The 72,089-nt window shown below is 45.6% G+C and overlaps 2 protein-coding genes and 1 pseudogene across 2 annotated transcripts; 2 read left to right on the top strand and 1 right to left on the bottom strand.

Annotated features, from left to right (window-relative positions):
• Window positions 1-40,752: 40,752 nt before the first annotated feature.
• LOC136491868 (protein LURP-one-related 5-like) lies at window positions 40,753-41,425 on the bottom strand. The gene is made up of 2 exons (XM_066488079.1): window positions 41,334-41,425; window positions 40,753-41,245 (listed from the first exon to the last, which is right to left on the bottom strand). The coding sequence occupies exons 1-2, from the start codon at window positions 41,423-41,425 to the stop codon at window positions 40,753-40,755; spliced, it is 585 nt and encodes a 194-aa protein (XP_066344176.1).
• Window positions 41,426-41,632: 207 nt separating this feature from the next.
• LOC136493030 (G-type lectin S-receptor-like serine/threonine-protein kinase At2g19130) lies at window positions 41,633-44,050 on the top strand. The gene has a single exon (XM_066489058.1). The coding sequence runs from the start codon at window positions 41,633-41,635 to the stop codon at window positions 44,048-44,050; it is 2,418 nt and encodes an 805-aa protein (XP_066345155.1).
• Window positions 44,051-46,527: 2,477 nt separating this feature from the next.
• On the top strand, window positions 46,528-64,341 carry LOC136491867 (G-type lectin S-receptor-like serine/threonine-protein kinase At2g19130; annotated as a pseudogene).
• The last annotated feature ends 7,748 nt before the right edge of the window (window positions 64,342-72,089 follow it).

The following is a 72,089-nucleotide window of genomic DNA, read 5'->3' as shown; positions in this document are numbered from 1 at the left end:
CGCCGCGCCCGCCGAGGCCAGCGCCCACGCCTCCCGCCCCAGTCTAGCGCGCCACCGCCGCGAGGACGAGCGCCGCTGCCGCGAGGTACTCCCCTAGTGTAGTTACTATAGTTAATAAAGTTAGTATAATTAGTAAAGTATAGTTAGTATAGTTGGTTAGTTTAGTTAGTATAGGTAATATAGTAAGTTAGTATAGATAGTAAAGTTAGGTAGTTTAGTTAGTATATTTATTGAGTCTAGTTATATATTAGATTTAGTCTAATTAGTTGTTGTAGTTAGCCTTGTATAGATGCTAATATTATATTAGTTAGTATAGTTATAGTTAGAATAGGTATTAATATTACTATGGACATTACGTACGACGATTTTGATGACTTGATAAAGTTTCTAGAAATGCTTTTGCAGATGGATTGTTGTGTTAGAGTTTTATACGGAGGAAGTGTTAGGAGAGAAGATGGTATATTTGAGGATATGGAAGAAGAATTGAAATGGTTTGATGAATCTCCTAGCTTCAACGACCTTTGTGTCTGTTTGAATACAAAGTTTGGCGGTGATTTCACACTGAAGGGGAGGTTTAATACTGGGAAGACTAGGGCACACTATGTCCTCATACCTTTGCGCGACCCTGCTCACTGGTCCCGCTACACTAGGGTGCTCTAAGGTTTCAATGTGCCCATGACTGAGGTGGTGGTGGAGAATGGGTACAGGATGTAGGGTGTTCAGGAGGGCTCGTCCATTGATGGTTTTGGAGGCAATGAACAAGAATTGGGGGTCGAAGGGGAAGCAATTCAGGATAACATGGATTTGGATGGTCAATTGACGTAGGAGCAGTTTCATTCAACTGCAGTAGGCTGTATAAGCAATGACTTCGATGTGAATGAGTTCGAACGGGAAGAGGAGGAGCAGGAGGAGGAGGATAGGATCGGTGATATAGTTAGCAGTGATTCAGACGATTCTAATGATGACCAAGGATGTACAGATGCTATGCCAACACTGACTGATGCCATGCCAGTACCGGTTCATACTATGCCATTACCAGTACCAACTGAGGTTTTGCTTGGTGTCCATGCTCAGGGTAGACTAGTCATAGATTTAGCAGCAGATGATACCCCCTATGATTCATGGGCCAGAATTAATGAAGCACAACAGTATGTTCCACCACCACCTTGCACAGCGACTGAGCTTGAGCAACTAAGGTCGATGAACGTACCTTTCAGAGGCATTCCAAACTATAGGGATGCCAGCATGACGGATATGGCAGCTTGTGACACCGGTCTCCAGATGTGTAGAAAATCATTGTATGACCATGAGAAAGAAATCCTTCGGAAGGGGATGATATTCAATACAATGTCAGAGATGAAGCTCTTCCTTTAGGACTATGCTGTGTATCACCACAGGCCGTACACCATCACTCATTCGGACCAGGAGTTGAGGTACCACGTGATATGCAAAAACGGTTGTATGTGGAGGTTAAATGCACGAAAGAGACAGTGATGGCAAGTGGAGGATAACTAAAGTTGTTGAACCCCACACTTGCCTTGCCCGTCGTATATTAGGGCTCGTTGTTGACAATTATCAGCAGCTCACTGCACATTACCTTGCCCATCGTATATTAGGGCTCGTTGATGACAATAATGACATTTCGGTGTCTTCTTTACAACAGTCCATATCTGGCTTCGTTAAGTACGATGTGAAGTATGGAAAGGCTTGGCGTGCTAAGCAAATTGCCCTGGTGATTCGATGGGGTAGTTGGGAGGAAGCATACAACAGGGTGCCCCGCATCTTATGTGGAATGTATTACTACAACCCTTGCTTGAAATGGTTTATGGACACCGGAGGGATGTGTTTTTGGGACCCATTGAGGCATGTCCTCTATCGTGTGTTCTGGTCGTTCATGCAAACGGAACATGCATTCCAGTTTTGTTGGCCAGACGTACTTGTTGATGGCACTTTCCTGACATGAAAGTATAGGGGCACCTTGATGATGGTTGCTGCTGTTGATCCTGAGGACCAGATAGTACCCATGGCTTTTGCTTTGGCAGAGGGAGAGAATAATGAATCATGGTCATGGTTCATGTGGCTTCTATGTGTACAAGTGCTTGGCCCATCTCGCACTATATGTTTGATCTCAGACCATCACGTAGGGCTTCTTAATGCTGTAGCTGAGCATATAGATGGGTTCCCACCTCTAGTGCATAGATGGTGCATGAGACACTTTGCCGCTAATTTCTGGCGGCATCAGCAGAAGCAGGAGGTATGTGACAAGGTAAAGGTTATATGTTGTGCACTTATAGAGCACCAGTTAAAGGAGACAAAGGAGAGAACTAGACAAGATGGTAAATGAAGCGGAAAAGGCCTGGTTAGAGGCATAGATGGAACAGAAGGCTTAGTAGGCGTTAGAATATGACGAGGGGGGTTTCAGGTATGGCATCATGACCACTAACTCCTCGGAGTCCTTCAACCGTGTATTCACAGGAGTTCGATCGTTGCCTGTATCTAGAATTGTTGAGTTCTCCTTTCATAAGTGCAACGAATATTTTGTGAAGAGGTGAGAACTTACGTAGAGGAATATAGCTAAGCTGGGATGTTTTGGAAAGGCCAGAGCTGAACATTTGAAGGAGGCCGAGGAATTGGCCAAGCATCACACCGTCGAGCCGTATGGACCCTGCTGCCATATCTTTAGTGTATGGGGCAAGGGTGGCACAAGCTTGGGCGGCGAACGTTATGGTGGATGAAACTACCGTGTTGATCTTGAAAAGGTAGAGTGCAGTTGCAATGTCCCTCACATCATGCATGCCCCTTGCTCTCATATGATCACGGCCTGCAGGGTTCAGGGTACAACTATGAGGATCTGCCATATATGTCACCCTTGTATCTCCATTCGAACACCGTTAGTATTTGGGAGATGAGCTTTGAGCCATACCTTGACCCAACACAGTGGCCACCTTATAATGGTTATGACTACATGCCGCATCTAGATCTAATGAAGGTAGGGAAGGGTAGGAGGAAGAAGAAGCGACTCAAGGGGGACATAGACGCTATGAGAGGGTATGTCGAAGACATGTATGATGGGGGAGACTTCAATGAGACCCATGGCAGGAATCTTTACTCCGTTTGCAAAGAATCTTGTCACAAGGCTAGCAGGCATAGAAGACAAGGGCAGCAGGTGCTTTCATATTATGTTCGTATTGCATAACAAGTAGTTCAAATTTTGCAATGATACATAATGTTAATTTGAATACTCTAACCCTTTATTTATCAATTTGTAACAGGATGACCCCTCCCACGCACACTAGATGTAACCCCCTTCTTGAAATAGAGTATGATTACCCCCTTCTTCCACCGGACGATGAGGTTTCCAAGAGGCGCTCGAGGGATTCTTATATTCCTGGTACTTAGTTTGTTATGTCGAACTTATGTCAAACAAATATTGTCATCTGAAACTTGCAGACTCATAAACCAATGAAAATGTTATGTGGCAACTTGTCGTCCATTTATTTGCTTCATATTATTTCAACTTGCGCACGATCGTGGCAGCACTTGTAGTTGTTTGCAACACCAACAACGGCTCAATTGAGGCTGGTCGGTTTCTGTGAGACGGTAAGTGTGAGTGGCTAATACTACGCTCACTATGTTCGTCCAAGTATTGATGCACATCTATGCACCCAGAGTACGGATTCTATAGGCAAATGGTATAGCCATAATAGGTATATTGTGCTGGTCTACAAATCCCATGCTCATAAATAAATATGATGCACCAGAATCAAACAACACATAAGCTAGATAGAAATCAATGGTGAACATACCAGCCATCACTGGTTCATTTTGCAATATCTGCTCAGCCTTCGTGAAATTCACCTATCCAGATCAACTGACTGGCACTTTCTTCTTGATCATTGTCCGCTTGACTAGCCTGGAGTTAGCTGATGACTGAGCAGACTGGGCCGACTGGTTTTGTGGGTACTCTCGAGGATAGTGGCCTTCCTTGCCACATTTGAAACAAGCACCAAGCTTGTTCCCCAGTCCTTGGCGAGGTGAGACCTACTGTCCCTGAGGCTGCTGAGGTTGCACCTGCTGAGTGGGTGCATGATATTGTGTAGAAGGAGCCTAAAAAGTCTGCTGAGGCTGTCGAAATGAATACCCGCCTGAAGATTAATAGGGCATCCACCTAACAACCTGTACTTTCTAAGTATGGGGGTGACTAGAAGACCCCATAGCCACCAGCTTGCGCTTCCATTCTGCTTGGGAATCCTACTGCAAACCCTCCATGGCGATGGCAACATTCATCATCGCCCTAAAGGTCTGATAGTTCCTAGTATACAACTCCTTCTGTAAGCTGCAAGAGAGGCCGCGATAGAAGCAGTCCCTCTTCTTCTCATCTATATCCACATGAGTTCCAGCATACTAGGACAAGTGGTTGGACTCATTGATGTAGTCCATCACGGACATACTACCTTGCTGAAGGTCTAGAAACTCTGTCAGCTTCCTGTTGAGAACACCAACAGGAATATAAAACTCTCTGAATGCTGCGGTGAACTCCTGCCAGGTCACCCGGTGATCTGGCTGCTACATGGCATTGAAGGTATCCCACCATGCACTTGCGGACCCCAACAACTGTTGCGCTACAAAGTGCACCTTCTGCTCATTAGTCACAGTGAGCAACAGAAACTTATGCTCCAGAATGCGAAGCCAATGCTCCGCATTCAGGGGCTCAGTCGATAGTGTGAACATGGGTGGGTGTGTCTTTAGGAAATCCTGATATGAGTAGGGTCCCTCAGGACCACGGGCACCACCCCTGTTCCCACCATTGCCCCCATGGCCCCCACGGGCGAAGCCACCAATAGCCTGTGCCAGCAGCTCCATGGCACGGGCTGACTCACGGCGAGCAGCCATCATTTCCGCCATCATCTCCACGTGAGTCATTAGAGGTGGCGGTGGTGGAGGAGGAGCCAGAAGTGGAGCCTTATGGCTCTCCCCGCCATGCTTATTGGCCCGACCACTTTCACCTTGGCCTTCACTAAGACCATGGCCCACCCCGGCACTGGTGCTCCTATGTCCGAACCTCAGATTTGTTGATGCAAAAGTGGATCTGCAAACACAAAGGGCTAATACCCGAATCGATATCCAAAGCGTGCCAGTCGATTTGACCTGCTAATCGACAAGGATGAAGATACGAACACTTTGGTCCTGACAACAGCGATACGCCCGGAAGTCATGGCCAAGAGGTGATCACGCGGAACTCAAGAATCGCCGAAGGTCGCACTGAAACGATGCAGCTCGCCGAATCAATGAGAACTCGTAAAAAAAGGAAAAATATGCAAATTGACGAAGTCGCCGAAAAGTAAGTAGATGCGAATAGGAGTAAAAATTGGTTTTGATATTGATTGATATATGTCTATTACATTGCCCCTTACTCCATATTTATACCCTGATCTAAAGAGACACAACCAAACACAACTAGGACACCAATCCCATATCTAAGGAAACACGTGACTCTTACATGAATCATACCCTAACAAATATAGAAAAGGAAATCAACTCCTATCTATTTCCCTGTCCGCCTCAATTACGATGGAAATCTCACCGTCCTCCTTCCCATCGGCATACTCCCTATTTCATCGGCAGTAGTCTTCAAGTTTTCCTTCATCGGCATATTCCCTGTTTCATCGGCAGTAGTCTTCAAGCCTCCCTTCATCGGCATACTCCATGTTTTATCAGCAGTAGTCCTCAAGCCTCCCTTCATCGGCATCGACAATAACACCTCTAACCTCATCGGCAACGCCCGAGTCCAAATCAACCTTTCCATCGACCATCACCAGCTATCGGCAACCATCTTTACAAACCGGCTTTCATCGGCTATCAAAGTATTCAATAACTTTCCCCTTGCCGATTAGTCCACTCCCATTATTTTGACACGTGCAAAAAAACGGTGTCAACACATGCCCCCTAATTTCAGAGTATAAAACCATTAATGCTCCGAAATTTACTCCAGATAACGCTTGCCTTTGCCCGATTACCGTAACTCATTCTCCAAGCCAAAACTTGATTTGTTATCAAATCCAATCAAACCTAATCTTGATTCACGCACTTCAGTAAATACCGCACAATCACCAACCACTCTTGCCTTGATTATGGTTAAGATACCGAAACAATAACCCATCGGCAAGATCTTAACATGATAATGCTGCCATTTTCAGAATTAAAATATCATATATCGATATCCCCTCCAAGTCATAATTACTTGTCATCAACTCATCTGTACAATCCCCTGATTATCGCGCGAACAGTTACCATATCCCTCTGAACCGCCTTGACCTATATGCGCGCGACATAGAGATAAGTCCAAAATACCCTTATCCTGGGCGGCTTATAAATAGATTTCTCCGGAACCCTCATTTTCTACCTTCAGCCTCCAATCCTTGGCATTCTCTCTCTCCGGCGGCGACGCCGACGAACAACCGCGCGACCTCAACCAACCAGAACCCTTCTCCGGCGCTAACTTCAAGTTTCCGGCTCGTACCTCCACCTTCCTCAAGACAATGGCCATCAACTTCGACGTCCCCGCGGTTCGCTCCACTTCCATTACCTTTTGCTTTGATCTTTTTTGCAAATTCATTCAGTTGGTGATTTTTCCTTTCTTCTGTCTTCTGGATTCCATAACCTTAGGAACTGCGCAACAAATTAGTTATCCCAACCGATCAGCCGCACGTCCAATGCCTTGGACCAATGGGCAACCCAGATCCAACCGATCTGATCAACGCAGAGGTTAACAGAATCCCCTTTAGAGCCCAAAATTTCTCTCTGAATTTGTGGAAAGACACATTCCGATCTTGGCCCAAAACCACCAAAGGGTGGAAAGATTGGTACTTGAGGGTTAATAGATCGATGCAAGTATACTGGGCAGAACGAAGGTTAGACCAATGCATCAGGCTCTCTATTGCCGATATGCAGAAAAATGAATCAATGATAATTGCAGCTGCTTATTTCTGGTCAGACACGACCAATACTTTTATGTTTGGACATGGCCCAGCTACTCCTACCCTTGCCGATGTCCACATGCTTACTGGCTTGGACATCTCAACTACCGATGAAGGCTCCATCTATGGTAGAAAGTCTGAATATAGGGTGAATACCCGCAACATCGGCGGTTGGACAGGATATATTCAAGAATACCAGAAAACCGGGACACTTAGCCAGAGGGAACATGCCACATTCCTGAATATGTGGTTAGAAAAATTTATCTTCTGTGGTCGATCAGTAGGACCAACCAACGCCTTCCTCCCTGCAGCTGAACTTTTGGCTAATGGCGTAAGGTTTCCTCTTGGCCGATACCTTCTGAGCTCCACTTATCATCTTCTTCATCAAGTGTCTCAGAAACTTTTGCTTGGCGAACCCATCGGCAACCTGGGAGGCCCGTGGTGGTTTATCAACATGTGGCTGAATGCCCATATGCACAAACGTTTGCAATGGGACTTTTTTGCTCAACAATTCCCACGAGAAATTGCTGAAGACTATGTGCTCGGGGATGATGAATCGGCAACACGCTCACCCCTCAATTTTGGTGAAGCCATAATTGTCCTTCCTGGAACAGAAGCCAACGAAGACCAAATCGGTAGATTCTTTCAAAGCTTCTACAATGGTCTTTCTCGTGATCATAGGGCCTGGGTGCCTTATATCGACGAAGAAAACAGATTCCCCCTTCTTTTCAACTTTGCCGATGACACTCTGAATCAAGATAATGAGCTCATGATGGCTATCATCACTCCCAGGGCAATTCCAGTAAACACATTCAGCAGCGGGAAAAACACCAACATTACATATGAATTTTACAACCCATCGGCAGTATCCCGCCAATTGGCTTTTGGGCAACTGCCAATCAAACTCTGCTTTGCCGATGTGATCAAACCCAGGGAAACAATCACCTGTGGAACAGATTGGAACAAGGTAGTACAACTCTCCCCCGATGCCGATACTACAGATGTTGATATATCCACCTGGACACCAATATCTTTCATCACCGAGTCATATAAGCAATGGTGGCGAGAGTGGAAAGAACAACTGTTCGCAACTTCTGCTCACACATATCGGCACATGATCGACCCTGAATATGCCATCCCTGACGACGCAGTAAGTTTCCTTTAACTCCCTTCTGCTTTTCCCTTCATATATCAGTAACTGATTCTCTTGTAACAGGTTAACAACCCAGCACCATCGGTGAGCAAAAGTGGGAAACCCTTCAATCTCCGGCCTGTTTCCCCAACATCGCCGATCGGCTACAACGCTCCCACCTTAGCTGCTTTGACCCACCAGAAGATTCGTACCAAGACCATCACTTCTAAGTCCAAATTGGCTACATCCAGGGCTACTCCATCGGCCGCTGCTACAACCTTGGTCAAAGCATTTAAGGTAACAACCTTGTTTATTTTCACTTATGCCGATCACAAACTGTATTAACCTTAATCATCGGGGGGGTAAGAGCTGCTACTGGATCGTCATCGGCAATTCCGCCGATATCAAGCACCACTTCTTTCGATGAACCTTCAGAGGTAGCTTCTTGACTTTACATTTTATCTATTAAATATCATATCTTACACTTGTTTTGCAGCAACAATTGGGTACATCGGCAAACATACCAGATGTCCAAGCTTCACAACCAACAAGTGTCGATGCCCCCCAGCCAATCGTTGCCGATGCCCAAGCAAAGCGCAAAGCTTCAACAGATACTGAAGCATAGCCAAAACGACAAAGGTCTATGCCGATCCCTACATCTGCCCCAATGTCATCGGCCATCATACCTCAAGAGCCCACCACCGATGAAGTCACAGAGGATATCCCATCGGCAAGCTCAGCCGATCCCCCACATGACATACTCCAGGTTGCTTCCTCCAGTCAAGCACAGGAAATTGCCTTGAAACAGGTAAACCGATCAATCCTAGCTGATTTTACAATACTCATACTTACCCCTAACTGATCTCCTTTTCTCTCTCTCAGGAACAAGATTCCCCGAACAGCCTATTTTCCTTTGCCATTGACATTTCTGACGACGATGGAGAGGAGACAAGTTCTTCCCTTGCGCTGGGAACAATATCGGCAGAGACTAAATCCAAGTTGGAAACCCTCCTGAACTTGCTACAGCAAGGAACCGCCCAACTGGTAGATGACTCGGACCCCGCAAAGGCAATTTTCAAAACAATTCGTGGCCAGGTCCCTGCCGATGTTGAAGAAGTACTCTTCCCAGCAGCCCACTTAGAAAGCCGCCAACTGCAATATCAACGGGCTGCTCAGCGCATTGCCGATAGAGCAGCTCAAGCTCAACTCAAAGAAGAGATGCTACAACTGAAACAAATCGCTGATGAGAAGCACAAGGGCATCGTCAACTTGCAGACTTCGGGTGCTGCGCTTAAGCAGAAAATCTTGGATCTATCAACAAGGAAGATAGCTCTATTGGCTGAATTGAAAGAAATCGATGCAGCCTTAACTCATGCTCAACAAGAAGAAAGCCAGCTACCCAATGCCGTCAAAGCCCTTCAGCAAGAAAGAGATATCCAAGCTCGCAAAGCTTTAGCCATGAAGAAAAAACTCAAGCCTGTAGAGGGTACTACCGATGACGATATCAAAGAAATGGAGGAAGCCGACCAGATTCGCCTACGTGCGATATTAGCTATCCAATCCTTGTTGAACGTGTAATCTTATTCATTGTATCGGCACTTTATGAGACATTGACATCCTTGCATAATTCTAGCCGATAGTACTGTTATCGGCACTTATACTTTTATGCATCTATCCAGATACTAGGGTAATATTTCTTTAAATATTTTCCATTTAACGCTCTGGGAAACACAACCCCTTTGAGGGTTTCTAAAATATATGCATTACCAGGAACAGACTGATTTATCCGATATGGACCTTCCCAATTAGGAGACCACTTCCCAAACTTTGAACTTTTAGTCCCAATCGGTAAAATCAATTTCCAGACCAGATCTCCATCGGCAAACTCTTTTACTTTCACCTTCTTGTCATACCATCTAGCTACTCTTTTCTTATTTTCTTCGATACTAACTAAAGCCCTTAACCGATGACCCGCCACATCTTCCAACTCATCCTTCATAAGAGTATTATAATCATCGGCTGTCAGCTGATTTTGAGAACGTATTCGTCTAGAGCCAACCTTAATTTCCCAAGGCAATACTGCATCGTGTCCATATACTAACTGATAAGGCGTTACTTTGGTTGCACCATGGCATGACATCCGATATGACCACAAGGCTTCATTTAATACTGTATGCCACCTCCTAGGATTTTCTTCAATTTTGCGCTTAATGAGTTTGATGATCCCTTTGTTAGAAGCCTCAGCTTGACCATTAGCTTGAGCATAATATGGAGAAGAATTTAAAATTTTAATTCCCATACCTACAGCAAACTCATCAAATTCTCCCGATGTAAACATAGTGCCCTGATCGGTAGTGATAGTCTGAGGAATACCAAATCGGTAAACAATATGCTCTTTCACAAAATCAATCATATTGACCGATGTCACCTTTTTTAAAGGAATTGCCTCAACCCACTTTGTGAAATAATCGGTAGCGACCAGAATAAATTTATGTCCTTTACTCGATGGCGGATAAATCTGACCAATGAGATCAATAGCCCATCCCCGGAACGGCCATGGTTTGATTATAGGATTCATAGCCGATGCAGGCGCTCTTTGAATATTACCAAACTTTTGACACCCCTGGCATCCCTTAAAATATTTAAAACAATCTTCAAGAATAGTCGGCCAATAGTACCCATTCCTTCTGATCATCCATTTCATCTTGAAAGCCGATTGATGTGCCCCACATACTCCTTCATGAATTTCACCCATCAAGCTTTTCGATTCATCATTGCTAACACATCTAAGTAAAACTCTATCTATAGTTCGATAATATAATTCATCATCGAGGAGCACATATTTAGTAGCTTGGAACCTTATACGTCTCTCAACCTTTCTATATGGATCCTTTAAATAATCGACAATCTCCTTCCTCCAGTCATCGGTATCAACTGCCGATGTTAGCACTTCCTGAATAGGCTGATACCCTGAAGCATGCTGAGCTAGTCGATTAGCTTCCTCATTATGCAATCGAGAGATATGTTCAAGACGAAAATCTCTAAATCCTTTCAACAATTGCAAACACCTTTCATAATACGAAATCAAAGCTTCACTTCGGCATCCATAAATTCCAGCCAATTGATTTATAACTAGCATAGAATCACCAAAGATTTCAACAACATCGGCACGTATCTCCTTTAGCAATTCTAACCCTTTTATCAAGGCTTGGTATTCAGCTTGATTGTTTGTCGCTGTAGCAACAATCGGCAATGAAAACTCATACTTTCTTCCTTGAGGTGAAATTAACACAATGCCGATACCTGCTCCTTCACCACATGTGGACCCATCGAAGAAAAGTGTCCAGAGAGCAATCCCCAGAGAGTCCACTATATTACAATGCTGAGTGACAAAATCAGCCATCACTTGCCCTTTAACCGCCTTAGTTGATTTGTAGCGTAGTTCAAATTCTGATAATGCTAAAATCCATTTGCCGATTCTACCACTTAATATCGGCATCGACAGCATATACTTGACCACATCGTCTTTGCATATCACCGTACATTCGGCAGATAACAAATAATGCCTTAATTTGACACAAGAAAAGTATAAACACAGACACAATTTTTCGATGGCCGAATACCTCGTCTCAGCATCCACTAATTTTCTGCTCAAATAATAAATAACACGTTCTTTCCCTTCAAATTCTTGAATAAGAGCTGAACCGATAACTGTATCATCAGCTGACAAATATAACCTGAAAGGCTTCCCATGTTGAGGTGGAACTAGCACTGGAGGATTTGATAAATATTTCTTAATTTCATCAAGGGCTAATTGCTGTTCAACTCCCCATACAAATTCCTGATCAGCTTTTAATTTAAGTAGTGGGCTGAAAGCCTTGATCTTACCCGACAGATTAGATATGAATCTTCTAATGAAATTAATCTTACCGATCAAAGATTGCAATTCAGTCTTATTGGCAGGAGCAATCACCTTGTTAATTGCATCAATAGACTTCCTACTGATTTCAATGCCCCGCTGATGCACCATAAAACCCAAGAATTGTCCTGCCGATACACCGAATGCACATTTATTAGGATTCATCTTCAATCCATGCTTTCTTGTGCACTCCAGTATCTTTCGTAGATCGGCTAAATGTGCTGTGATATCTCCAGACTTAATCACTACATCATCAATGTAGATCTCCACTAATGTGCCGATGTACTCATGAAAAATAAAGTTCATAGCCCTTTGATAAGTAGCACCGGCATTTTTCAAACCAAACGTCATGACTATCCACTCGAACAACCCCACATGACCTGGACATCTGAAAGCAGTCTTGGGAATATCTTCCTCAGCCATGAATATTTGATTGTAACCTGCATTACCATCCATGAAGCTGATAATTTGATGTCCAGCCGCAGCATCAATCAACAAATCAGCAATCGGCATTGGATAGCCATCCATCGGTGTGGCTTTGTTGAGATTCCTGAAATCAATACAGACACGAAGTTTTCCATTTTTCTTATAAACAGGAACCACATTAGAGATCCACTCTGCGTATCGACATTGCCGAATAAACTTTGCTTCAATTAATTTAGTTATTTCGGCCTTAATGTCAGGAAGTACATTAGGGTTGCATCGGCGCGCTGGCTGCTGATGTGGCCGAAATCCAGATTTGATAGGTAACCGATGTTCAACTATTGATCGGTCTAATCCAGGCATCTCAGTATAATCCCAAGCAAAACAATCTTTATATTCTTTTAACAAATCTGTTATTCGCTGCTTACACTTGGAATCTAACTTAGCACTAATAAAAGTAGGTCTTGACCTATCACCATCACCGATATCTACTTCTACTAAATCATCTGCCGATGTGAACCCTTGACCTAATTTTCCATCATCGGCAAACCTATCCATTAAAACTCATCTTCAGAACCGACTGCTTGGATCGGTGGAATTTCATAATCAGCAACTCTAAGGAACTCTTTTTCCCAAGCTTCTCCTGATATGCATTTAGTTCGCTCATAAGTATCTGATTCTGCCGATGCGATGATATAAGAAGAATCACCAGGGACGACCTCAATCTTATCCCCAATCCACTGTACAAGGCATTGATGCATTGTAGAAGGAACACAACAATTAGCATGAATCCAATCCCTCCCTAGAAGCAGATTATATGCACCCTTGCCGTTGATAACAAAGAACGTCGTTGGCAAGGTTTTGCTGCCGATGGTCAATTCAACGCACACTACCCCTTTAGCCGGTGACACATTGCCTTCAAAATCTTTCAACATCATATCGGTTTTGGTCAAGTCTTGATCTCCCTTACCAAGTTTCCGATACATTACGTAAGGCATAATATTAATCGTAGCCCCTCCATCAATAAGTACCTTAGACACAGGCTGCCCATCAACTCTGCCCTTCACAAATAAAGCCTTAAGATGCTGTCTCTCGTCATCGGTAGGTTTCTCAAAAACAGCCATCATTGGATCTAGTGTTAGTTGAGCTACTTGATCAGAGAGAACAACTTCTTCCTCATCAGATAGTGCCAGAAACTCCATCGGCAACATGAATACCATATTAACATCTGCCGATGGACCCTTATTTTTGTGTTTTACCTGCCACTGCTGATGACCAGGCCTTTCATTGGAGGAATTTTCCTCTTGGTATAAATCCTCCTGACGCTCACGTTGCATCCTCCTTCTCTGCATCTTTGTCAGACCCTCTGGGCACCATCGAGGAAACTTGGTTTTCCAAACCGGCTGATAACAAGTCCTAGTTGGTTCTACACGACGTATATTAGGGTCCCTGTAGAATATTTCCTCATCGGGAACTCTTGCGTTTGCCATCTCCTCAAGCTCCTCTTGATTCCTTGGAAAATATCCAGCGCGTTTACCAAGCCTCTCATGTACACTAAGTCTGCCCCCAGCCGATCATGCACTGATGCTCTGCCTCTGATCGGCTCATTGATAGACAAACCCTGATTACCAAGTTGAAACCTCCTTTCTGAGTGATTGACTCCGTAATAACCATTACACTCAGGGCAATTTTCAACAGTTGGTAATTTAATACCTTCTTCCCAGCAATGGATGAAAAACGGACATCTCCAATGATCTTTATGTCGATTCCATTCTTCCCGACGTCTCATTTCTTGCTGTTGTCGATATCGGTCATTACGTTGACGCCAACCCTCCTGCCTTCGATGAGTAATCACAATGCCAGGTCGAGGAGGATTTTTGGAACTACTGCTTTCTCCTAGCAAACCCTTACTCTTTGCATCATCGGTAGTTATCCGATGTTGGGGGTCCACTGACGCGTTTTTCTCAGCAGCCTCTGACGTCAATACCTTGGTCTTTCCTTTGGCATCCAACATATTTGCTGGAAAAGGGTGTTGATCAATTTTCATCGGCTTCTGGGCCTTGGAAGTACCAAACTTAATTCTCCCAGATTCAATAGCCGATTGTAACTGTTGCCTGAATACCTTGCACTCATTTGTACTGTGTGAAGTTGCATTGTGCCATTTGCAGTACAAAATTTTCTTCAACTCTTCTGCCGATGGGATCACATGATTAGGTGACAACTTAATTTGGCCCTCTTGAAGCAGAAGATCAAATATTTTATCGGCCTTGGTGATATCAAAGGTAAACTTTTCTGGCTCTTTTTGACCAAAGGGACATGATATCGGCTTTTTATTCTTAACCCACTCAGCTAAGCCGATAACTGATTCTTCATCAGAGTCAGAATCTCCTACTTCTTCAACAAATGATACCTTTTTACTCCAGTTCTTTTTAGGTTCAAAAACCCTAGTATCTTGATCGGAGATCCTTTGCACAAGATGACTGAGGCTTTCAAACTCCTGAGAAGCATATCTGTCTTTAAGATGTGGCAATAACCCTTGGAAAGCCAGATCGGCAAGCTGCCGATCATCCAGCACCAGGCTGTAGCACTTATTTTTTACATCTCGTAGCCTTTGTACAAAGTTCTCTACCGATTCATCATTACGCTGTCTCAATTTTACTAAATCGGTAAGCTTCTTTTCATGGATTCCAGCAAAGAAATACTTATGGAATTGTTTTTCTAGATCAACCCAAGTAATAATAGAATTTGGTGGTAATGAAATGAACCATGTAAATGCTGATCCAGACAAAGATGATGAAAATAATCGAACTCTTAATTCATCTCTGTTAGCTGCCTCTCCACATTGAATAATGAAGCGATTGACATGTTCCATTGTTGATGTATCATCTTGCCCAGAGAATTTAGTGAAATCCGGTACCTTGTACCGATTTGGGAGAGGAATTAAATCGTATGCAGGAGGGTATGGAGTCCGATAAGAATAAGTATTGACCTTGGGCTTTATCCCAAACTGATCCTTCATAATTTCTGCTATCTTATCGGCCCAAAAAGCATCAGCCTCCTGCTGACGAACTGGTTGAATTTCTACAGGAGGTGCCTGCTGACATCCCTCCACATATCTTTGTGGCCCACGATCTCCAGCAATCGGCATATTTGCCGTTACTTGTGGTCCATTAGCCTGTTGGAAAGGATTCATCGGCTGGGCTGCCGATGCTTGATTCTAGAAACCAGCTTGCATATGACCTTGTTGAATCCCTGCAACCTGCTGATTTCGTTGAACTGTATGTTGAACAGGTAACTGTCCTGACCAATCATTATTAGAACTCATCGGTACAAAACTTACCGATGGCTGGTAATTTGCTGATATTGTTGGATAATTATAACTGGTTTGAGGCATGAACTGAACCCCAGTTTGACTCATAGCAGGGGCTTTCTGCTGCATCGGCAGTAAGCTCGCCGATGGACTTGAATTGAATGTTTGAACCATAGGCATCTGGAAACCTCCTGGAGTTGGTTGCACAGAAGTAGTTGCGGCATATTGAGGTACTTGAGCCATCGGCGAAACGGCCGATGGTATAGGCGCTCTTCCTACTGCATCAAACACTTGAGGTAATCTAGGATTGAAAGCAGATGACTCTGGAGGCATGCCATATCCCCACCAATTAGTAGGAATCTGGCTATTCTGAGACACAGGGCCTGACATAGCTGATGCCGATAGATCTGTATTAAGCTGAACTCGCCCTCCTGGTAGTACCTGATCTGATTGTATCGGTGTAGATTGAATATTAGGTGACCTGCCAATACTGGAGGGGAAGTAACTTCTGTACCCACAACGGCCAAAGGAGCCGATGGAGTTTTGACAGATGCCGGCTCTGGTTGATGATAGGCAGGCCCAACGTAATGTGGTGCCGTTTGTCCTTCTTTGAGAGTTCGAACCACAGCATTATGAACAGTATTGGACAGCACATTGGAATGATTAATCAAAGCATGATTTACTGCAGAATTAACCATCTCTTGAAGTTTACCAGGATTGGAGTCAAAGGTAACCTGCCGAGGCAACGGCAAATCTTGCTTCTGGATGACTTGTCCACTCTTGTTCAAGCTAAACGATCTCAGACAAAGCTGCTTGTATTCTTCTACAGCCTTTTCCATAGCCTGCCTCTGTTCTTCCTTGAGATCTTCTTCTGATACTGCGATAATGTTCCCTGAATCGATCTCAGGATTGAACATATTGATTGATTGGTCCCACTAGGCATGCCAAAAGATGTGTTGATGCAAAAGTGGATCTGCAAACACAAAGGGCTAATACCCGAATCGATATCCAAAGCGTGCCAGTCGATTTGACCTGCTAATCGACAAGGATGAAGATACGAACACTTTGGTCCTGACAACAGCGATACGCCCGGAAGTCACGGCCAAGAGGTGATCACGCGGAACTCAAGAATCGCCGAAGGTCGCACTGAAACGATGCAGCTCGCCGAATCAATGAGAACTCGTAAAAAAAGGAAAAATATGCAAATTGACGAAGTCGCCGAAAAGTAAGTAGATGCGAATAGGAGTAAAAATTGGTTTTGATATTGATTGATATATGTCTATTACATTGCCCCTTACTCCATATTTATACCCTGATCTAAAGAGACACAACCAAACACAACTAGGACACCAATCCCATATCTAAGGAAACACGTGACTCTTACATGAATCATACCCTAACAAATATAGAAAAGGAAATCAACTCCTATCTATTTCCCTGTCCGCCTCAATTACGATGGAAATCTCACCGTCCTCCTTCCCATCGGCATACTCCCTATTTCATCGGCAGTAGTCTTCAAGTTTTCCTTCATCGGCATACTCCCTGTTTCATCGGCAGTAGTCTTCAAGCCTCCCTTCATCGGCATACTCCATGTTTTATCAGCAGTAGTCCTCAAGCCTCCCTTCATCGGCATCGACAATAACACCTCTAACCTCATCGGCAACGCCCGAGTCCAAATCAACCTTTCCATCGACCATCACCAGCTATCGGCAACCATCTTTACAAACCGGCTTTCATCGGCTATCAAAGTATTCAATAACTTTCCCCTTGCCGATTAGTCCACTCCCATTATTTTGACACGTGCAAAAAAATGGTGTCAACAAGATTCATCTGTAAGAGATAGGAACCGACCACTTAGGACAACCTTCCTAATCAGAAGCAAGCGATTAGAGAAATGACAAGACATTTATTTAAGCATTCTTTTAATTTGTCCTATTAATTTACTAATCTAAATTATACGTGTAGGGGGATTTAGTTTTAGCAAAATTCTATTATCATGATGCATGCATCGGCCTATACGTTCACTCCGGCTGGAATATAGCGGCATTCACAAAATTTCAGCACATCGCACACTCACTTTCCATATGCTAAGCGATTTCTTACGCAACGTAAGTCAGTGTACCTACAGAAAATTGATTAGATAAAACCAGTGCCGCTATCTAAATAGACCATATTGCTATGGCTTATACTTATTTATATAATTTTAGCGCATCATATTTTTTGTAAAACTTTTGTTGGTCAAATTTTTAAGTTTTAGAAAAGAGTGATGAACCTCCTAACTCATTATTGACTCTGATACCAACTATGGCAGAACCGCCCGAAATAACGCGCTTACGGAGGCGCTCGTCCTCCACCAGACACTAAGCACCCTGAAAACACACGCCCTGCTTGTATCCCAGGTACAAGCAGGACCAACCAATCACCCTCCTATCATAGGGTCTAGATCCCCATCCAAACTTGGACTCCAAGCCCCCGCTCCTGAGACCTGGACTCAGTGCGGTGCAAGGAGCTCCACCATCCCCGCCTCTAATAAGTCGGTTTGGAAAGAGACGGAACCTACGACAAGAGAGCAACAAGTCTTCCCTGCTGAAAGGTCCTTGTATGGTTTTGGTAATTGAGTGACAATCCTAGGTGGACTAATTGTGTTTATATGAGATACACATGTGATTAGTCCACAAGTACATGTGTGTGAGCAACATATGCCGTGAAGGTGAAAATGGTTTGGAGATGTTGCAAAGCTCACACATGTGATGATGAAGGAGCTTATTGCACATGAGACATGACATTGAGTCATGTGATCAAGGTGGAGAAGATCAAGACAAGACTTAGCTTGATGGACCGGTTGCAAGCGTGAAGGGCAAGTCGGAGGCTTTGGAGTGATGGACCGTGTGGCGGTAAAGCTTGAGCAAGACTTGGCGCCGATGGACGAAGGCAACGGTGAAAAGCGAGTGAAGTCAAGATTGATGAACCAATATGATCATGTGATGGTATGAAGTGGATCATATCATTGTCGATTATGTTGGTGAATGTGTTGCATCGACATTGGAGATGGAATGAAATGCACAAGGCAAAGGTATAACCTAGGGCATTTCATTTCACCGGTCATAGGTGTGTAGAGAATTTATTTTCAGTTTCACTTATGAGAGTTGTAAAAGTCATATACATGTTTAATTTGACTAACATTGGATTAAACATGTGTGTTAAAAGAATATTCAGATTTATTTCTGAATTTGATGATTGAACATGAGCTAATCCTGGCACTTATGTCTGTTCAAGGGAATTATCTCGCATGGCGGGAAAAAGTTTGTGATAGTACCCGCATGGCGGGAAAAGTTTGAGAAAATACCCGCATGGCGGGGTAAAGTTGGCATAGTACATATGTTAACCAATCCTGTATGGCGGGAGAGTTTAGCATAGTACTTATCCCGCATGGCGAGAGAAGGATGTGATGACTCATGTGCTCTAAGTGTATCCCGCACATGGAGAGAATTTTGGGGTAGCTCTTATGCTATCCTAGTATTGACCGTACACTCTGATTGTGTCATGGTCATTAAGTACTCAATGAGTTTAAGAACAAAAGAAAATTGCATGTGAACCAAAAGATAAGAATGATATGCAAGCATGACTTGTAGAAGTATTAATAATAATAGACTATGTTGAGTTTTGAAGTGTAATGAGGAAAATGTACTCCCATACAAATTTTATTTGCATGATGTAATCATGTGGATGAAGTAAGCAATTAAAGTTTCCTCATTCACAAGAGTTCTGAATGTTTCGAAATTGTGGTAGAAAAGTTCATACCACATTTCGAGGGGGAGAAATGTAAGATTAATTAAGAAAGACAATTAAGAAAGATACTTCCCCATACTTCAGATCATGCAATGCATACTATGCATTGAAGGTAAAAGTGATCTATAAAAGATGAATGTGATTGTTGAGGGAGTAAGACGGTCATAATAACGATACCCCTAAAGTAAAGAAATAGCTAAATTCTTGGACCTTTTACAGTTCCAATAGGAAGATAGCATAGTCGGCTAGTATTCATACTGGACGAGTTCAGAGTTATCAAGGCAGTGCTAAACACGTGATATGAGTTTTTAGCGGATTAAACCCAAAATAAGAAATTTGAAGATACACCATCTTTACAGAAGATAGAGTAATCTGGAAGAGCATGGTATGTAGATACCTAAGGCTTGAATAGAAGTGGGATTACATATCCACTATAGTGTTTTAGAGCAACAAATTGCTTAATACATGTTGATGTTGTATGACATATACAACACCTGATGTTAGCTCTTAAAGAAGATGAATAAGTAAATAAGGATCTTGTGATACAGGAGGCTATGGAACAATTGCCTTTTGGCAATGAAGAGTAACAATAGCCCCATATGAAAGAAGTGCCACGAGGCCCCAGAAGGTCTCAAAGAATAAGAAAATCAGATATTTCTGATAACTAAGGAGTCAATGTTAAGAAAAAAATTCAAATGGAGGGTAATTCCACCTCATTTGAAAAAGCCATGAGTGGCGTTCACTCGTCTAAATGGCCAGAAGCAAAGGAAGATGAAATGAAATCGATAAATACCAATGATGTTTGGGACTTAGAAGAAATTCCTAATGGAGCCAAAATAGTAGACTGTAATGGGTCTACAAGACAAAGGCGACTCCAAAGGGAATATAGAAAGATATCCAAAGGGAATATTGAAAGCTATAAAGGACCACTTATGGCGAAATGATTTACACAAAGAGAAGGAATAGATTATAATGAGCATGCAAGGATTCTTTTAGAATCATAATGGTGTTAGTGGCACATTATGATTTACAGTAACATCAGAAGGATGTAAAGTCACATTCCTCAACGGGGATTTATATGGAAAAGCTTACATGGCATAACTCAAAAGGTTTTGTCATAGAAGGAAAAGAATGTAAGGGATGTTGCCTAAAGAAATCCATTTATAGATTAAAGCAAGCTTCAAGACATTGGTACTTGAAGTTTGACAGTACAATAAGAAAGTTTGGGTTTAAAGAGAATGTAGAGGACAATTGTATTTATGCAAAGTTTAAACATGGGAAATTTATTTTCCTAATCCTGCATGTGGGTAGCACCTTACTCGCTAGTAGTGATGTTAATCTACTGTTGGAGAAGAAACAGTTCTTGTCCTCAAGTTTCAATGAGAATGATATTGGTAAAGCGTCATTCGTTCTAGAAATTGGAACTTACCGAGACAAAAGGAAAAGGGGTATTAGAACTATCTCAAGTGTATACTTAGAGAAGATTCTAAAGAAATAAAGTATATATATGTGAGTAAACCTACACCTGTTCCTATAGTAAAGGGAAATAGTTTTGGGAACTTTCAGTGTTCCAAGAACCAATGTGAGATCGAAAGGATGTCCTATATGCTTCAGCTGTTGGAAGCTTAATGAGTGTTTATAAGTAAGAACTTACCCTGACATAGTTCATGTATCCGGGATGTTTTGGCAGAAGTCCAGTCCAGATATAGATCACTGGAATGGAGTTGAGAATGTTTTGCAATTGTACAAAGATTTATAGGCCTCATGGTGAGTAAGAAAGAATAAGTACTCTCAAATAGTTGTGGGTACAGATGTTAAATTTTGGCGAGATGTTTAGTGAAACCCACATAGTAGCTAACACTCGCAGTCGGAGTTTTATTGTGGAAAAGCTCCAAAGAAACAGTTAACACCCAGTGTGTTCAGAGAACACACAGTCGACATGGGTTTAAGGGAAAGCCTATGATTTCCAGACAATAAAGGGCCCAAAGTTAAAGTATCTGTTTCAAAACAGGGATGTGTATTGTAGCTGTTAAATCTATCGGCGATTGACCGTGACGATGAAGCATGCTCTATGCACTAATCTGTGATGGAACAAATAAAAGTGAAAGGGATTAAAATCAAAGTTTAAAGTTAAAATATGAGTGGAGATCAAGGGGGAGAATGTTGGTTTGATCTTCCAACCACAGTGGCCCAACGGCCACTTGGACCTTGACCTCGCGCCCTGATCGGGGGCTCAGTTCACCTATGGCTAGTGGGCCCCGTCACACTGCGCATTAAATAGAGGTGGGGCTGGTGGCTCTCAGCACGAGGTTGGCTTGAGCCATACGCCCCACCAGCAAACCCTACTCTGATCTAACAGAGGGGCGCAGCCAGTGACGGGAAGCACTGCCTCCGCTACGACACTGTGCCACCACGGTTTTCACCCCAGTCTCCACTACGATGCCCTTCTTCTCCGACCATCGCTGCCTAGCGTAGATCTTCACCGGCGAACCTATGATGGCCGGATCCGCTTCCTCAATGCCTATCGATGGTCAGTGCCTAACCCTAACTCTCCCTCTCCCTCTCTGTCCTTCTCCGTACACACCATTTCTACGAGAAACCCAATGAAACCCTACTGATCTACACCACGGATGGTCCTAAAGATACTAACATTGGTATCTATCGACGAAATATGGTCGGCAGTCTACCTAGGGGTATGCCCAAGGTAGTAGATTGTCGGCAGACAGATGCGCAGGCCACAAACAAGACGGTGACGCAAGACAGACACGAGGTTATATCCAGGTTCGGCCGCTAAGAAGGCGTAATACCTACGTCCTGCGTCTGATTGTATTGCTGTATGTCAATGAGAGATGTTTTTTAGAGGGGTCCCCTGCCCACCTTATATAGTCCGGGGGGCAGGGTTACAGATCTGGAAACTAATCCTAGCCAGTTACAATTGCCATAGGTAGCCGGATAAGGATTCCTATTCTAACCGACCAGGGTCTTGCTTGATCACCAAATCTGTCTTGACTCCTTGCGTGGGACTTCGAACAGGTTAGCCAGGCCGCGTGTTGTCTTTTGGTGGACCGGACCCTCTGATTCGGGCTGGCCCAAGCCTAACCGTAAGGGTATAGGGGTTAATACCCCCACAGCTAGTCCCCGAGCACCATGTATTATGATGCGACACGCTGTTTGATCTCCTTCGACTAATGCAATCCATCTTCATGTCATTTGCAATTGATTGAAACATTGACCAATCAAATGCGCCAACATTCTGATCAGTACAGAGAGCAGTAGACCACGATTATAGCCAAAGATTCCGGTTGTCCGAAGAAAGCATGGTGCTCTTAAAGAAAAAAGAAAAAGATTTCTTTCCTGATCAAGTGTGCCCACTTGTATTTTTGAAAAGAAATATAAGTGACCCTTCTATAGTAGTTGTTATGGCCAACAGTCAGAGCGCAGGGGTCAATTAAATAAACACATTCACCACAAGGTGAAGTGTGCCCACTTAGTCCCCGAGCCTGGTAGTAGGTGACGTAGGCACGTGGTGCCAGGGTTTAAAAAGAATTCCCATTCAAGTTGAAAATCCAATCATAATACAAGCGATATGAGATGCATCGACAGGTGCATCATACCGATATAGTCCCTGAGCTTGCTGGAAGGCAAAGTATAAGCCTTGTAGCAAGGTCTAAATAAATGTCTCTCAACTGTATGTGAGCACAAATCACATGTAGCCGAGGAGAGCAGTCTTCGAGCAGTGGTCGGGACAGTTCCTGAGCACGATAGTAATCCTAACAATCAGTCAAAGCATAGGGGTCGATTAAATAAACACATTCACCGCATCGTGAAGTGTGCCCACTTAGTCCTCGAACCTGGTAGTAGGTGACGCAGGCACATGGTGCCAGGGTCTAAAAAGAATTTCTACTGAAGTTAAGAATCCAATCGTCGTATAATCAATACGAGATGCACCGGCAGGTGCATCGTACCAATGTAGCCCCTGAGCTTGCTGGAAGACGAAGTATAAGCCTTGTAGCAAGGTCTAAATAAATGTCTCTCAACTGTATGTGAGTACAAATCACATGTAGCCAAGGAGAGCAATCGTCGAGCATTCTTCGGAACAGTCCCCGAGCATGGTAGTGGTCGAGGCAGTCCTCGAGCACGGTAGTGGTCTGGGTAGTCCTTGAGCACGGTAGTGGTCTGGGCAGTCCCCGAGCACGGTAGTAGTTGGAGCAGTCCCCGAGCACGACAGTGGTCGGAGCAGTCCCCGAGCACGATAGTGGTTGGAGTAGTCCCCGAGCACGGTAGTGGTCTGGACCATCCCTAAGCATGAGACATGCAGTGAAGAAACGAATACCGCTTGTACTATTATTTGGTGTATTTATTTATCTTCTTACTCTGTTAAGTCCAATCTAACATGTCTGGAAAAAAAAGCAGACAGGTATAGCACGTCATACTGCCTTCTTGTCCTTTCAAGCAAATAGTCGCTTGACACCTGTAAGGAGGTGCGTCAGTGTGGGCCCTCTCACACTAGCAATGAAGAGGCATGTACACTGGTAACGAAGGGGCGCATATATTAGCATAGATCTTGAGGTTGTGAAAACAACCATCTGCGGCGCGTGCGCATGTCTCCCAAGAATCTCGGGCAGACGAAACGACAGAACTCTTGGTTATTTATAATATAGAACTGGTAAGTTACTTTTTACCGATCCCCATTATCATTTGCCACTGCAACCTTCTTCTTCCTCTTGCCAAACCCTATACCTCTGAGATCATCACCAATCACCCCTCCTCCATATCCACCTCCTTAGCAAGGGCGGATTCATGGCGAAGAGTGATGCCCAGAAGAAAGCCAGAGTCATGACGAAGGAGTGGTGGAAGTCAAGAAGCAACGAGCAGACCATCGAAGACCTCGTCATCATGGGAGTACTCCATAACAAGGCACTCGCAGGATGGCGCGCGTCGGAAGGAGAAGGGTACCTCGATCCACAACCAGGTGAGATTGTGGTTTTTGAAGATTTCTTCAAGCGAGGTTTTGGGGTTCCAGTGCACCCTTTCCTTCAGGGGCTCTGTTTGTATTACGAGATTGGGATTTGTAATCTGCATCCCAACTCGATTCTTCTTGTCTCCACCTTCATTCATCTTTGCGAAGCATATGGTGGCTTCCAGCCCCATTTTGACTTCTTTCACCATCTTTTCTGTCTACAGAAGAAAGGAAGCGGCGGCTCGAAGATAGCCGGAGGTGTGTACCTCAATCTGTGTGATGGGATGAAGGCCTAGTACTTGCACTGCCCTTGGAACACATCACTGGACAACTGGTACAAGAAGTGGTTCTACATCCACGAAGAGCCGAACACGATCACACTGTGCGACGTGGGGTTCATTCCGGAGAAGAAGAACAGCTGGTCGAAGAAGCCCGAGCACTTGGAATAGATCTTAGAACTTCTTGGGATGATCCTATGGAACAAACTGGACGGTCTGAGCATGGTCGAGAACTTCATCAGCCGAAGGATCTAGCCCTGCCAGAGGAGGGTACATCCCGGCTACGAGTACTAAGGTAGCGCAGACCCAACGAGGACCAGGCAAGAGGCGCTTGACAAGATAGAAGTCAAAGCCAGGATTGGAGAGCTATTCAACTTAGCTGATCCAAATTATGTCAGGTTGAGCGACATCGAGCACGCTTTCAAGCTGGCCCGACCTCCCCCAAAGGTAAATTATGCTGCCTTGTACCCATAGTGTTATGTTGTAACAGAAACTTAGTGTGTTATCGCCTTTATGTTTCCCAGATTAATGGTCATGACAGAGCAACAATGTTCGTGTCTCCACCCCCTGGTGTGGATTGGCCGCAAGTTGCCGGCCCAACCGCCCAGACCAGTGCCGGTATCGAAGACGTCGACTGGGCCGTACTTGGAGTTGGGGAGGAGGCAACGGCCAGAGTTGCTGGTAAGCAGCCGGCGGCCAGCAAGCATCGTCAGGCCATCTTTACATTGCCAGATGATGAAACAGAGGATGCAAACATCTTTTGACTCGTCCCTCGAAAAAGGAGGAGACAACTGGAGTCAACGGAGTAGGGTGGCTCCTCCATGCTAGTGGGACTCGCATCACCGACCACTGCAATGCAGAGGACAAGCGGCAAAGGGGTCGAGCATCAAGCCCCGGCGTCGGTACTGGTCATAGAAAGAGACCCGGTGGCACCCGCAGAGCACGTGGAGCAAGCACAGCCGAAGAGACGCGCCTTCGCCACATCATTCTGTGCTTCCAAGCTATAAGTATTTGTAACCTTGATGTAAGCTTACAATTTATATTGAATACTGTTGTCTTCTGAACTTATCTCTGATATATTAGGTCGACGTCCACCGAAAATCCCGACCAACTAGTCGGGTGCGGCATGGCTCCGCCAGCAATCCCAGAGAAAACTACCTAGCAGCCGGCTATGGAGGAACCTATAGTAGAAAGTCTGCCAGAGCCTTAGTAGATGAGCGGCCAGACAACAGTCCCCGAGCAGGTGGTCGAGGGGAGAGTCGAGCCAAGTACAGGTGCTCCGAGCACTAACCCTGCTGAGGGGGACACATCAGCGCCAAGGGTAACAGACCAAACCGAGGAGCAGCAGCCGGAGGTGGCACATAGCATGTTTGCCGATGCTACGGCCCGTGGGAATGCCATAGTGATCGCAGAGGCTACAAACTCCAGACCAACGCCGCTACCCAAACAAGAGGCCGAAGTGGATGAAGTAGAGGAGGTCTTGGGCCGTCCCCAGGACAAACGACAACATGTATATGTGTCGCGCTGGCGGAACGACCAATGGGTTGTTCATGAAGAAATCCCAGAGGTCGAAGAGACCATGAAAGTTGAACGAGCGGCAAAACGTCTGGTGATGGAAGTCCAAGTATGTTTTGCATGACCACTTGATCCTGCTATCCAGTCAAACTTGTCTGACTTAGCTTTTGTACATGCAGGACTTAATGAAGACCGCAAGGTACCAAAAGAAGTGCTTCGACCAGATTGAGGGGATCACAACAAGCAATAAAGAACTGACGGCCGAGGTGGAACGCTTGCGCCACCAACTTGAAGCCGCCAACCAGGAGAGGACGGAGCAAGAGGCACATAACCAGAACCTAGTCGTCTAGCTCAGTAACAAAGAGCAGGAAAAAACTAGTAAGTTGTCACTTTATCACAACAAGTGCATGACACGTGTTGTTGCATTGTTGGTAGTAATAGCTATAGTGCAGGCTTAGAAGCTGAAGTAGTCCGTCTCCAAGAGGAGAATAGCCATGTGGCCATAGAGTGTGGTCGCCTGATGGAGGACAACAAGAAACTAGCGCACGACCAGTCGCAACTCCAGGACCGCACAACCAAGATGAAGGAGGAACTGAAAAGTAAGTGTTCCAGACCACCTTGCTCATTCTGTTGCCCTGTGTTATCTTGTCGTGACGTGACATTTTAATGTCTTGTGCGGTTTGCAGTTTTAAAAGTCAATGCCAAGAAGCATCTGGAAACCATGATGAAAGATCGTGATGGCTGGAAGGCGCGATGCCTAGATATCACCGAGGACCGGGACACATGAAAGAACCGGTGCCAGGAAGTGGCAACTGGCATTTTGCTCGTCCTCAACCTTATCGACCCAACGCTTACAGAGGAAGTACCAAGGACGCCATAGCTCGGACTGGTCGAGAGATGCCGAAAGGCATGGGAATGGTTCCAAGAGTTCGTGAAGGAGGCAGGTGAGTACACAGGCGCACACGTGCTAAGCATGGTGCATGCCCACTACCCCCTGATCGATCTCAAGCGCCTAGAGGCTAGGTACCCGAAGGAGGTAGATCCAGACAAGGCTAAGGAGCTTTGGATGACCTAGCTGGACCTATCTTCAAAGATAATTGGTGACATTAACCTGTGTGGAGGTGGGACAACACCTGTACAGGGTATGCCATCAACAAGCCCGCTGGAAACGCCATCAGTTGTGAGCCAACCGGCGAAGCCTGTGGTCTCAACCAGCCAGGCATCGGCAGGGCCATCCTCTTCAGCTCGACCAGTACAAGAGTCCTCGAGACTCGAGCGGGATGTCGGAAGTAGCGAGCAGCAGGTGCCGCGTGCCCCGACCAGCCAACAGGATAGGCTAGAGCTGTAGAAGAAGGATGTAGTTGTGTTATTGTAAACTTGTACCTCTTCAGGTAAGCTTGTAATAACGTAATTGTATATCATTATAAGCTTATTTGTCTTATATAAAATGTATTTAAGCTTGAAACTCGTGTTGGTGTAACTAAGTGAGAACATGTTAGCGTTCTGTTTAGTTGTACCGGTTTACTCGACATGTCATCCTGAAAAGTTTGTGCGGCCCTAATTTGGCATGTGGTCAGAGTGTGAGGTGCGTGACCTGTGCACACGTAGACGCGAACAAGTCAAACCAGAGGGGACCTGCTGATCATCCATAGCGTAGAGAGTGGATCCCATGCACGTGGTGGGAGGAACTAGAGACAGGGCCTGCTCTGAAAACCCGAGAAGGAATGGTGGTCGGCTTTTGACTGGCTAAGTTAGAATAACCGTAAAATTCGAAGTGACACATCATAGTGGTCGGAGAAATCATAATAGCTTTATTGAATTAAATCGAAAGTACAAGAGGAGTACATATCTCAGTAGTTAAGCATAGAAACGCCTAAGCTTGTCGATGTGCCATGAATTTGGTACGTCCGTACCGTCCAGCTGAGCTAACCTGTAAGACGTTGGTCGTGTGACTTTCTTGATCATGAAGGGCCCTTCCCATGGAGTTGTGAGTTTATGGACACCAGCCTGATTCATCTTCCACTTTAGGACCAAGTCCCCGACCATGAAGAACCGCTCTTTAACGTTCTTGTTGTAGTACCTGCGCAAAATAGCAAGGTATTTGGCTATACGTACGCAAGAATCGAGCCGCTTCTCTTTTGCACTATTCACTTCTAGCTCCCGCACTTCATTGACCTTGCCTTCATCGAAGTTCTCGACCCATGCTAATCTGAAAGCTATATCTGCTGGGAGGACTGCCTCAGCGCCGTAAACCATAAAGTATGGTGAGACGTCGGTGTTGTGACTAGGCTGGGTTCTGAGGCCCCAGACCATGGCTGGTAACTCTTTGAGCCATCTTCCGGGAGCTTTGTCATTTTCTCTATACATCCTCTTCTTCAATGTGTCTAAAATCATACCATTTGCCCGCTCGACCTGTCCATTAGCTCTAGGGTGTGCCACCGAGACGTATTTTACTACTATGCTCCTTTCATCGCAGAAGTCCTAAAAAGCGTTCCCGGTGAACTGAGTACCCAGATCAGTGATGATGCTGTTGGGTATGCCGAAGCGGTGGATGACCTAGTCGAGGAACGTGACAGCCTTTTTTGAGGATGCTTGTACCAGAGGCATGTACTCTATCCACTTAGAAAATTTGTCGATCAGCACAAAGACACATGTAAATTTCCCAGGAGCCGGTTTGAAGGGCCCGATCATATCTAGTCCCCAGCATGCGAAGGGCCAAGAGGCTAGTATTGTCTGGATCTCATGTGCTGGTACATGTCTCTTGGTGAAGAACTGACAACCCTCATAGTGCTGGACTAGCTTCTCTGCATCAGCTACCGCTGACGGCCAATAGAACCCTGCTCAGAAAGCCTTGCTGACCAGCGTTCTCGAGGCCGCGTGGTTGCCACAGGAGCCAGAGTGAATTTGGTCTAGGAGATGTTCATCATCCTCCTGGGTTATACACTTCATCAAGATTTCCTCCTTTACGTTCTTGCGCCATAACTTGCCATCGACGAGCAGATACTGCTTACTGCGATGCATCAGGTGCTCATTTTCTGTCCAATCAGTGTAATCGCTGCCATCTGTCAGGTACTTGATGAAAGGTACTCTCTAGTCGGGCTCATGAGTGGTCGGAGGTGGCTTAGTGGTGCTCGACGCTGGAACCGTAGCCACCAATTGCTTGTCTAGAGGCTTGTCGACCGTGGGATCTTCCTCTTCGATGGAAGGCATGAGCAGGTCTTGGACGAATACGCCATGTGGGACTTTGGCTCGGGATGATCCTAACTTTGACAGCGCATCTGCTGCTTGATTTTTGTCCCAGACCACGTGTGTGTACTCGACGCCATAAAACCTGCCTTCCAGCTTTCTAATCGATTTGCAGTATGCATCCATCCTTTCGCTGGTCGTGTCCTAGTCCTTGTTGAGTTGGTTGATGACTAGAGCCGAGTCTCCATAGACATAGAGACGTTTAACACCGAGCTCGACCGCAATGCGCAAACCATGTAGGCATGCTTCATACTCGGCGGCATTATTAGATGCGGGGAAATAAATCCTGAGGATGTACCGGAGCTGCTCCTTGGATGGTGACATGAAAAGGACTCCTGCTCCTACGCCGTCGATGTTGAGAGAGCCATCGAAGTTCATCTTCCAATACTCATCGGGCCCCTGAGAGGCAGGCGTGCTTAAGTCTGTCCACTCGACAATGAAATCGACGTGTGCCTGAGACTTGATTGTAGTACGGCTTGCGAATTCCAAGGAGAAGGGGCATAGCTCCATTGCCCATTTGACGATGCACCCGTTCGCATCCTTGTTGCTAATGATGTCTCGCAGAGGGTACTTAGTCATGACCACCACACGATATCCGTCGAAGTAATGTTTCAACTTTCGGGATGTTATCAGTATGGCATAGATCAATTTTAGAATCTATGGGTACCTGGTCCTGGATTCATTGAGCACCTCACTAATAAAATAGATTGGTCGCTGTACCTTGTAGATGTGGCCGGGCTCATCGCGCTCGACCACCATGGCAGTGGAGACCACTCGATTAGTCGCTGCAATGTAAAGCATGAGTGTTTCGTCTTCTCTGGGAGTAGTGAGGACCGGAGGTGACATAAGGTATTGTTTCAGCTGTGTGAAGGAAGCGTCAGCTTCCTCCGACCACTCAAACTTCTCGGATGCTTTGAGCAGTTTAAAGAACGATAGTCCCTTTTCGCCTAATCTTGATATGAAATGGCTGAGAGCGGCCATGCATCCGGTAAGCTTCTGAACATCCTTCACCTTTTTGGGCAGCTTCATGTCCAAGATAGCTTTGACTTTCTCCGGGTTAGGGCATATGCCGTCGTGACTAATGACGTTGCCAAGTAGTATGCCAGAAGGAACACCAAAGATGCACTTCTTTGGGTTTAATTTCCATTGGAATGTGTTAAGGGCTGCAAAGGTGCGTTCCAGGTTGTCAACAAGGGTATGTGCTTCCTTGGTTTTGACAACTACATCATCAACATAAGCCTTGACGAGGTCGTCTTTTATCTCGTCTTTGAGGCAGGCCTGTATAGCGCGTTGGTAGGTAGCCCCGGCGTTCTTGAGCCCGGATGACATGGTCGTGTAGCAGTAGGTGCCGAAAGGTGTGATAAAAGATGTCTTGATCTGGTCATCCTTTTTGAGAGCGATCTAGTGATAACTAGAATAGCAATCGAGAAAGGAAAGCAGCTCGCAACCGGCGGTTGAATCTACGACCTCGTCTATGCGAGGTAAGCCGAAGGGGTCCTTAGGGTAGTGTTTGTTGAGATCACTGTAATCAACGCATATTCTCCATTCATTATTCTTTTTGCGTACAAGAACTAGGTTAGCTAACCACTCCGGATGATACACTTCTTTGATAAATCTAGCTGCCAAAAGCCGTGTAACTTCTACCCTAATCGCCTCCTTTTTGTCGTGAGCGAACCGTCATAGCTTCTGCTTGATAGGTTTGGCCTTACCGTTGACATTCAAGGAGTGCTCGATCAAGTTCCGAGGTACACTGGGCATGTCAACAGGTTTCCATGCGAACACATCCACGTTGCTCCTCAAGAACCTGACGAGCGTGTCTTCCTATTTGGGATCTAGGTTGGCCCTGATAAGGGCCGTTTTGCTGGGATCACTGTCGACCAGCTGGATCACCTTGTGCTCCTTGGACTTGATGTTCTTGCATGGAGCCTCGAGCTCTAGGATCTCTAGGTGGTCGGCCAAGGTCTTCTTGGTGTCGAGGATGGTCTCGGCCATGCGAATAGAGAGGTCGTGAGCCTCTACTATTTTAAAGTTGTCGTCTTCGCAGGTATAAGCTGCGTATACGTTACCCCTAAGGGTTAGAACTCCTTTCTCGGTAAGCATCTTGAGCACCAAATACCTGTAATGAGGTATGGCCATGAACTTGGTGAGTGATGGTCGACCAAGGATAGCATGGTAGGTGCCGTCGAAGTCAGCGACCATGAAGTTGATGTAGTCGGTGCGGAAGTGGTTCGAGGTCCCAAATTGCACAGGTAGCATGATCTGCCCGAGAGGTGTAGAACTCTATCCGAGGAGAACACCCTAGAACTATGCCTCGTATGGCTTGACATCCGCCTAGGTTATCTTTAGGGCCGGCGGACTATTCTTAAACAGTATATCGATAGAGCTGCCGCCGTCAATCAGCACTCTGTTGAATTGAACTTTGTTGATACAAGGATCGAGGACCAGGGGAAAACGTCTTGGTTTAGGTATTGCAGCCCATTGGTCTTTTCTGCTGAAGGAGATCTCGCGGTGAGACCAAGGAGGGAGCCGTGGATCGACGATGAGGTTGTCGGTGTTGGCCAAGTTCAAGCAAGCACGAGTGAGCAGCTTGCGTTCTTGTTTGGTCTCGATGGACACTTTGCCTCCAATGATGGTGTGCATGCGATCGGTTGGCTTAACGTACTTGTGACGGGGATCTGCGTCTTCATCGTCATTATCCTCGTTGCGCTGTTCCCCTGCGTCGTTAGGCTTGTCGGATGTATCCAGAGCCTGTTGACGTGTGTAGTTATACTTGAGAACACGGCAATTCTCCATGGTGTGGTTTGACTTGGGATGGAGCTGGCAAGGCCCTTTCAATGCTTTGGCATAGTCTTCTTCGTAGTTACGATGTCCGCCACCTTTTTTAACGGTGTTGACCTCGCCGTTGTCTTCCCGAGCACGCTTGCCCCTGTAATCGTCACGACAGTTACGCCGCTGATTACGTTGGTCGCGGTGATCGCGGGAGTCGTTGTGCTGGTTGCGGTGGTCAAAATTGTCGTTCCGACCACGGTTACCGCGGTAGTCGTCGTGGTGTGGGGGGTGGTCGGAGCGTGGAACCCTTGCTGCTTCTTCGATAATTATCTTTTTAGCATCATCGGCGTCCACATATTTCTTAGCAGTGGCCAGGAGCGCTATAACTGATTCAGGTCTCTTGCGGAGGAGCTTATCCCTTAGGGCGTTGTGGAAGCATAGGCCAGTGATGAAAGCCTCGATTGCCTTGTTATCGGAGATTGACGGGACCTTGATGTGCATCTCTGAGAAATGCCAGACGTACTCTCACAGTGGCTCATCCTTCCGATCTCAGATCCGCTGCAGATCATATTTGTTACCGGGTTGCTCGCAAGTAGCAATGAAGTTGTCGATGAAGGCTTGCTTGAGCTCTTGCCAAGAATCAAAGTAGTTCGTCGGCAAGCTGACCAGCCATTGGTGACCTGCATGGCCAACAGCGACTGGGAAGTAGTTAGACATGATGTGCTCGTCAGCCATGGCTGAACTGCACGCAGTTTTGTAGAGCATGACCCATAATTCGGGGTTCTCCTTGCCGTCGTACTTCTGAAGTTTTTTGAGCTTGAAGTTCTTGGGCCATATGACTTGGCGAAGGTATGGAGTAAACTGCTTCAAACCCGGCGGGCCATGGGCAGTATCATATTCCATACAATGATAGCTTTTGAGGGATGCACGATCGTTGGCTCTCTGGTTGATGCGATCGCACAGATCACGTCCTCCGAGGTAATGGCGGAGATCGTTATTGCCATTGCGGTGATCTCGGTTGCCATCTAGATTAGCCCTGCAACCGTGGTTATCGCGGCGATTATCGCGGTTGTCGTCCCAGACGTTGCGGCGGTTGTCCTCCCGACGGCGGTTGTCATCCTGACCACCATCATGGCCACCGTTTCTACCTTGACGGTTGTCTGATGGGTCGTTGTTGCGCGAGCCACGTTGGTTGGGTGGCTGTGAGCGACTTGAGTGCTGGCGGCTATGGCTTGGCTCGACTGAGACGGATGGAGCCCAGGCTTGATTTACAATCTCTGCGGTCTGGGCCATAGCAGCCGTCAGATAAGCTTGTATTTCATCGTGAACTGCCTGGGTTTTTAGGGTATTGGGTAGCCGTTGCATTGTCGCCATAGCAATGGCTATGTTGGCGCTTGGAGTCCTGAAGACCTGTTTGTCCCCCACCCTATTGAAGGCATTGTTGAGGTCTCGTGGCTGGACCCTTATGTGTCGTGCCTCCTCTTCTGCTTCAGCTTCGATTTGTCGGCGATTAAATTGGTCAATATTGCGTGCTTCGCGTGCAATCCTTTCTTGTTCTATTTCGTCGACTGCTGGTGGTTCGTCATTACTGACAACATTGATCAAATCCCCTCGCCTTGGTGGGAAAGATGGGAATTGTGGGAACCCCGGGGCGTGGTCTGGGATATCCAGATCATATTCGACGCCTTCATCATCGTGATGCTAAAGCTCAGTGTGGACGGAGGCATTAGATGCGATGCCAGACGAGGAGCTAGAGTCACCCTCTTGGATTGTGTGGACGGATCCTTCTTGATAATCCTCAATCCGGATCATATTGACGAAGTTGCATGGCTTCAGCCGAGGTCGATGTATAAAACACAGATCCGAGCGGCGTTGTATATTATACGCGTAGTTGGAGGCAGCGTTTCATAGGCCATAGGGCTAGGCCTGGTAGTTCTCTATCGAGGCTTCGTACTCGAGGAGCCAGAGACCCATCGCGGAGGCTGGCCGGCGACGAGCGGAGCGCCCTTCAGGAGTAGATATGACCACGAGATCTGTACCGAGTTGTGTAGGACGACTGGCCTGAGCTGGTCGGGTAGATCTGTTGTGGGGAGCGGTTACCTGCTCATTAGGTTGACTTTGAATTAAACTTACCAGAGCTAGGGTTTCAGCGAGTTTGGTGTCGACCCGATCGATGGAGTCGAGCAGGTCAGTGTTGTCGATCTGCTTCCCTTTGTAGCGGGGAAGCGGACGACGGGTTGTCGACGTGGCTAAAGATGATGCGGGCGTGGTCAGAGCTAGATGTACCGTGGTCAGAGTCAGATCCACCATGGTCGGAGCCGTATCCACCGTGGTCGGAGCCATAGCCGTTGTAGGTGAAGCAGCGGTCGACGCATATTGAATCCGCGCCTCCTCCATGGTCATGGCGATGAAGTCGTCGGAGCCGGTGGTCCAGGTGATCTGACCGATGGTGAACGTGAGGCCGTTCGGTGTAGCCATGGAGCCGAGGATGATGACCATCTTATTCGCTTGGAGAGCAGTATGCACACCCCCTACCTAGCACGCCACTGTCGACGAAATATGGTCGACAGTCTACCTAGGGGTATGCCCAAGGTAGTAGATTGTCGGCAGACAGATGCGCAAGCCATAAACAAGACGGTCACACAAGACAGACACGAGGTTTTATCCAGGTTCAGCCGCCAAGAAGGCGTAATACCTACGTCCTGTGTCTGATTGTATTGCTGTATGTCAATGAGAGATGTTTTTTTAGAGGGGTCCCCTGCCCGCCTTATATAGTCCGGGGGGCAGGGTTACAGATCTGGAAACTAATCCTAGCCAGTTACAATTGCCATAGGTAGCCGGATAAGGATTCCTATTCTAACTGACCAGGGTCTTGCTTGATCGCCAAATCTGTCTTGACTCCTTGCGCGGGAGTCCGAACAGGTTAGCTGGGCCGCGCATCATCTTTTGGTGGACCGGACCCTCTGATCCGGACCGGCCCAAGCCTAGCCATAAGGGTATAGGGGTTAATACCCCCACAATATTAGAGCCACCGATCTAGTGCGTGGATTGTGTCAGGGGTAGTAGTGTAGAAGGAGATGAGTAAGATCTAGTTCGGATCGAAAGAAAAGAAATACAAAGGGTTCATCGAACCCTAAACCCTAATCGGGTGATAGAAAAAAAAGATAGAAGGGGATTCAAATTCGATTCGTATTACCCTCCTAAAGAACCCTAACCCTAAAGAAATTGGATGGTCCAGGGAAGGTTTCCTCACCGCCGTCACTACCGTCTCCCACGAAATGGTACACTTGCCGTCGGTTTGCTGATGCGCGGGAAGAGAATCAAAAGAACAGAAAAGAAAAGAATGGATTAGATCCTTTTGGATCTGAGCATACAGACTAGGGTTTTCACTAACCCTGACCCTAACTGGGTGAAGATGGAAATAGAGGGCTTGGATTCAAGAAAACAATGAGATCTGAACCCTAACCCGATACAGACTTGGGGAAGAAGAAGAACAGGGTGAATCCCTAACCCAAAACCCTAACCCTAACTTTGATCCCCATATGAAATCGGTTCAATCCGAACACAAAAGAGAACCAAATCTGTTGGGGAAGAAGGGGAAGGGGTGGTCTACCTCGCCGTTCCCTGGGGAGACCTTTCACCGGCGTGGGAGAAGAAGACCGAACCGGGGGAGTTGTCCACCCGGGCTCGGCCAAAGAAGCACCGCGGCCAGGCCGCTCGACGGCGACGCGCTCACCCGCTGGGGAGCATGCACGCCGGTGAGGGGGACGGCGATGGTGCCATGGCTGCCCTCTCCACTGCTTTGCCCACTCGCTTCGCTTGGTTGCGGCTACGCTACGCCGAGGAGAGAAGAGAGAGCGGCGATGAGAGAGAGAGAGAGCACGGAGACGAATGAACTAGGGTTTGAAGCCAGCCGCTGCGGTCGCCGTTTTGTTCATGCGACCCACGCGGGCGGCCGTCGGATCGGTGCGGACGGCTGAGGCTGATCGAGCCGCGTCGCGGCCTAAGCAGGCGCGCTAGCACGCGGAGCTTTGCTGGCCCAGGCCCACGTTGCGGCCTGCGTGCGCGCGGAGTGGGGGCCGAGTCGGCTTTTGCTGGTTTTTGGGCCAAAACAGTCAGAATAAGCCCGCAAGCCGATTTTTTGTTTTTTCTTTTTCCAGAAGATTGAAAAATGGAAATTGGTTCAAAAGAAATTAGAAAAGTAATTTTCTCTGTTGGTAAAATTCAAGAAAATGAGTTCTTTTTTTCTGCTGCGAAGTTAAAGTTTATTATCTTATTAAATTCGAACCAACGGGAGAATTTAATTTGAAGAGCAGTTATAGTTATTCAGTAAATGATGAAAAGTTAATCCTCCAGTTAAAATTGGAACCAACGGGAAAATTTTAATTGGAGGAATAGTCGGTTGATAGTTAAAGTTAAATTATGGTATTGTTATTTTCTAACCAACATTGATGATAACAATATTATAATTCCATGAGTTTTATGTTTAAAGTTTAAATCTCTGATGAATTTTGCATCAAAGTGACCAATTTTCAGATAATAGATAAAGATCAAGGAATGCTCTTAAACTAGAGAAATGTATTTTCATGTTTCCGCTGCAATGAAGTTGATTGTCTTCTAATTAAATTCGAACCAACGAGAGAATTTAATTTTGAGGAGCAGTTCTATGTTTTCAAGATTATTGAATTTATATACGTAAATTCCATTTCTGCCCAACGATGATGTGGAATTAATGTAGAAGAATGATGTTTTATTCTATTTCTGCCCAACGGTGATATAGAATAGAACATAAAGATTTTAAAGTTTAATGAGCATTATTGTTGAATATTTTTCAGACAAAAGACTTCCATGCTTTCATTCTTGAAGGCAGTAAGAGAAATGAGCTAGGTACTTGTGACTCAGATGATGAAATGCCTAAGGGTAAGTTATGTATGAAAGAATGCCATTGCTTAAGGGATTATGTTCTCTTTAAAGAATGGCTTCAAAAGAAAAGAATTCTAGGATATTGATCCAAGAAAAGAGATAGATCAATGAGAGTCTTCATATGTACTCTATGTGAAGAAGAATTTATTTTTAGTTTCACTTATGAGAGTTGTAAAAGTCATATACATGTTTAATTTGACTAACATTAGATTAAACATGTGTGTTAAAAGAATATTCAGATTTATTTCTGAATTTGATGATTGAACATGAGCCAATCCTGGCAATTATGTCTGTTCAAGGGAATTATCTCGCATGGTGGAAAAAAGTTTGTGATAGTACCCGCATGGCGGGAAAAGTTTGAGAAAATACCCGCATGGCGGGGTAAAGTTGGCATAGTACATATGTTAACCAATCCTGTATGGCGGGAGAGTTTAGCATAGTACTTATCCCGCATGGCGAGAGAAGGATGTGATGACTCATGTGCTCTAAGTGTATCCCGCACATGGAGAGAATTTTGGGGTAGCTCTTATGCTATCCTAGTATTGATCGTACACTCTGATTGTGTCATGGTCATTAAGTACTCAATGAGTTTAAGAACAAAAGAAAATTGCATGTGAACCAAAAGATAAGAATGATATGCAAGCGTGACTTGTAGAAGTATTAATAATAATAGACTATGTTGAGTTTTGAAGTGTAATGAGGAAAATGTACTCCCATACAAATTTTATTTGCATGATGTAATCATGTGGATGAAGTAAGCAATCAAAGTTTCCTCATTCACAAGAGTTCTGAATGTTTCAAAATTGTGGTAGAAAAGTTCATACCACATTTCGTGGGGGAGAAATGTAAGATTAATTAAGAAAGACAATTAAGAAAGATACTTCCCCATACTTCAGATCATGCAATGCATACTATGCATTGAAGGTAAAAGTGATCTATAAAAGATGAATGTGATTGTTGAGGGAGTAAGACAGTCATAATAACGATACCCCTAAAGTAAAGAAATAGCTAAATTCTTGGACCTTTTATAGTTCCAATAGGAAGATAGCATAGTCGGCTAGTATTCATACTGGACGAGTTCAGAGTTATCAAGGCAGTGCTAAACACGTGATATGAGTTTTTAGCGGATTAAACCCAAAATAAGAAATTTGAAGATACACCATCTTTACAGAAGATAGAGTAATCTAGAGGAGCATGGTATGTAGATACCTAAGGCTTGAATAGAAGTGGGATTACATATCCACTACAGTGTTTTAGAGCAACAAATTGCTTAATACATGTTGATGTTGTATGACATATACAACACCTGATGTTAGCTCTTAAAGAAGATGAATAAGTAAATAAGGATCTTGTGATACAGGAGGCTATGGAACAATTGCCTTTTGGCAATGAAGAGTAACAATAGCCCCATATGAAAGAAGTGCCACAAGGCCCCAGAAGGTCTCAAAGAATAAGAAAATCAGATATTTCTGATAACTAAGGAGTCAATGTTAAGAAAAAAATTCAAATGGAGGGTAATTCCACCTCATTTGAAAAAGCCATGAGTGGCGTTCACTCATCTAAATGGCTAGAAGCAAAGGAAGATGAAATGAAATTGATAAATACCAATGATATTTGGGACTTAGAAGAAATTCCTAATGGAGCCAAAACAGTAGACTGTAATGGGTCTACAAGACAAAGGCGACTCCAAAGGGAATATAGAAAGATATCCAAAGGGAATATTGAAAGCTATAAAGGACCACTTATGGCGAAATGATTTACACAAAGAGAAGGAATAGATTATAATGAGCATGCAAGGATTCTTTTAGAATCATAATGGTGTTAGTGGCACATTATGATTTACAGTAACATCAGAAGGATGTAAAGTCACATTCCTCAACGAGGATTTGTATGGAAAAGCTTACATGGCATAACTCAAAAGGTTTTGTCGTAGAAGGAAAAGAACATAAGATTTATAGATTAAAGCAAACTTCAAGACATTGGTACTTGAAGTTTGACAGTACAATAAGAAAGTTTGGGTTTAAAGAGAATGTAGAGGACAATTGTATTTATGCAAAGTTTAAACATGGGAAATTTATTTTCCTAGTCCTGCATGTGGGTAGCACCTTACTCGCTAGTAGTGATGTTAATCTACTATTGGAGAAGAAACAGTTCTTGTCCTCAAGTTTCAATGAGAATGATATTGGTAAAGCGTCATTCGTTCTAGAAATTGGAACTTACCGAGACAAAAGGAAAAGGGGTATTAAAACTATCTCAAGTGTATACTTAGAGAAGATTCTAAAAAAATAAAGTATATATATGTGAGTAAACCAGCGCCTGTTCCTATAGTAAAGGGAAATAGTTTTGGGAACTTTCAGTGTTCCAAGAACCAATGTGAGATCGAAAAGACGTCCTATATGCTTCAGCTGTTGGAAGCTTAATGAGTGTTTATAAGTAAGAACTTACCTTGACATAGTTCATGTATCCGGGATGTTTTGGCAGAAGTCCAGTCCAGATATAGATCACTGGAATGGAGTTGAGAATGTTTTGCAATTGTGCAAAGATTTATAGGCCTCATGGTGAGTAAGAAAGAATAAGTACTCTCAAATAGTTGTGGGTACAGATGTTAAATTTTGGCGAGATGTTTAGTGAAACCCACATAGTAGCTAACACTCGCAGTCGGAGTTTTATTGTGGAAAAGCTCCAAAGAAACAGTTAACACCCAGTGTGTTCAGAGAACACACAGTCGACATGGGTTTAAGGGAAAGCCTATGATTTTCGGACAATAAATGGCCCAAAGTTAAAGTATCTGTTTCAGAACAGAGATGTGTATTGTAGCTGTTAAATCTATCGGCGATTGACCGTGACGATGAAGCATGCTCTATGCACTAATCTGTGATGGAACAAATAAAAGTGAAAGGGATTAAAATCAAAGTTTAAAGTTAAAATATGAGTGGAGATCAAGGGGGAGAATGTTGGTTTGATCTTCCAACCACAGTGGCCCAACGGCCACTTGGACCTTGACCTCGCGTCCTGATCGGGGGCGCCCAGTCCATCTATGGCTGGTGGGCCCCGTCACACTGCGCATTAAATAGAGGTGGGGCCGGCGGCTCTCAGCACGAGGTTGGCCTGAGTCGTACGCCCCACCAGCAAACCCTACTCTGATCTAACAGAGGGGCGCAGCCAGTGATGGGAAGCACTGCCTCCGCTATGGCACTGCGCCACCACGGTTTTCACCCCGGTCTCCACTGCGATGCCCTTCTTCTCCGACCGTCGCTGCCTAGCGCGGATCTTCACCGGCGAACCTGTGATGGCCGGATCCGTTTCCTCAATGCCTACCGATGGTCAGTGCCTAACCCTAACTCTCCCTCTCCCTCTCTGTCTTTCTCCGTACACACCATTTCTATGAGAAACCCAATAAAATCCCACTAATCTACACCACAGATGGTCCTAAAGATCCTAACAAGAAGAACCATCAGAAAAATGTTTGTGGATCGTGGAGTACGGGAGCGGGAGGTCGGTCCGGCGTGGCTTACTCCGGCGAGGTGGCGGCCTCGAGGAGTTCCTCTCCCAGGTCGCCGTCGATGTCATCCCCGGTGATCCGGTCGAGCACGAGCACGATCCCCATGGCGAAGGCGGCGTCGAACCCGGCGCGCACCCAGAGCACGAAGACGTCCCGGCCCATCATAACGTTCGCGTCCTCGTCCACCTTCCGCCTCGCCTCGGCCACCACCACGTCCTCCTCCTCCTCCTTCTCCTCCTTGTCCTTGCCGTCGCCAGCGGCCCAGGCCTTGGCGGAGGCGACGACGCGGCAGCAGCGGCGCGGGAAGGACCCGTCGACGCGGAACTCCCCGGCGACGACGCCGGGCGCGATGAGGTCGACGAGGACGGCGGCGGCGCCGAGGATGGAGGAGCGGCGCGCGGAGAAGACAGGCTTCTGTCCCTGCGCCGCGCCGTCCCAGGGATAGATCGACGTGGGCGGCAATGCACGGACTGCGGCTGGGCGGCGGCAAAAATCTCTTGCCCTTTCGGTATAAACTGCTGTGGAGACAGGACAAATTGACACTCCAGGGTCTTTTTATTGGCCCAAGAGGAAACAGTCCGGCAAATCACATGATTGAACGCTTGAAAAATTGCCGGCAGGGAGTCGGGACCGTGGAATCTTCAGACATCTTGACGAAAGCCCTTTGGCTCGCAGCCGCCATTGCAGACCAAAGCCCAGCACGTTTGGGGAAATCTTCGAGCCAGGTGTGCTGATGATCGCAGGCATTCGGCGCTCTCATCACTCAGTCCAACTCAATGATTCTGTAGCTGCGTCGTGCATCGACTGGCGCTCCCTAACCATCCAACGCCAAATTTTGCAAGTATACTCCCTGCGCTAACAACGCCCGAATTTTACCACCAATTCCGCTATGCTGCTCGCCCTACTACCCTTTGTGCTCATCTTCTTCCCGCTCAACATCCTGGAAGTGCACTCCTCTGCTTCTGCGTCTGGAAGGGACACCAACACCATCTTGCCTGGCCAAGTGCTTGCCGGCAGCGACAAGCTCGTCTGCAGCACCGGCAAGTATGCGCTTGGTTTCTTCCAAACCCAAACCAGCGGTAACTCCAACTGCTGGTACTACCTGGGCATATGGATCAACAGAGTCCCCACCATAACTCCCGTGTGGGTCGCAAACGAGGACGATCCGATTGCTGATCTCACCACGGCGGTGCTCACAATCTCCCCGGACGGCAACCTTGCCGTCCTGAACCTCACCACCAAATCCATCATCTGGTCCACGTCCACCCAAGCCAACACCACAACCAACGACACAATCGCGACGCTGTCAGACGGTGGGAACCTCATCGTGCAGAGATCTTCGAGCCCATCGGATGTGATCCTGTGGCAAAGCTTCGACCACCCGACGAATAGCCTCCTCCCTGGCGCAAAGCTCGGCCGGGATAAGGTCACCGGCCTCAACCGCCGTCTTGTCTCCAGGAAGAACTCGGTGGAGCAGGCTCCTGGAGCCTACGCGTTGGAGCTGGACCCGACTGGTGCTGCTCAGTTCATCCTCGTGGAGTTGAATTCGGGAGTGACGTATTGGTCAAGCGGCGAATGGAACGGCCGATTCTTCGACTCTATACCAGATATGGGTGCCTATTCTGAATTTGTCGACAACAGCAGAGAGGTGTATCTTGTGACCGCCTTGCGGGATGACAACATGGTCATGCGCCTTTCGTTGGAGGTTTCTGGTCAACTCAAGGCGTTCATATGGTACGAGCAGTTGCAGGATTGGGTAATTTCAGCTGCCCAGCCGAAATCTCAGTGTGATGTCTATGCAGTCTGTGGATCTTATTCAGTTTGCAACGACAATGTAAGCCCCTCTTGCGACTGTATGAAGGGCTTCTCCATCAAGTCGCTTGAGGATTGGGAGCTAGAGGATCGAAGAGGAGGGTGCATCAGAAATTCTCCATTAGATTGCAGTGACAACAAAACAACAGATGGATTCTACTCCATTCCATGCTCCGGACTGCCCCCGATTGCTCAGAGCTTAACGGTTATTACTAATGAAGGTGAGTGTGCAAAGGTTTGCTTAAGTAATTGCTCATGCACTGCATATTCCTTCAGTGATGACTATGGCTGCTATGTCTGGCATGATGAACTGTTTAATGTCAGACAACAACAGTACAGTGACCTTACTAGTACGAAGGTGGAATTCCTGAAAGTTCGCCTTGCGGCAAAGGAGCTGAGGATTTCGGAAAACCACAGAAGGAAACTGCTGGTTTGGGTCGTTACCAGTGCAACTATGCTGACTTTGTTTGGACTTGTCCTGCTGCTGATGATGATTTGGAGGAACCGAACGATGCGATATTGTCGCATGTTGAACAGTGTTCAGGGTGGCAACGGAATTGTTGCATTTAGATACACTGACTTGCAGCAGGCAACAAAAGGTTTCTCATCCAAGCTAGGGAGCGGTGGTTTCGGCTCTGTTTATAAGGGGGTTTTACCTGACGCATCCACCATAGCAGTGAAAATGCTTGACGGTCTTCGTCAAGGGGAGAAGCAATTCAGAGCCGAAGTGAGCTCAGTAGGTATGATCCAACATGTTAATTTAGTTAAACTGATTGGTTTCTGTTGTGAGGGAAATAACAGATTGCTAGTCTACGAGTACTTGCCATACGGTTCTCTTGATGTTTATCTATATCAGAACAGTGTCACATTTCTGAACTGGAAAAACAGGTATCAAATTGCCCTTGGAGTTGCAAGAGGACTTGCATATTTGCATGAGAGCTGTCAGGAATATATCATACATTGTGATATTAAGCCAGAAAACATACTTCTTGATGCATCATTCGCTCCTAAAATTGCAGACTTTGGGATGGCAAAATTGGTACAAAGAAATTTTAGCGGAGTCTTGACGACGATGAGAGGAACTGTAGGTTATCTCGCGCCTGAATGGCTCAGCGGAGTGGCTATTACAACAAAAGTAGATGTTTATAGCTACGGGATGGTGTTATTGGAAATTATATCAGGAAGGAGAAACACATATGAACAGTGCACTAGTTGTGGTCACAATGATGCTTATTTTCCTCTGCAAGTTGCCAATAATCTTCTCAAGGGTGATGTGCAGAGTTTGGTGGATCCTAAGTTGTCTGGGGATGCCAATATGGAAGAGGTTGAACGAGCTTGCAGAGCTGCTTGTTGGTGCATCCAAGACAAGGAGTCCGATCGACCGGCAATGGGTGAGATTGTTCAGATTCTAAAGGGTCTACGTGAGGTCGATGTGCCTCCACTCCCGAAGATACTCCTAGCTGTTGCAGGAAGCCCACTATCAACTAGTTTGTAAATTGCATTCTTTTGGCCGAAATATGTAAGTTTCTTGGAGCTACGGTACTCCCGTTACCTATTAAGAGGTAATACCAATAACATTAACATATAATATGTTCTCTAGATCTGGAATTCTAATCCCCTGAAACCGGGAATATTTTTCTTACGATGAAGACAAAATATTCAGCCTGTTCGTTTGGTCGTATTTGGCTTATAAGCTATGACTTATCAGCCAACGAACAGTATTTTTCTCTCACACCAAACCAGCCAACAGTATTTTCAGCCATGACTTATAAACCAAACAAGCCCAAACGAACAGGGCGTTCCTAGACCTAGAATATCACCTCTGCTCAATAAAAAAAAATGTTCTATCATTATTAGATATATGTTCATTAGCAAATTTTATCTAAATATATCCATGTGAGATCTTGTTTTGAAGGATTAACGTAAGAAACGCGACGGTGTAATCAGAATTCAATTTGAATATTTAGTTTAATAGCTAACACTTTTTTAGTTTACAGAAAAGTATGACATCATCGTATCATGGGAACTTGGGTTTTCCATGCAGACTTCAAACTTATGTGTACTTCTAGATTGTTTACTGTGGGCTGATGGAACTTCTATGCATCCAACAATTTTAGCCCACTTTAAAAATATACAGCCCACCTGAGAATAAGTGCGAAATATAATTTGCCGGCGCTTTGCTCGCATCCGAGTGCGCGGCCCCGAGGAGGGTGGCGCATTGGATACCCTACGGCCACGTGCCGTCGCGGTCATCACGTGGCAGAAATCGAGCAGCACATCGCAGTATCTTTGCTCAGAAGCGCCATGATGACCGGCAGGACATGTCCCTGCCCGATTTTTTTTTTTCAATTTAGCATTTTTTTTGTCAAAATTTCATATTTATACCCCTGACGTTAAAAACCCATCTTTAGACCCTAAGCTTGACGCTATGACCTACGACGCTAACATTACCGGACAGAGCATCTTTGCCGAGGGCAAATAATTGGGCACTCGGCAAAGAGTCTTTGCCGAGGGCCTGACCCTCGGCAAAAAAACAGCCCTCGGCAAAGACTCTTTGCCGAGGGCCAGACCCTCGGCAAAGACAAGCATACGGCAACAATAATTATTTGCCGAGGGCTAAACCCTCGGCAACACCGCCTGACACGATGTCCGTCTTCTACCGTCAATCTTTGCCGAGGGCATCACCGTTAGGCCCTCGGCAAAGACTTTTTAACCGTTTTTTGCAATTTTTTTTTTAAAATCCTTTGCCGAGCGCCCTGTGACCTAGCGCTCAGCAAAGACAGTCTTTGCCGAGTGTCAAGGTTGGCACTCGGCAAATTAAAAAAAAATTATTTTTTCTCCCCATTTTTTCCTGTGCCTTGCTACAGTAATTAAAACTCCATTTCAAAATTTAGGACAATTTTGAGTTTTTTTACTATATTTCCTTAATTATTTTTGTTTCGTTGAATTTTTTCGACTATTTCAAATTTGAACTGCATGTACATGAAATAATGGAATTTGGTCATTCAAAAAATGGTATTCATGATGTTTGGCGTATGTTGAGGCCGTATCCAGGAACTCGCATGAAATTACGAGCATCTTGTTGTCGTAACATGGCGATGTACTTGCGGTAAAAGTGTATTTAAATTATATAAAATCCAAACGAAGTCCAAAAATCACGAAACTTGTCGAGGTGTCTTGTTATCGCATGTGGAGGCCGTGGTAAAAAATTGAGAAAGTTTGAAGCAAGTTGTGACGTCGGATGCCTAAAAGTCAAACATCTTGCTTCGTAATTTCAAACATCTTGTTATCGCATGTGGAGATGTTTGGCTTTTAGGCATCCGACGTCACAACTTGCTTCAAACTTTCTCAATTTTTTACCACGGCCTCCACATGCGATAACAAGACACCTCGACAAGTTTCATAATTTTTGGACTTCGTTTGGATTTTATATAATTTAAATACACTTTTACCGCAAGTACATCGCCATGTTACGACAACAAGATGCTCGTAATTTCATGCGAGTTCCTGGATACGGCCTCAACATACGCCAAACATCATGAATACCATTTTTTGAATGATCAAATTCCATTATTTCATGTACATGCAGTTCAAATTTGAAATAGTCAAAAAAATTCAACGAAACAAAAATAATTAAGGAAATATAGTAAAAAAACTCAAAATTGTCCCAAATTTTGAAATGGAGTTTCAATTACTATACCAAGGCACAGGAAAAAATGGGGAGAAAAAAAACAATTTTTTTTTAATTTGCCGAGTGCCGAGGTCACAGGGCGCTTGGCAAAGGATTTTTAAAAAAAATTGTAAAAAACTTTGCCGAGTGCCGCTGGGCCCGGCACTCGGCAAAGCTTCTAACCTAAAGGCCCACAACGGGCCGGCCCAACCGACCCCCTCCTCTCTCCCACCCGCGCCCCTGCCGCGCCGCCGCTGCCCCCGGCCGCCCGCGCCGCCCCCGCCGTCGTCCCCCTCCGGCCGATGAGCTCCTGCCGGGCCCGCCTCGGCGCCCCCGTCCTGCCCCGGCGCCCCCGCCCGGCCTCGACGGCCCAGCGGCCCAACGGCCCCGCCCCGGCGTTCCCGTGCCCGCGCCTCGGCGGCCCCGCGCCCCACGCCCGCGCCTCGGTGGCCCCGCGCCCGTGCCCCTACGGCCGGCCAGCAGAGGGAGAAGGAGAGGAGCAAGAGGAAGAAAGAGAAGGGGGAGGAGGAAGAAAGAGAAGGGGGAAGAGGAAGAGGAAGAAAGAGAAAGGGGAGGAGGAAGAAGAGGATGGTGCCGACCCGACCGCCCGTTGATCCTCGCGTTGCTGCGGTCATCCCCGCCGTCGTCGTCAACCCTCGCTCTTGTCGTTCTTGCCGCCAAGGTAAGCCCTACCCTTGTAGGGTTAGTAGTAGTAGTAGTTAGTAGTTAGTAGTAGTTAGTTGTAGTGTTAGTAGTAGTTAGTAGTGTTAGTTGTAGGGTTAGTAGTAGTAGTAGTTAGTAAATAGTAGTAGTTAGTAAGTAGTAGTGGTTAGTAGTATTAGTTAGTAGTGTTAGTTGTAGGGTTAGTAGTAGTAGTAGTTAGTAAATAGTAGTAGTTAGTAAGTAGTAGTGGTTAGTAGTAGTAGTTGTTAATAGTTAAGTAGTTCTTAGTATTAGTGCTGTTAGTAGTTAAGTCGTTGTTAGTAGTAGTTTTAGTAGTAGTTGTAGGGTTAGTAGTAATTGTTGTTGTACTACTTCAATACTTTCATCTGAATGGAAAGAGAACTAAAATACATGGCTCCTTTTGATATATTGGTGGTTGTTGGCCTTCGTGCCCATGTTTGGTATATATGTGGTTGTTGGCCTTTTGTGGCATGTTTCTTGTAGGTTTTGGGAACATCTCCGTGCAGGGGAGGTGCTGCCGAAATTTTGAGTCAACACTAACCATTTTTGCCCTTTTTTACAGGAGGACCTGTGGGAGGGACTCGGTGACCCCGATCGTCTTCGTCGGTGCTGCGGGTCTTCCTGCACCGCGTCGACTCGCCACTGCACCGACTCTCCACCGCCCTGCTACCCTGATCTCACCGGCACCCTAGGTATAACCCCTCTATCCGTATGTAGTCTTTGGTCGCGTAACCTAGTTAGGTGTCTCCCGTCCGAAAGAGATACGGTTGGAGGTATACAGATCTTTGTATATCTACGACCATATCTGTTTCGGATTGTCCACGTTTTTTGGACAGCCTGTGGATGCGTAGATAAGTTAGTTTCCATGGTCCGCTCCGGTCCGAGATGGTGTTTCGGCACCACCCCTGTTGTTCTCCGGATACACATTCTCCCTTGCAGGACGTGCATCGGGAAAACAGCGGGGAGGTGCTGCCAAAATTCTGTCTCGGATAGGGAGCGGAGCATGGAAACTAATCTCATCTACGCATCCGCGGGTGGGATTAGGACCTATCCTCACCTATTAGAGAGTAGGAGCACCACGTAGATGCAATTGATGGTTACATTACTATGTTCTATATATGTGGAAGGATGGAAGACCATCAGTGGATGTACACGGGCCGGAGAAGCAGGAGTGACTTTGACATTGAGTGGGTGAATGGGATAGATGCTTTCTTGGAACATGCATGGAGCTCGAGTGTAGCTAAAGGACAAACTTTGGTGTCCCTGTAGCAAATGTGACAACAACAGAAGGGTAGACAAGGTGACCACTGTGTTTGTGAATTTATGACTTGTGGTTGTGATATTTGACTTGTGGTTGTGATATGTTGTTATTTGAGTTGTGGTTGTGATATAATGTGTGAAAATGGTTTCGTTGTGATATATATGTGATTATTGTGATGTTTGTGATATATATGTGACATGTGATATATATTTGAACTGTTTGTGTCAGTGGAATGCAAAAAAAAAAAATTTGCAGTTTCGGTTGATTTGCCGAGTGCAATGGTCATGACACTCGGCAAAGCTGGGAAACTTTGCCGAGTGCCAAGACATTGCACTCGGCAAAGATTTTTTTTTTAAAAAGCAAAAAATCTTTGCCGAGTGTCAAGCTGGGGAGGCACTCGGCAAAGAGTTTTTTAAAAAAAATAAAAAAATATCTTTGCCGAGTGCCTTGCCGCCGTGGCACTCGGCAAAGAGTTTTTGAAAAAAAATAAAAAATGTCTTTGCCGAGTGCCCAAACTGTCGGCACTCGGCAAAGACGCCGTCAACGGAGCAGCGCCGTTGACGGCTGCTTTTCTTTGCCGAGCGCCGCCGTTGGCCCTCGGAAAATGCTTTGCCGAGTGCCCGACAACTGGCCCTCGGCAAAGAGCCTCTTTGCCATTAATTTTTTTTCCGAGGGCTCTTTGCCGAGGGCGGCGCTCGGCAAAGCCTTTGCCGAGGGCTTTTAGGCCTTTGCCGAGTGCCCTGGGCTCTCGGCAAAGATGCTCTGTCCGGTAGTGTAAGGTAACACGTCTCGGTGCCATAGGTCATGGTGCGAGGTAGGAGGTTCGAAGTGGCGAGGCTGGTGACGTGGCGCTGACGTGGCCAGAGGTCGGCACCACGATTCACGGCGCTGACGCTATAGATCATGGCGCCATGAATAGTGATGCTGACCTCTGAATTTGATCCTAACCTTAAATTATCATGACTTGGACATCCAAAAATTTTACCATGACATGGTCATATAAAATTTGGTTGCATTTTTACTATGAGATGGTCATATAAATCCATATGTCTAATTATTTTGTGACTATGAACTAGTCTAGAGATAGCAATTGATCTCACTTCAGTAGTGGTTGATCAAAGCACATTTTAGTAGTTGCTTAAGATCAGCTTTAGAGAGCAGAAGTATATAAAGGCCCTAGATCATGTTTTTTTTTTTTGTAAATGATCACCAGTGACGCCCAAAACGCATATCCTTAGTGACACATTTAGCCAAAATGTGTCATTGATTAAAGGTCATCAATGACAATTTTTGGCTAAGCGCATCACTGATGAAGAGTCATCAGTGACACGTTTCTACATGTTAATAATATCATCAGAGACGTAATGTAAGTGACATGTTTTTCTCGCATCTCTAATATGCAAATTTGACAAAGTGCGCTGAAAAGGAAACAAAAAGAATAGGAACTAAAAATAACAATGGATTTTCTTTCTTTTTTCTACTGGCACTCTTGCTCTTGCTAGAACAGCATCATATCTTCATGAATTGACTGATGCAGCTCATGTGGATTCCGTGCTTTATTATCGAAGACTTGTTAACAAAGTTCCACTATCATATGTTCCATGTTGTAAAAACAACCACCATGGCCCGTGGTTGATCATAGAAACTCCCTTGTGGGGATAGAAGTTCACTCCACCAACCTACTTCGTCAACCATTGGCTGGATTGGCATCTTTCTACCCCATCGTTTTGCGTGTCACAATTGTCGATGCCCTCTTTTCTGGTTCCTTAGACTTTGACTCATGGTCGGAGTTCTCTCCCTAGTACCTCTAGTATTGGCAATACTAGTGGGTGCCTTCATCCTCAATGTGTTTCTGGTCCAAGCAAACCTGGCGTATGCTTCGTTCATGGTGGGTTGACATTTGAACATCGTCCTCAACATCGACCTTCCCTTTTGCCGACATACTCAACGCATCATCATTTTCGTATATGGTGACTTCACCTTTTTGCCACCACCATACTCATGGCTCCTCGTGCATCCGTGGCTTCATGTGTACTGCATAGATTTCGGCAGCCTCAATAACTCCATCGACCATGGCTATCCTACACACGACATAGTCAACCACGACTACCCACCCTCATGCTCGACCATCTTGACATTGGCACAAGGGCCACCGCCTTTGCTGGAGCAACCTCATTAGCTTCCATTTCGGTCATAGCATGCATCCATGGCACATTGACCGTTATGACCGCAACATATGTCAACTCGTCGTTTTACAATCTTCAGTTTCTTCTCTAGTCTCATCACTCTACGCCAGTCCCGCTATGACTACCGGTGCGGTTAGAGTATATTATTGGGTTACCTCTAGATATTGCAGATTGATCTCAAAAGTGTCTAGATGCCACCATAAACAACATAGTACTATATAATTGTTGACGCCAATTCGGGTCACACACCGGTAGGGTCTAGATCGCCTAGAGACCGCACATGCATGGCGATAGCACACAGCGGAGGTAGGTCCCAATGGCAAGGCTCACCAGCAGGTTGACGAGGCAGATTAGACGCTCATTCTTCGCCCAATAAACCCATGAGAACGTCTTTCGGGAAGACTTGTCGGGGAGACACACGGTGGGGGTGTTCTAAGATCGGCAAGGTTACCTAGAACGCCAACGAACCTCGTAGAGAGATACACCGGACAGCAGGAAGTTGGCAAAGCTTGAGGTAGAAGATAAAAAATAGTAGATGTGTTTTTCGGCGAGGAAATATTGGAGACCTCAATCAACCGTCACCCTTTATTATATGAGCCATTTACTTCAATGCCCCCCCCCCCCCCCCCCCCCCCCCCGCGGAAAGAATGCATCTTCCTTACATGGCCCCGGAAAAAATTAAATGCAGAGTTTTATTTGTCTGTTGTACATTTGAAGTAATATTACACAAATAATTTTTAAAATGTACAGGTAAGTTTGGAGTAATATTACGCAAATAAGTTTAAAAATGTACTAGTAAGTTTGGAGTAATATTATGCAAATAAGTTTTAAAATATACAACAAATAAATAAAACTCTTTATTTTATTTTTTTGCGAGGGGTAAAATGGTCATTTTAGCCTTGATTTAACACAGTGTAAAAAACAGATGAAAGGCCGTAGAAGGAAGAAAATTTAGTTTTGGGCCATACTGGTAAGTTTAAAGAAAAAAAAAGACCCCGTAAAGAAGATGCATTTTTTAAGGCCATACAAGTAAATATCTCTTATTATATAGGGTGGCTGGTCTTTCGTAGATCATACAATCGGCAAACGAGACTGTTTCCATAAGCGGCGAATGAGATAGTTTCCGATTAGACTCCAGCCTCTAAGTCCTTCGGTCCAGTCGTACGTGCTAATTCAAAGCCGTAAGTCCAATTTGTATTTTGCTTCCTTCCTCCTCGTATCGTGTATCGCCGATGGATTCTAATCCATGCAAGCACTGCCATCTCTGTATACATGACGCTAGGTTCTACGTTGCCCGCTTGCTTCCTTTTCATTATGTGTACGGAACACCTTCATCCACACCTGGAGCCTGGAAACGTAAATTTATTTCCAAATCCAACACCTAGCCAATGAACTCTGAACTCTGAACTCTGAAGAATCGGTTGAGCACCTTTTCCTGGAATGTGAGATGACTAAAGCCTGCTGGAATCTTATATAGATCTTACAATTGACATCTCCCTCGATCCTTTCCAAATGTTTGAGAGTTTCAGAATGCAGCTCAATGTCAATTTCTTTAGGGAGATTATTATCATCGTGAGTTGGAGTATTTGGACAATTAGAAATGATGTCATTTTTAGAGGTATCCCAGCAAGCAGTCGGTGTTGTTCAGACATCTTCAGACACACTTTTGGTCTGTTCTTATGGAGGGCCAAAAAGAAGTATTTTCATGCAATTGAGTCATGGCTAGAGCACCTTATGTAACTTTTCTGATTTTCTTTGTTTCTTGCTCCTTAGCTCCCTCCTTCCTCTCAGTGTCCTTCTTGTAATCCTTTTTAAACGCTAAGTAACCTTCTTGGTTGCTCTTAATAAATTTTTAGTAGGGGCTCCTTGAGCCCCACCTAGCCAATGATCTTTCCCTACATTCACATGATATTTTGAGCAAGTCGACATCCATATGTTGTTGCAATACGTTTTCGACGATTCACTCAAATATTCCACGCCCAAATAATCGTCCGAGAAATATTAACAATATATATAGCAGCCGATGACCAAATAAATTAATTAACATGTTAATTTAGCTATATCTGATATTTACGTAAGATAATAAGACTCAAGCCAAATTGGAGTGCCAACAATAATTTATCCACGAGACTCAACAAAACAATCACCGTTCCACACCTACCGAGCGTCCGTTCGGCCGAACGCGCGCTTTCGCTGGGCATGCAGACCAGGTCCGACCGCCCATTATTAAATAAAATCTAGACGTTTCCACCGAGACGGGACCGCCTCGTGACGTGCGCCCCTACGCCTCGCGTCAGACCCGCTTCACGCTACTCGCCACTGCGCCATACGCTGGATCTGCCTCGCGCCGCGCGCCATCCGCGTCTCGTGCCTCGCACCCACGTCAACCTTCATTGGGCGGCTGCAAGTAGATGAACACATATTGCAACCGTATGTTTTATGCGTTTCAGATGTATGTTGCATATGTTTGATCCGAATGTTGAAAAAGTAAATCTGGTGTTGCATATATTGCAATGGCTATACACGTATGTTGCAAGTGTAAGTTTCAAATGTTTTAGCTGTTTCAAATGTATATTGAAGTGTTTCATCTGGACGTTGCATATGTTGCAGTGGTTATACACGTAAGTTGTAAGTGTGTTTTTCAAATGTTTCAGCTGTTTCATTTGGATGTTGCATATGTCGCGGTGGCTACACACGGATGTTGCAAGAGTGTATGTTCCAAATGGTTTACCTGTTTCAGACATATGTTGCAAATGTTTTATCTAAATGTTGTTATATGTTGCCGTGGTTATACACATATGTTGCAAACGTATGTTTTAATTGTTTCACTTGGTTTCACTATGTTGCAGCAGGTGCTGCTCCCCACGCGCTCTGACTTGCGGGCATGCACGCGCTGCACATACCCATCCAGCGCTGCCTATCTCTGTCATGCGGGCCATCTCCAATAGTCAGACATGCACACAGTGGACGGTCAATGCCCAAATGGCCGAGCACTCTCTGGTCAAAGTACATGCGCGCATATAGAGCGCTAGAGCGGGCCAGCACCCAACGGACGCAGAACCGAGCGCCCTTGCATCACCAGGCTTGGTCCCCCATAGCGGAGCATGCAGCCGGGGTCAACACGGATACGCGCGCTGTGCTCCCACCCTCTCTCCACATGCAGCTAGGTGGGCCCCGCGCACATGCTCTCGAAACACGCTGGCAGGCGTAGCTGCAACATGCTCAAGGCGTAGCAAGCCAGCAGGCGCAGCAGCAGCACGCGTAGACCCAGTAGCAGCAGGTGCAGAGCACGAAGCACGCGGGTAGGCGCAGCAGCACGCGGGTGCGCGTGTGTCCGGACGTGGCGCGTGCGTCCAAATGTCCGGGCACTAGCATGCCCATTTTAGTCTCCTACATGTACGGAATCAACGGCCAATTGAATATTATGAAACCATTTCAACGGCTCACGTTTGCCTTCATAAGTACAAGGAGCATAGACAGTGGTGAGAAACCAGCTCAGACCACTGTGCAAACATGTGGATTATTCCATTTACATGCCATAATTGTTTTGGAAAACAAGTTCTCCCTGAAATAGAGTTGGGAAGTTAGACCCATATGATGCCAACTGGAATGAAATAAAAGTTCGTTCCACCAGTCCTTGACGTTGCATACTTAAATGATTGAGGGCTAAGTAACGTTGATTGGATCGACCGCGCTTCGGTCAACTACCGAACTGCAGTTCGCTACCATTATGCGTGTGTGCTTCTGGCCGGCGCCTCAGTCGTCCAGGCTGCTAGCAACGCAATAGAAAATGAGACATTCTGTTGACCGACAGTACTAGAAGATGGGAAAAGAAACACCTATTAATTTTTACTTGTTGTTAATTTCATTCTCATTAGTTGTCCACTGCTCCTATTTAGCAGCTTAATTCGTTTGTCTCCCGCTGATCCATCTCCCGCTCCGCCATTTATCTCTGCCGTGCATCTTCTCCGTCCTTTTGTTCTCTCTGTGCTCCTTTTCGTCATCCTGCACGCACCCTCGCCCTCCGCCGCCACAGACACGCTCCGACCCGGCCATGCGCTTGCCGGCAGCGAGAAGCTTGTCTCGGCCAATGGCAAGTTCGCTCTCGGCTTCTTCCAAACAGGGAGGTCGTCCTCGTCCTCTAAAAACACCCTCAACTCCTACCTCGGCATATGGTTCGATAAAGTCCCCGTGCTGACTCCTGCGTGGACAGCCAACAGAGACAATCCGGTCTCCAATTCCACTTCGCCGGAGCTCATCATTTCCGGCGACGGCAACATGGTTGTCTTAGCTCAGGGCACCACCATCTGGTCTACCCGGGCAAACACAACAACCAACGACACCGTCGCTGTGCTCTTGAACAATGGCAACCTTGTCCTACGGAGCTCCTCCAACTCTTCGCTCACATTCTGGGAAAGCTTCGACTACCCGACAGACACCCAGCTACCTGGTGTAAAGATTGGATGGAACAAGGTCACAGGCTTGAACCGTCGACATGTTTCAAGGAAGAATTCCATCGATCTATCTTCTGGTATGTACTCCTCGAGGCTGGATCACGATGGGGTTGCCAGGATGCTATGGAACTCATCTGCTGTGTATTGGTCTAGCACGTGGAATGGTAGATTCTTCAGCTCGGTACCGGAAATGTCTGCAGGTTCCCCAAACGCCAATTTTACGTTCGTCAACAACGACCAAGAGCTTTACTTCACCTACAACATATTTGATGAGAGCATAATCACACTCACTACGCTGGATGTCTCTGGTCAAAACCAAGTGCGTGTTTGGACCGGGCAGGATTGGATGGCAGTGGACAATCAACCAGCACATCAGTGTGATGTGTATGCTGTCTGTGGCCCTTTCACGGTCTGCACTTCTAGTGCAGATCATTATTGCAGTTGCATGAAGGGATTCTCTGTAAGGTCACCTGCGGATTGGGAGATAGAGGGCAGAACAGGCGGGTGCATCAGAAACACTCCACTGAACTGCTTCACCGACGATGGAAACAAAACAGGTATGGCAGACAAATTCTACTCTATGCCAGGCATTAGGTTGCCCGAGAATGGCAAAATCATGCCAAATGCATCAAGCGCGAAAGAATGCGCACAAGTTTGTTTGAGTAATTGCTCTTGCACTGCATATTCTTACGGAAAAGATGGTTGCCCTATCTGGCATGACGAGTTACTTAATGTAGCTACTGACGGTAATGAAGAAATGATTTACCTTCGCCTTGCTGCAAAAGAGTTACAGAGTGGGAAAGACAATAGGAGTGCCATGATAATTGGTGTTGCCGTTGGCACAAGCATTGCCGTTTTGGTTTTTATTCTCCTCATGGTGATTTGGAGGAGAAATGGGAAGTGGTCTAGACCCATAGTAGACAATGATCAAGGTAGCGTTGGCATAATTGCGTTCAAAATATGTTGACTTGAAAGATGCAACCAAAAAATTCTCAGAGAAGCTAGGCGCAGGTCGTTTTGGTTCTGTATTTAAGGGGTGCCTGAGTGACTCGATTGCCATAGCAGTGAAAAGGCTCGATGGCGCCCCACAAGGAGAGAAACAATTCAGGGCAGAAGTAAGTTCAATTGGAGTCATCCAGCATGTAAACTAAGTGAAATTGATCGGGTTTTGCTGCCAAGGTGATAGGAGGTTACTCGTGTACGAGCACATGCCAAACGGCTCCCTGGATTCTCATCTGTTCCAAAGTTATGGTACAATTTTAGATTGGAACATGAGATAGCAAATAGCTCTTGGAGTTGCTAGAGGTCTAGGATACTTGCACCATGGCTGCCGAGACTGCATGATACACTGTGACATCAAACCACAGAATATACTTCTGGATGCATCTTTTGTTCCAAAAATTGCAGATTTTGGGATGGCGAAGTTACTTGGGAGGGATTTCAGCCGTGTTGTGACTACAATGCGAGGAACTGTCGGATATCTTGCTCCAGAATGGATCAGTGGAACGCCTCTTACTCCCAAAATCGATGTTTATAGCTACGGGATGGTCTTGCTAGAGATGGTATCGGGAAAGAGAGGAACTGTATTGAACATTCGTCCAGTCATTCTGAAGGCCAAGGAGACTATTTACCTGTGCAAGTTGCACACAATCTTCTCCGTGGAGACATTCTGAGCATTGTGGATGCAAACTTGCATGGTGACGAGAGTTTGCAAAGTCGCATGTTGGTGCATCCAAGATCTTGAGTCTGATCTGTTGGCCCTGGAATTTCCGCACGGGTGAGCCGACCGTTCACCGGCGTTGCCGACCACACACTATGGTTAGAGGTAGAAGAAGAAAGTGAGAACAGAGCGCACACATATAGCACAAGCACCAGCGTTGGCCGGAGCTCTGCAGAGGAAATGGCAAAACTGAACTCGCTCTCTTTACTAAGTTACAGTGGGAAGCTATAAATACAACTCTACCCATCTAATCCTAGTACACAGACATATCAGACTGCCTTGCTGCTACAGTGATTAGATATGACATCATGACTGACTTTGGCGCCTGCCCCTGCTGTGGCTACAGTGCGGCAGGAGAGCCTTTCGGCGCCTGCCCCTGCCGCGGCTACAGTGTAACAGCAGGGAGCCCTTTCAGCACCTGTCCCTACCGCACGTTCAGACCTGGGGGAGCAGCAGATAATTTTACAATTGTTCCCTTAATCCTACTGCTAACCCTAGAAACTCCACCCTGTCGATCATCTTCTTCAGCTCTATGAACCAAAAACGGCCGAGCGGCTTGGTGAGGACGTCCGCGAGTTGCCGACCAGTTTCGACGAACTTGATGACGATCTGCCCTCCATCAACACAGTCCCTGAGGAAGTGGAACTTGATGTCGATGTGCTTGCTCCGATCGTGGAGAACCAGATACTTCGCGAGGGCGATGGTGGGCTGGTTGTCCACCATCAGTGCTGGTGGGTGAGCTTCCACACCGGTGAGCTCACCCAGCAGCCGGCACAGCCACACAGCTTGGCATGCTTCTGTGGCCGCCACCACGTACTCTGCCTCGCACGTGGACAGCGCCACCACCTTCTGTTTCTGCGACAGCCATGAGATTGGAGCCGACCCGAGGAAGACGAGCACACTAGAGGTGCTCCGCCGTCCATCGATGTCCACCGCCATGTCTACATCGCTGAACACAGTGAGCTGCATCCCACTTCCGCCGGTCTTAGGAAAGAAGATCCCCTGATCCATTGTCCCTTTGACGTAGCGCGGCAGCGGCTTCACCGTGGCCCAGTGATCCTCTTGGGGATCCTCCATGAAGCGGCTAACGTAGCCCACGGCGAACGCAATGTCCGGCCTCGTGTGGACTTGGTAGCGTAGACCGTCGACGATGCTCCGATAGAGTGTTGCATCTACCTTCACCGCGGTACAGGCCTTCGTCAGCTTCAGCCGCTTCTCCATCGAAGTCACGCATGGCTTGCACTCAGCCATGCCGCTCCGCTCCAATAGCTTCGAGGTGTACGTGCTCTGACTGAGCGTGAGCGCCTCCTTCCCCTGTCTCACCTCGATGCCGAGGTAGTAGGACAGCGCACCGAGATCGCTCATTCGAAAACGAGTCGCCATCTCACGCTTGAAGCTGTCTATGTCCTCCGCACGCGCGCTGGTGACGATCAAGTCGTCCACCTACACGTCGACGATGAGCTCCTCCTTCCCCCGTCACCGTGTGTAGAGCGCGTGCTCGGTTGCACACCACATGAACCCAAGCTCGCCCAGCGTGGAATCAAGCTTGGCGTTCCACGCTCGTGGGGCCTACCGCAGCCCGTAGAGCGTCTTGCGCAGTCGGAGCACCATGTGCTCCGCTCCCTTGACGGCAAAACCCGGAGGTTGCCTGATGAAGACCGTCTCCACCAACTCGCCGTTGAGGAAGGCCAGTTTTACGTCCAGGTGATGGACGCGCCAGTCCTTCGCTGCTGCCAAAGCCAGCAGCAGTCGGATAGACTTCATGCGTGCTACCGGCGCAAAGACTTCCTCGAAATCGATGCCATCGCGCTGGACAAAGCCTCGGGCGACGAGGCGTGCCTTGTGCTTGACAGTGGCGCCGCGCTCATCCTGCTTGACCTTGTACACCCACTTTAGGCCGATCGAACGGCCTTCTGGAGGTGGATCGACGAGCTCCCAAGTCTCATTTTCCTCAATCGCCTTCATCTCCTCCAGCATCGTCCATCGTCAATTTGCATCGCACTCGGCCAACGTGAACGTGGGTGGTTCCTCTGCACTGACGAGAAGCAGCTCTAGGTCATTGAGCAGCTAACCCACCAGGCCTGAGGACCCTGTGCCACCGACGATGTCGTCCAGCCTACGGAACCACACCTCCTCGCCATCGTGGAAGGCATCCACGAACTCTGTGATGTCGCTGGGAGGTGAGGCGAACTCGATCGGCATCGATGGAGTCCTCTATTAGGTCGGAGTGGTCGGCACAGCACCTGGAGTGCTCGGTACCCCGGCTGTAGTGCTTGGCACTACTCCTAGACCGCTTATCACCACTCCTGGAGTGGTTGGCACCATTGCAGGAGTGCTCGGCATGAGTATTGGAGTGGTTGGCACCACTACAAGACCTCTCCGCTCTGCTACGGGAGCGTTCAGCACCCGTCCTGGAGTGGTCGGCACCACTTTAGGACCGCTCGGCCCTACTCCTAGAGTGCTCGGCACCCCTCTCGGAGTGCTCGGTACCACCCTAGGAGTGCTCGGCTCTGTTGCTGGAGTGGTCGACGCATCCTCTCCAGTGTCTACACCACCGTGGATGACCAAGTGCTCGACGACGAAGGTCCTGGTGAAGCCACCAGCTTCCCCCATGCCTGGACTGTTCCAGTCCTAGGCCGCCTTCTCGTCGAACACGATGTCCCGCGAGACAACCACCTTGCCTCCACGTGGGTCGTAGAGCCGGTGTGCCTTGGTACCTTCCTCGTAGCCTAGGAGCACCATTAGTGTGCTCCTGTCCTCCAGCTTGGTGAGGACCGGCTTCGTCTTCCTGACGTGGCCGATGTAGCCGAATGTCCGGAGGAAGGACATGCTCGGCTTGCGCCCATACTAAGCTTCGAACAGCGTCACGCCCTTCAGGGTCTTTGTGGACGCGCGGTTGAGGATGAACACCACTGTGGTCACCGCCTCACCCTAGAACCTTATCGGCATGCTTTTGGTCTTCATCAAGGATCGAGCCATGCCGACCACCGTCTAGTTCCACCGCTCCACCACTCCATTCTACTGCGGCAAGTGCGGCGTGGTGTGGTGTCACACCATACCCCAATCCGCGCAGTACGCAGCGAACTCCACCGAAGTGAATTCACCGCCGTGATCCGTCCACAGCACACGTAGCTTCTTGCTCCTCTCCGCCTCCGCACGCACCTTGAACTTCTTGATCACCGTCGCCACCTCGTCCTTGCTCGTCAGGAGTTGCAGCCACATATAGCGACTGTAATCATCCATGAGTAGGAGGAAGTACCGCCGACCACCATTTGTGGCTGGTGTGATTGGCCTGCAGAGATCGCCATGGACGAGCTCAAGAGCGTCCACCGTGTGATACTTGGCCACCTTTGGGAACAGCAGCCTCCTCTGCTTCCTGACCAGGCAGCTGTCATGCAGCTCGCCTGCGTGCTTGATGTGGGGCAGCCCTCGGACCATCTTCTCTAGCCGACCTAGCGCGTCGAAGCTCAGATGGTCAAACCGGGCATGCCACAGCCACGGCTCCTCGGAGTACCGTGCTGCCAGGCACACCGACTGCTCCACCTTCAAGTCGAGTAGGTACAATCGATTATATGAGTGTTTTACCTTCGCGAGAAGATGCTGCTCCCGATCCCGAATCCTCAGGATCCCGCTCTCGATCAGTACCTCACATCCACGCTCGTCCAGCTGCCCGATGCTGACGATGCTTGAACGTAGCTGCGGGATGTATGTAGTACACATCTGTCAATGCGTGGTGCTCACTGTTCTGACACCTGAAGATGATGGTGCCGCGCCCTCGGATCGCCACCCTTGAGCCATCGCTGAACTTCACCGTGCCGGTCACGTTGCCGTCGAGCTCGAAGAAGGCTTTCTTGGAGCCCGTCATGTGGTTGCTAGCGCCAGAGTCCAGGTACCATCGCTCTCCTGTCCGCCACCCACACGTCCGAGGTGGACTTGGACGCGCGGTTCGTCGAGGTGGATAGCCTTCAGAGCGTTGCCGGGCCCTTCCACCGCCGTCACCTCTCCCTTCTCCTCGGCATCAACATCGTGTAGTGCACAGAACGTCGCCATCAGGAGACTGGACTCATCATCCTCATCAACCTACACTAAATAAGCCTCAGCCTTCTTGTCCTGCTTACGATTTGGGCACTCCTTTGTCCAATGGCCCGTCTTCCCACAGCGCCGGGAGGCGTTGGGGTCGACCTTCTTCTTCTTCTTCTCCGAAGAAGCCTTGCCGCGGCGCTTGCCATCGCCATCGCAGCTGGAGGAGGCTTCCCTGAACTTCTTCCTCCGGGCCGACCACTCCTCCTCTGTCAGCAGCATCTTGCCACTGTCCGTCATTGTTGTGGCTTGCTCCATGCGCTCATCCACTGCCCGCAGACGGCCTGTCATATTCTCAATGGTGAGGGTGGACAAGTCCAGCATCGTCTCTATGGAGAAAGCGATCTGGATGTACTTCACCGGGACGGAGTGGAGGTACTTGGATACTGCCTCTTCTTCATCGATGGTGACACCGTGGCTCATCAGCTTGCTGATGAGCGACTGCAGGCGGAGGGAGAAGTCCTCCACCGATTCACCATCCTTGAACTTGAGGGTGGCGTACTCCTGCTTCAGTAGCTAGGCCATCGCCTTCTTTGCGTGGTCGGAACCGACACGCATCGCTGCAATGGCCTCCTATGTCTCCTTAGCAGAGTTCTTCGCCCCCAACGGCTCCCAATACTCCGCTGGCACAACAGCGATGATAGCTTCCAACGCTGACATGTCGTCTTCTTCGTTGTCGGTGCCCTTGTCAATAGCATTCCAGAGCCGTTGGGCTCTAAGCTTGACCTTCATGGTCACTGCCCACTCGCCATAGTTGGTGCGAGTCAGCATCGGCCAACTGGTGTCGCTGACCTCCCGCACCGTGCGCACGACGACCTCCTGTCGTAGCTGGACAGCCACAGCAGCGCCGCTGCTGTCGTCCATCTCCAAACCGTCTGTCATCGCCAGCGGTTAGTCCAGCTACGGCGCTTGTACGGCTTCGATACCACTTGTTGGCCCCGGAATCTCCGCACGGGTGAGCCGACCGCTCACCGGCGTTGCCGACCACACACTATGGCTAGAGGGAGAACAGAGCGCACACACATACAACACAAGCACCAGCGTTGGTCGGAGCTCTACAGAGGAGATGGCAAAACTGAACTCGCTCTCTTTACTGAGTTGCAGTGGGAAGTTATAAATACAACTCTACCCATCTAATCCTAGTACACAGAAATGTCAGGCTGCCATGCTATTACAGTGACTAGATGTGACAGCATGGCTGATTTTGACGCCTGCCCCTACTGTGGCTATAGTGCGGCAGGGGAGCCTTTCGACGTCTGCCCCTGCCGCGGTTACAGTGCAGCAGCAAAGAGCCCTTTTGGCGCATGCCCCTACCGCGCGTTCATACCTTGGGGAGCAGCAGATTATTTTACATGATCCGCCCACAATGATTGAGGTGGTACAGTTTCTCGATGGAATATGCAAACTAGAAATGCCTCCAATGCCAAGGCTAGTCAGTGCTATTGCAGGAAGCAGCCCACATCAGACGAGAGTGTGATCTATAGCTTTTCAGCAAATCCAACAATCTTTGAGAAGTATGTCAGTTGGGATGGGAAATAAATTTGTCTTGTAGTGTACAAATAAATTTGTTTTCTGTAACATGTAATATTTTGTCTTGTAGTGTAAAAATAAATCTGTTTTCTGTAACGTACAATATTTCTATGTACCCTAATATTTGTAACATGTCTGGTTTCTATGTGCCAATAGGTCCTGCCATACAAATAAATGTAGTAATATAAATGTGTCATAAACGAGCCTCTATGTATGCCACTTCGACTGTCAATTGGGATGGGAAATGGTGAGATCAACAATTATTGTTATTAACATCCAACCCTTCTATGTTCCTGCTCATGTCTATCAAAGTTTATATCTAACAACAAAAACATTCAAAATCATGAACAATACAGTAGTGAGGAGTTGGGACCACCCTACAGGTACGTACGCTGATACATGGAGTAATAATGTTTTTTTTTAACTGAGTAATAATGTATTGAAGTAGTCTGTGAGAAGCGGTGTATTTGGAAGAATATAATACTACGGTTAAATACTCTGCGCAGCTTGAACTGCTGATGGCATGCAGTGTGTACTGCCGAGTTTTTTTTAATACTGACGAATTGATGATGGGAAAGCTCGATGCAGTATGTTGAATACTCTATTTAGTCCAGCAATGATATGACACCACTTGACAGGTAAATTAACGATATGTAACACTATCAGCACGCATCACCATACTATTTTGTAGTTCCAGAACCAACTGGGAAGAAGCCTCAACTTCACCAACTGTGTTGCTGAGTGTTACATGTATAGTTCATTGTTTCTACCTAATGCTTATCATCTATATCATACACCCTATCTGTTCCAGCTTCCCTTGTCCTTCATTTCGTCATGCCCCTCTTCCACGCCCTCTGCAGATTTCTCTTGTTCCTATACATCCAGCTGCAAGATTGTGCTGCCACAGACACCATCGCACCTGGTGAAGCACTCGTTGGCAGCGACAAGCTCGTCTCCAGCAATGGCAAGTATGCACTTGGCTTCTTCCAGACAGGCAGTAAGTCCTCCAACAACACACTGAACTGGTACCTAGGTATTTGGTTTAACAAAGTTCCCAATTTCACTCAAGTATGGGTTGCAAACGGTGACAACCCGCTCACAGATCACACCACACCACATCTGAGCTCAAAATCTCTGATAGTGGCAACCTTGTCATCTTGACCAAGCCACTAAATCCATAGTCTGGTACTAATGATTTCGAGGAACAAGAGGAAAAGGTACAACTTCACACTGGAAACTGCTCAAGGTGGTAGTGGAATTGTTCCTTTTAGATATACTGATTTGCAGCATGCTACAAAAAACTTCACAGAAAAGCTAGGCGAAGGCAGTTGGTTCAGTATTCAAGGGAGTTCTCAGTGACTCAACAACAATAGCAGTGAAAAGGCTTGATGGTGCATATCAAAGAGAGAAACAATTCAGGGCTGAAGTTAGCTCAATTGGACTTACCCAACATATAAATTTAATTAAGTTAATTGGGTTTTGCAGCAGAAGTGACAGCAAATTGCTTGTCTATGAATATATGCCCCACCGTTCCCTTGACATTCATCTATTCTAAGGTGATGCTGAAATTTTGAATTGGAATACTAGGTACCAAATAGCTCTAGGAATTGCTAGAGGACTAGCCTATTTGCATGAGAGCTGTCGAGATTGTATTATACACTGTGATGTGAAACCTCAAAACATACTTCTAGACGAATCATTCATCTCCAAAATTGCAGACTTCGGAATGGCAAAGTTTTTAGGTAGGGAGTTCAGCAGGGCTTTAACTACAATAAGAGGAACCATAGGAAACCTTGCACCTGAATGGATTAGCGGACGGGCAATCACACCAAAAGTTGATGTTTACAGCTATGGAATGCTTTTATTGGAAATTGTTTCGGGAAGGAAGAACTCACATAGAGAATGTACCACTACTGGTGATGATGATACTTATTTCCCTGTGCAAGTTGCAAGCAAGCTTCTTGTGGGAGATATTGGAAGCTTGGTGGATGACAAGTTACATGGCGATGTCCATCTAAACGAAGCTGAAAGAGTTTGTATTTTGTAAGGTTGCTTACTGGTGCATTCAAGACAATGAGCTCAATCTACCGACGATGGCGTCGATGGGTGAAGTGGTTCAAGTTCTTTAGGGTTTAATAGAATTAGACATTCCTCCAATGCCAAGGCTACTTCAAGCTATCGGAGGTTCTCATTCGGCATGAGCGTAGTTTTTATTTACCGGAGAAAAAACTTTTAAATTCCAAGGGTTCACTAAATTTTTCATAAGCAGTGACAGGATTAGCATTTATATTGTTTTTAATAAGAGAAATTTTATTGTGCTTTTAAATTCCAAGGGTTCACTAAACTTTTCATAAGCAGTGACAGGATTAGCATTTATATTGTTTTTAATAAGAGAAATTTTATTGTGCTTGGAAAAAATGACAACCATTCATTCAGCAAGATCTTGGAAAAATAGGAGAACCTCATTGAAAAGAACTTAAGTCGTGGGCGGAAACAATAAATTAATGGACTAGAAACTAATTACAAATGTATTTTAAAGGGTATAATTGTACTTACATAACTAGGTTTATCTGATTCGATCCAACTCAAACAATGCAAAGCTGAACCCTCACTGGCCATGGACGTTGTCTTCTCGGCGGCGGCGGCCGTCAATCCCCTTTCTTGCTGGCGCTCCCTTCCCTCTTCTTATGCAACCATGCCGACCCTGGGGAGCGCATCGGCCTGTCGCGATCGCCTCCCGTCCCTGCCATCTTTCCCCATCCATCTGAAGCCGAGCAGGTGGGCGCGCGATGGTCTGCAGGCAGGCAAGCGGCAGCGACAAGGGCGGCATGCGTCCGCTAGTGGGCTCCATGAAGGCAAGCCACGGCGACCTTTACCAGGTGGGCGACGACGACTCTGAGTAGGCAGGTGGCAGTGGGCTACGGGCAGGCAGCCGGCGGCGATGGGGCAAAATCGCGAGCTGCAGATCGTGCGTTTAGAAGAAAACCATTGCTTCATGCCTTCATTAGAGACTAAAGTCAAAGTACAAATAAAATACCTCAAATATAATTAATTAACTTTTTTGAATCGAAATTAATTAACTTTTTGCATCATCAACGGCTGATAATAGTTTTTTTTACAACGCAGCCTCTCTTTTATAAACGGCGTGGCTAGCGCCCGCATGCTAGCCCCGTCGGAACGCCCGTGTCTGCCCGCCCGCCACCCATGCTGCTAAGCATGTCCCGCCTTAAAAAAAAAGTTGTCCCGCCTGCCCCGCATGCAATTGTGCCTGCACACCTGCCCCTGCACGCTGGTGCGTCTTACCACCTCGTGCCTGCTGATACGCATGCTGGTGGAGACCATCCACGCTCGCTTCGCTTGCCGCTCATGTGGAGACCGCTGCGCCCGTGGGACCGTCTCCGCATGCGCTCGCTTCCTGCGTCTACTAATATCGTAACATGAAGCACTTCTAGAACATACGTGTGAAACATTCGCTTACAACATATGTATATAGCAACTACAACATATATAACATCTAGATAAAACACTTGCATCATACGTCTGAAAGATATGAAACATTTTGAATAGGCGCTTGCAACATATATATATATAGTAACTGAAACATATGCAAATAAAACGCTTGCAACATACGTCTAAAACAGATGAAACATTAAAAACATATACTTGCAACGTACATGTATAGTCATTACAACATATGTAACATCCAGATTAAAACACATACAACATCTGGAGACACACACATGCAATATCCAGATGAAACATACGTTTAAACGTATGAAACATATGGTTGCAACATATGCTCATCTACTTGCTGCAGCCCAATGGAGGCTAGTTGACACGGCACGGGGGAGCGCAGCGCGAGGCGCGGGCGGCGCGTGGCGTGAGGCACGAGCGGGGTGCATGGTACGAGGTGCGAGACATGGGGCGCATGTGGCGTGAGGCGGGTCCGGAGCGACCGCGCGAGTCGCGAGGTGTAGGGGCGCACGGCACGAAGCGGGAGGCGCAGGGGCGCACGGCACGAGGCGCGGGGTGCACGCGGCGCAAGCCGGGTCCAGAGCGACCGTGCGAGGCCCATAGTGCGCACGGCGCGAGGTGGGAGGCGTAGGGGCACGCGACGTGAGGTAGGTCCATCCCGTCCGGACGAATGGACGTCCTGATAGGAGCATTAGCGTTTTATAAAACTTATCATATGTGGAATATACAGTTATGCTAGTTACCTTCAATAAATTCACCATAATATTTATCTTTCTCGTTAAAACACCCCGGAGGAGAAAAGACTACAGCCTTCTTCACCATACTTCAATAAGAACATAACAACAGAAAATGTTGAACTTCAGCGGCCATATAGTTTAAATGATAATGAGACTTTATTGTTTCTAAAACTAACATAAGTACATAACAAGCCATAACCATAAGCTCCAACGTAGACCATCTCTATTATTACAAAAGATGTGTTTATTTATGGTATATATCAACAAATATGCACTCTTGCGCTACTTTCATCCCGCTAAACATCCCAGAAGCTCATGTACCTAAGATTGGGAACAAGTGTACGAGGTTTATGGAAAACCTCAGCAAGCAAACTGCCTTAACTAAGCTATTCAAACTATAGTTTGATTAATCAACAAATTTAAACAACAATAATAAAATATCAAATACTTCATGAGTTGCAACCTACTTCCTCCGTCTCTAAATGTTAGTCGCCACAATTTACGTGCCGATACCTTTAACTCGATTTATAGAAAATACGTGCAATATTTCTATCTCTATATAAATTTATTAAAAATTAGATTCAAATATCTATCCAATGATACTAATTATGTATCATAAATATTAATATTTTTTAATATATATTTAGTCAAAATTGTTTCTCGGGAAGCAAAAACGATAGACATTTAGGGGCGAAGGGAGTATGACTTTATTTCTACCCTCACATCTAAAGGAGGGACAATAAGAGTTGCAACCACATAGCTCACTTCAAGTGTGTAGTTGTAACGGTACTTACCGCATTAATCCGGTTACAGTTTCTTCAAATGCATCTCAAATTGGAAGTGCAAATGCAATACTACAATGTATGTACTTCACATACTTCATAATTTATAATTCACTAGCAAATATGTCCGTGCGTTACAACATGACCTACATCATGTGGTCAAATTAAAAATTATTTTGTTCTATCTACACTCCTATTTTATGACATATGCACGACTTCAATATAAGTTTCAAGGTAACCTGAATAGTTAGGAATCATAATCCAAATAGATACATCTATTATAAATAACCTAAATAGGAATCCTAATTTAAATAAAAAAATAAAAATAAGACAAATCTTTCCTAAATAGGAATCCTAATTCAAATAGAAAAAGAATAAAAATAAGACAAATCTTACAAAGAATCCTAATTCACATGACCCAAACTCTTTTACATGATTTTCTCTCAGGCGTGTCCATATGCTCCTCTTGATTTCTTTTTCCATGTTCCACTTAATTTTTGTCCCTCACCGTGTTCCTCTTTTTTACTTTCTTTTTCCTTTCCAATTTTTCTTTTGCATACTCCTATTGTTGCAGACAACCTAATACGTTTTGAAATCGGACTCCATATCGTGGTAGACAAGAGTTATTCTAATTTGTATGAGCACAGGTTATATAACTCCAGATGGAAGAAACTCTCTATTGTCTAGGAGTTAAAGGTAGATGTACCAAAAAATGGATGGACCAAAAAAATAGGCTGAAATTTTGCCTCTTTATTATTAGACTAGCAAAATATGCCCGTGCGTTGTAACGGGAGAAAAAACTATCATATATTTATGAAAACCAGAATTGTACACACGCACGCACACACACAATAACATAAGTTAATGATGGTAATAATATATCGATATCCTATTAACATGTATCGAATTCAAAATACAATCTTGATATTTTTTTCCCAATGCAAAGCATGGAAATATTTAGATGTATTATCATAACTTATATTAACTTTAATTTTTATACTATCCATGTGTTGTAATAGTTTAATATCGTGTGGACCCCATAAAAATCCATAGTTCTAATACTTAATTATTAAAGTCGACAAGTAGTTAGTTGTTGACATGTGAATAATTGATCTAACCATTGATGTTTATGACAGGAGACCTCTCGCAATTTTTTCACGTGGCAGCTCTCGTCGGGGATTATAGGGTTATATTTATTTAGACTGTATTAGGCAACAAACTACTTAAGAGATTTCAGTTATATTAGGTGTAGAGGTATAGATATAGAATATAGATTATACGTAGACGCTTAATAATGCACGTATTTTTAGTAGAAGTCTAACGTATGAGATAGGGACACTACGAAGAAAATAGGATACATGTTAATTTCTATAGTCCAATGTATTCACATGAACTCTCTGCTAACGTGACTGAATTGAGTTAGAAATCTATTCAATCTATTAACATATCAGAATCAATATAAATGAACTTCCATAAGTAGATATAGATAGATTAGATATTTTTTAGCTTTTATAAGAAAAAATCAGAAAATACCAGAAAAGAAATAAAAAATAGGAAATAAGGAATGAAACTGAAGAAACCAGAAAATAATAAAAAGGCTGAGCTGCGGCTGCCATCCGAGAAAAACGGAAACGGACAGCAACTGAAAACATAAAAGGAAAATAAGACATGTACCGACAGAGATTTTATATTATATTTAGATTAGGAATAGGAAAACATAAAAGAAAAAAGACTCGTAGGGACAGAGATTTTATATTTGGATTGGGATAGAATCTGAGGAATCGATTCTATTTGGATTTGGATTAGGATTATGATTCCTATCCTAGTTACCTAAAAGCTAGACATACCGGAGAGATCTATTTGTCTTAACTATCTAGGATCATATAAGTCCAGACAGAAGAAACTCTTAACTACTGAAAGTTAAGGAGAGATGGAGAAAATACCAGAAAAGAAATAAAAAATAGGAAACAAGGATGAAAACTGGGAAAACCAGAAAATAATAAAAAGGCTAAGCAGCGGCTGCCATCCGAGAAAAACTGAAATGACACCTACGGAAAACATAAAAGGAAAAAATACCTGTACGGACAGAAATTTTATATTTGGATTAGGAATAGAATAACATAAAAGGGAAAAGGACCCGTACGGACAGAGATTTTATATTTGGATTGGGATACAATCTGAGGAATCGAATCTATTTGGATTTGATTAGGATTAGGATTCCTATCCTGGTTAAGCTAGACATATCGGAGAGATATATTTGTCCTTACTATCTAGAGTCATATAAGTTTAGACAGAAGAAACTCTCAACTACCAGTAGTTAGAGGAAAGTTGACGAAAAAATGGATGGATGAAAAAAATGGCTGAAAATTTTGTCTCTTTATTATTATTAGGTATAGACTAGGTAGCATGCTCGTGCGTTGCTACGGGACAACTAAATCTTTTGTACTAAAAATATACGGATCGCACGATAAGATAACAATACTGTTAAATTAAATACCGACGTTAAAGTGACATTTAATTCAAAAAGCAAAGTTCGTGAATTTAACATAGTTACGGAGAGCGCGACGTCGCAGGCTCACAAACTTTACTATATAGACTTTTTCGTGATATGGTTAAGATAATATTTTATATCGACAGAAAGAATTCTCCGATATCTATTTCTTTCATGCGCCAATAAATCCATGAAAAAATTTCGCTGCATCTTCATATAATCATGTACACACAGGTTCGAGTATATATATAAATATTAGTGCCTGTCACATGGATAATACTCCGTGTCTTAAAAATCACTCATAAAATTTTAAAACAAAGTATGTTATACTCACCGTATAAATATGTGTAGCTTTAGGACTATTCCACATAGACATATATTGTAGAATAAGGTATCTACTTGAGTGTTTGTTCCAAGATGTTGAATTAGGTGTTGTAATTCTTAATTTCGACACATTTTTTAGGTCAAGGCAACCAATGGTGACACTTTTCTTAGTGGTGCATAATTTTATAGTGCACCTCTTAACTATCTGAGTAAGGACAAGTTAGCACTGTAAAGGCTCAGAAAAGCTGTTGAGAAGGCCAAGGTTAAGTTTTCCTCCACTATGCATACTAAAACCTATGTCCCCGTTTATCATTGCCGATGCTTTTGATGCAAAGCAATTCAACATTACCGTGATCAAATATAAGTTTGAGTCTCTTGTGAGCAAAATCATAGAGGGACTCTCATCCTTTATGTAATCTGCCTCAAGGATATTGGCAACACGATGAACCCATGTTGGAATGTCACACCAAAAAGTGTCCACGTTTTGTCCACGATTTAGTTCCCATGAATACATGCGGGTACTATGATAACACTAACTACACCAAATGAAAGATTAGAGAGAATTTGCATTGCCTCCAAAAGGATTTATTTATTAAGTTATTTGGACTCTACAGGTAGTTTTGAAATATCTGCTTGCATGTCTTACCTCGTATCTTAATTCAATATTTTGTAGTTTAATTAGAATATGGGGAAATGATTCAAAATGAACAGACCCAAGGACAATTTCAGCAAGAAACAACAAGCGAGGACGATGGAACTCGTGAGTGTGAAACCAAATAAAAGGAGGAAAAAATTGTCCCTTTTGCAAATGCAAAGAGAGAAAGTAATTAAATGTAGGCAGATTTGGCAAGGTTCTTAATTCTCTTTCCTTCTGTGTTAATTCTCTTTCCTTTTGCTTGTTGCCATGTATGCTGGTGCATGCAAATATGCAATGTGTATATAGATAGCACAATAATTTTCTACTTCCTATTTTGTCGTGATTCCTCTGTCACATGACAGGCAATATTCAATCAAGGAGAATCGCACCAAAGGACGCAGCATGCGGGAGATGTCGTGGGATCGCAGGCGTGGGTAGATGGACGAACCAAAACAAATGTCGCACAAAAAAATATCCACACTTTGTTCTTTTTAGTTGTAGGAGATATAGATATAGATAGAAGTATATATATATATATATATAGATAGATAGATAGATAGATAGATAGATAGATAGATAAATATAAATATAGTAGATCGAGAGAGATTCTACCCTAACACGTTATAAACATTGTGCAGCACAAACAACCAATATTCTATCTACTCTTAAAATTATATTTCCGTGGTGTTAACTGTTAAGGCATGCCTCATGCTTGTGATGCATCACAAGGGAGTCTGCTTCACTCACAGTACTTGGCCCATACATCTCTCCACAGAGATCTCAGCATACAACTTGCTCGCAGTGGCGGATGCAGGATTGGAACAAAGGGGGGCTAAATAATAAAGATTTAGGGCTAGGGTTAGAGATTAATGGTGATTTGAGGCTAAGTAACCGTGGTCTAATGAAGAAATCAGGCTCACTAGGGGGGGCTGTAGCTCCGGCAGCCCCCCTTTAGATCCGCCCCTGCTTGCTCGGAACCCTACCGTTCCCTGGCATCCAACGGACCAGCCGAGCCTAGCCGCTGCACCTCCTCCACACTTCCTTCCGGCCCAGCAACACGGCCGTTAGGCGTCGGTCGTTCTTGTTTTTGGCGCGGCATCTCACAGTTTTGGTGCGACCGGGGCTTGTTTTAGCACGACGAGGGCCGGAGCCGTGAGGATTGAGGCGGCGATAGTCTACTGCTCGACTCCCCGTGCTCGGTTGCCGTTCATAGGAGAAATTGGTGGAGTACTCTGCAGACTCCTAGATCTCTCTCTCTCTCTACTCAGATTTTGCAGTGTTCTAATCTACTCCCTCCATCACAAATTGTAAGTCATTCCAAGAATCTTGGAGAGTCAAAGCATCTCAAGTTTGACTAAATTTATATAATGAGATAATAACATTTATGATGTCAACTGAGTACCATTAGATTCTTTATTAATTATACTTTCGTAATATATCTATTTGATGTCATAAATCTTTGTAATTTTCTCAATATTTTTAATCAAACCTGAGATGCTTTAGA

The sequence above is a fragment of the Miscanthus floridulus genome, chromosome 11, assembly GCF_019320115.1.
Source record: "Miscanthus floridulus cultivar M001 chromosome 11, ASM1932011v1, whole genome shotgun sequence".
NCBI lineage: Eukaryota > Viridiplantae > Streptophyta > Magnoliopsida > Poales > Poaceae > Miscanthus > Miscanthus floridulus.
This window is presented reverse-complemented; position numbering and strand designations above follow the sequence as displayed.

Excerpts from the sequence above, each read along its gene's own strand:
- LOC136491868 (XM_066488079.1), bottom strand. The coding sequence starts at position 41,425 with ATGGCGGCTGCGAGCCAAAGGGCTTTCGTCAAGATGTCTGAAGATTCC. Across the intron at positions 41,246-41,333 it reads TTTTTCAAGCGTTCAATCAT|GGCAAGAGATTTTTGCCGCC; the intron begins GTGATTTGCCGG and ends TTATACCGAAAG.
- LOC136493030 (XM_066489058.1), top strand. The coding sequence starts at position 41,633 with ATGCTGCTCGCCCTACTACCCTTTGTGCTCATCTTCTTCCCGCTCAAC.